We start from the raw sequence: 72089 nt of genomic DNA on the forward strand, positions 1-72089 counted from the left end.
ATCCCAGCCCCACCCAGTTGTAGGGAGGTGCCTCCCACAGAAGGTGGTGGCTCAGTCCACGCTCGGAGCTTGGCGGTTCCCACGGGTAAGGACAGGGCAGGGAGGGGCTGGGGAGGCAGCAGAGGGCTGGGGTGCAGGAAGGTGATGTGAGTCTCAGGCAGGAGGAGACTTGCTGCGTATGGGGGAGACGGTCAGGGAGGAACTGCTGGACGTGGACGGAGCAGGTTTCTGGAGATGCCTCATGGAGAGAAGGTGGTCCACCCTGGCTCCAGATCAAGTTCTTTCTGCTCAGAACAAGTTTTTCCGCGATGCCAGAGTGGGCGACAGACGTTAGGGATGCCGAGAGCCACTTTCCGTCTTCCTTTTCTCTCCCTTCCTCCCGGCCTGTTCTAATCCTGCTGGTCTGTGTCTCACAAGCAAGACTCCCCGTCCTGAACGAAAGCTGACAGTCTCATCCATCTTCCCATGAGCAGCGACGCAGACAGAACACACACGTTCCTGAATAACTTCTAAGGACTCGGGTATCTCTGGACTGATGAGCCCTCCCATCTGTCATCTTTCTCTCAACCACTCTGGGAGGCAGGCAATATTATCCCCCTCTTACAAAGGAGGCTCAGGTGACAGCTTGCCCAAGGTCAGGCAGCTAGATGGCAGGGACATGCCATCCCGAGGCCACGCTTTCCTCTTTGTTCCACACCTTGGGCACTGGTGTTCAGAACCACTGCTGAGCAGGTTTGCAAAAGCAAAAAGCAAAACCCAAGGCTTGGCTGACAGTTACTCTGCTAGCCAGTGTGGCTCCGGCGGGCCCTCTGCAATGTGCAATGGCATCGCCAAGAGCACAAACTTAAATCAGGTTCTTGAGATCCCTTGAATTAACTAATGCTAGACGCTTGCTAGAACACGATCCTCTATAGGACAGCTTTCCCGCTGCTTCACGGGACACGGTCTGTTTTTCTTGTCCTACTCTTGACAGATATTAGCAACTTAAGACACGCAAGGGCCTGTTGTTCAATTACATTCCCGATGCACACCCGAGACCACTGGGAAGTGAACCTAATACACAGAACTAAATTTTGTTGCTGGACAGATGGTTCTTAAGAAAACGATCCGAATCATTTCCCCCCAAATCAGCCTTTAAGAAATCTCGTTTCTCAGGCCTTCCTCCTTCCCTCACTCCCTCCCACAATGTATCTGTGCCAACTTACAGTTTGCCAGTTTCCTCCTCAGTTGAGCTTTTCCATTTGATTAGGTTGCAGGCTTATCCATCCTCCCCTTTTGATAACCGCACTTCCTGACTCATCCATATGGGATTACACGAAGCCCGAGTCGTCAGTTGCTGAGACTTCCCCCACCCAGGGTTTCTGTCCAGAAACATCTGTACCCTGTGAACTCACGTCAGCAACAGTAATGCCTACCACAGGCTTAGGGTGTAACGATTTTTCATCTTCCACCCTGCCTGAAGCACGAAAGCTCTAGATGGTAGAATGTCAAAATACTGGAATAAAATGAGGTCTTATTACAGCAGAACATGTTAGGAGGTGTCTGGAGTAAGACTGAGATTTGCTTAAAATTGCTGGTAATGAAACAGCTCTTGGATATAAATTTTCTGTCGTCTGCTGATGTCATCTATCATTGATTGATGACGTATATATACCATCTATTTATCTCAGAACTGTCAGAAATAAGACTAAGGTCAGCCCAGGTGATACATGTTGTACGTAGTTTCCTAGACCCACTGCCATGGGAATTGGGGCCCATAAAGGAGCCGGATGCGATGACGCTTATAACAACATGTTTCTGAAAAGAGCTAGGTTCTAGTGTACCTAGTCAGAGAAGGATCACTGATCTGTACCCGGAAAAGACAACTGGACATCTGAAATTTCATCTCAAGTTGGCATTATGGACCTAGAGTAGGAGTGGGTAAACTTTTTCCTGTCAAGGGCCAGACAGTAAATATTTTAGGTTTTATAGGACATAGAGTATCTGTTGCAAATACTCAAATCTCTTGAACTGAGAGCAGCTACAGACACTGAACAAATGGTCATGGTTGTTCCAGTAAAACTTTGTTTACAGAACAGGCAGGTCTGCAGGCCGCACTTTCAGCTCTTCATCTTGAGGATGTCCCGGAACATGGGGCCCCTCCCGTGCAGCCCACCCACCTGCCCCCGCTCCCCACCAGCCCGCACTGCTGCCCCACACCAGCCCACCGACTTCAGTTTCAAGAAGACAGTCAACGCGAGAGAAAACGGACCCAAGCAACATTTTTAAGGCGGTGACTGAGGAATGTCTTTTTATCTAACCTTAAAGTCTTAACTAATTTGTTCAATCTTTCTGAAGCTGTACATCACAGGGTTTTTAACAGCCTTCTTGCCTAACTGCACTTGGCTTTGCTAAAAATAAATATGGAAGATGGAAAAGCTAAATATCAAACCCAGATCACCTACGGAACCTAGAATGTCTTTCCTTCTCTTGTACTTAGGACAGTTACTTTCACCTTGACTAAGTCATATTTCTCAATGTCACTGAAAAAAATAAGGAGGGTCGGTGGTGTTTAGTTGGCCTTTTTCGGTTTGAGAGCCAAATGCTGAGGCAAAATGCCTGCAGGGACTCATCTGAGCGCCGCAGTCACTGAAAATCTGAGTGGGAGAGAAGTGGGGCCTTCATGGCATTATTCTGCGTGGGCCCGGCATGGCTGACAGAGCAAACACATGCAAGGAGCCTTTAAGGACAAGAAAGGCAAGTGGGGCAATCTGCCCATCCGAGTGCCCTTTGGGCCTGCCCATCTAATTGGATTCCAGCAGTTCTCAGGAGAACTGCATCCCTAAAGCCCAGCTCCTTCGCTTTTCTTCTTTTAAAACACCAGCACCTTCAAGTATAACCAGTTAAAAATCCCTTTACATTTTAACTGACAGACTTCTTTCATTCACAAGTTGTTTGGAGTCAGTCAAATCAGTTACAAGATGGGAGCAGAAGCTTTTGTTCTTCTAAAACAGATCCCAAAGAAACAGAGCCCTACTGGCTCAGAGAATATTCTCACTTGTCTGTCATTTCTGCCTTGCAGAATTCTTTTATTCTAGCATGACAACAAGTTTGTACCTGAACACTTCACGTCAATCATGAAGTGCTGCTGAGGAGAATGAAATACTACGGGTGATCACGAGCTGAGGATTCACTGAAACCTAATACTGTCTTCATGCAAGATGAAATCTCCAGGCAACAAACAGTCGAGAGAGAGGAACTGTTTTCATATCGAGGCGAGGTCTATTCTGTAGAGAATTTCTAATTAGTTGCATCTGGGAGGGACATGAAGCTTGTATTGATGCTGCTCTGATACCTATTTTAGAAGAACAAAAGGTTCTGCTTCCACCTTCAAAGCAATGGAAATACCTAAAGCAAGAGTGCGGGCAGGCCAAGAGCGTGCCACCACCCGCAGAACAATTACTAACCGAACAGGAAAAAGGTAACAGTGAGCGACAGGAAATGGCTCTGTGAGAGCAGCCAGAGGAGTGGTCTCACACGGGGCCTCCCTTGCGCAGAAGCCCCTGCCCACCAGACCAGGTTTCTCCCCTCCACCCAGGCTTCCTTCATTGCCAAGGGAAGGGCCAAGGGCCTGACAAGCACACCTGTGGGGACCTGCACAGGGAGACACCTGCTGACCTGAAGTCACGGTCACTCTCCTTCCCAATTGCCGCTGCTTGTGTCACCCTGGGAAGCCTCCTTTGCTAATGCACTGATAACACAATGTGCTTAAAGACCTTCCGTGGGAAGGCAAGCTGAGGTTCAGAAAGACTGACTGTGAATGTGATTCACCTGCCCTTGAATTCGAATGCTCACCAGAGGGGCGTCTTGACACGGACTGGCTGCCATCCTCACCAGCCGGGCTGTGACATGTTCCAGGCTCTCGGGCCTCTCTGCTCCGCTGCTGCCGAGCTGCGCCTGGTCCGCTCCTCCACTCCCACAGTCAGGCAACAGCTCACTGCCTATTTGCTGGCCTCCACTCCAAAGCACATTTAACTTTCAAGATGCCCTATGCTGGAATTTCTTCTTTTTTCTCTCTGCTTACTAAGGCCAGCATTCTTTTCTCCTTTAGCTGATTGACAGTTGAATTAATAAAGTCTATCCTGACAAGCATTTAACTAATAAACAATATAAAGAGAGCTGGGTTTGCCCATGGCCTTTAAAAATTCTATGTAACCTACCTAGGCAAAGAAAGGGCAAGAAGGTTAGCCAATCACAGGACCAATGAATGAGTCCTGGGTTTCTTCTAGGACATTTAGCCAAAGCACTGGCCTGGGAACAAGCATTCCCAGGACAGGCTCTTCCTCTCCATGGATCTCAGTTCCTTGTCCGATGGGGCAGACTGATTGATATCTAAGGGTAGAGACTACGATTTTATCTAAAAACACCTCCTGGTGGGTGTTACGATACGTGCCACTGTGGACATCCAGGAGGAGAAGACAGGAAGGCCATTTCCTCACCTCTGAGAGCCACAAGCCGAGCCCTGCCCACCCAGGAACTCAGAGGCAGCTCTATGCTGGGGCCCAAGCCCCCGCAGCCCAGGTTCTCCGGGTTCAGCAAAGTGGCTCGGATGCTGGAGGGCCGGCAGCTCGATGGACTCCTGAGGCACCAGCCCAGCACCCGGCCTGGTGCGCAGCAGCTCAGAGAACACAAAGGCCTGGCTGGAATGAAGTCCCTTTTTATTTATCATTTCTGTAAATTATACACATTTAAATTTTTAGCGATAATTTATAGCAGTCACATCTCATATAGTTCAGTCATTGGAAGAAAACAAAGAATATTAAAGAACAGTGCCTTCAGAGAGGAGGTTACTGTGACACATCACTGGAGTTAAAATCCAAAATATACAAGACTCCACATACTGGACAAAACATAAAGCTTACAATTTCTCTATGAGCCTATGAACCTGAAATTACAAAATTTAGCAGCTGCCTAAATCAGGAAATCAACAGTTCTGTTTTCAAGGTAAGAAAACAAGGAATGCTATGGTAAGTCACGTTTACTGCTTAAATGTTTCTGCTCTGTTTGTACCTGGAATGACTGTATATAAACACAGGCAAAGCACAGATTTCAGAATAGGTCTCACAAACTCCTTTTACTATAGATTTTAATCTAGTCAATGAGAAAAGCAATTCAGTTGCTTGGATCTTAAGTTTTAAAAAAATTAAAAGTGTTTCCAGGGACTCTTAAAACTGTCTCCAAAAGTATAAAATGTTATACTTTCAAAATCTGAAGCGTTCCCATCTTTGTCTGAGATAAATACAGGTCCTAGAACCTGCTCCTGACAGCATAAACGTTCACATACTGCTGTGCACATGTAGTGAAACAGCCCACAAGGACCCCGGCAGGGACGGCATCATCATGAGCCTGGGCTGTGACCGTCCACAGCCAGACCAATGCCCCGGCCGACTGCTCGTGAGGCCGCGTGCCATGGTACATGCTGACCTGTCACTCTTCAGTCAGTTCTTGCTTGGGAAACTCCAGCTCATTCAATAAATCTTTGCCAGCTGCTCCAGCTTTTGAAGCAAAAAAAACCGCTCCCTGTTTAAAACCGAGGTTCTTCAAACTTCGGGCATAATCCGCATATATAGCGGAGATGAGTTTCTGTAAACCACCGTTAAGGAAAAGAAGGGCAAAAAGGGCTCCACCAGCTTCCCACAGGCCAGAAACAATGACCAGCTCTGCTGGAGTGTCCACGGGAGGGCAGCACGGGAGAAGCACAGGTACCTCTTCCCTGGGGGAGGGCAACTCCTGGCGGGGGGAGGCGATGTTTCAGTGTGTAATGTCCCTGCACTTGCACCAGCTGAGCCCAGAGCCTGTCCTTCTACAAGACCCAACTAACATCCTCCCAGATTCTCCAAGGTCTAAATGCACTTAATGACTGGAGAAAGAAAGATGACAGAAGTGAAACTCACATGCATACCCTCATGCCATTTGAAAGTCGGAGAGGCTGGTGGTTTAAGAGGCAGATGAGCTTCACTGAGAGGTTCTATTTACAAAGCCTGCCCCAAGGCAAGAGCTCCAGATAGCTGGGTGTTGGGATTTTAGACAGCCCTGTTCCACTGTGCTCTGATATCCAAAATGGCTCCTACAAACTAGAGCCAACTTCCCCAGTGCCTAGATATATGACACTGAGTTCAGCTTAATTTTCTGTAAAAAATTATACAGAAAATCAAAACCATGACATGTAGAAATGAGGCCACAATGTAACAATTCAAGAAAAAGTGCAATGACATAACAACAAGGCCTCTGCAAAAACAAGGACCTGGGAGTTGGATTCTCAAGCTCATTCTTTTCAAAGAAACACATGTAACTCAAGTGACATGTAGAAGAACTGAAATGCTCCTGGTCATACGTGGACCACAGTGACCTGCCTGCACGACACGTCTCTCTGAAGTGCTGCTGTGTCTTGTTCCATGTTAGACTGTCCCTATGGATAACAGCAAGTCTTTCTTTTTATTCTATTCCAATATGCATTTATTCCAGTAGCAGCCTCCTTTACCTTTCCTAAACTAGTCTGCCTCTATCTTCTTTTTAAGTTCAAACAAAACATTACAAAGTTCGGGCTCCCTCCCCTTTACAGCCCTTCCTGACCCTCCGTCTATCTCACAGCTGATGCCGGTGGTGCAACCACCTTCTTCCTGATTCCGTCCCTCTCGTTTCTCCCTCTTTCCTGGCTCTGGAGGGTCAGAATACAGATCTTTCTCGATAGAATAGCTCTTCCCCGGCAGCACAACCGAGAGAGATTCTAAAACCCACTACGGCATCTGCTTCCTCCTCAGCACAAATGTCCCGGCAAAGGATATCTGTGTCCTCGCTGACTTCAATCGCACCGTACTTGAGACAAGCTTCCACAAACAAGGCCGCTCTGTCGAAGTACCTCATGCTGCTCAACAGAACACGAGTTAGGTGCTGTAGTTTATGGTATCTGAGAGAACCGTCCCAGGGCGTGTTTCTATGTGAAGACTTGTACACACTCTCCCCGGAAGCCCGAGTGCTGCGTAAGTCACACCAGCACCGTTCTCAGCCCCGGCTTAGAGGAAAGGAAGGGAGAATTCTCACGCCCCAACCTCCCGCTCTTTTTTATTAATACTTAAAAAAAAATTGTGAAATCGTTGAATTTCACAGAAATCTACAGAGATAGGACAAAGATCCACGTACCCACTGCCCAGATTTAACAAGTAAGCTTTTGTAGTATTTGCCTCAACCTACCTCCCTTAGATTTTAAATAAATAAAATGTCCTATAACAAGTGATGAGTACTAATTACCCTTCAAGGTTGTCAGAGGGGACACCTCCAACTCGCCACACTTTCTTCACCCTTCCTACTGCCTTCTAGCCTTCATCTCAGTTGCTCTACTCAAAGATGAATTGTCCCCAATTCTCTGAAGACTTTTTTAATATTCTTTTTCAACAGGTACCTGTTAGGTGTGACTAGCATATTGGTAGGAAAATAACACAGTTCCTAGACCAAATGAAGAATTAATAAACACAGACTGTTCCATCCCTTTAGGTTTCTTTTTTAAATAAACCTAAAATGTATGCTTCTCCCTTCACTCCCGACACCGAGGACTACCCTCCACCCGGCAGAGCCTCAGGACAGCGTAAGGTGGTTAATCCCGGGTGGTCCTGACCAGCTGTGGGCACTGGGTGTACCTGTGAAGCGTCTCAGCCACGCTGGAAAAGCAGCCCAGGGAGAGGAGGACCAGGAGGGCCTTTGACTTCTGGTTCACTTGAGGGGAGCAAAGGTGGTCAACCCAGCGCTTTAAAACATCAGCGCACTCTTCTGGATTTAAACGGACCTGGGAAAGACGCCCACGTTAAAAACAGAGACATCCTGCACTACAGAAAGGAAAAGAATTGAATCGAAATGGGATCTGTTCCTATGAAACAAAGCTCGGCTCTGCTTTATTACACACCCCCTGATGCTGCAGCACCACGACCAGCAGTGACGGGGACCCACACCTTCGGGACCGACAGGCCTGGCAACACCTCTGGGCTGAGTCTGGGCTCACACCCCAGTAGGGAGAGGAGGCAGCTGCTTTCACTTAATTGCTACGAATGCAACCTCCAATTTGCAATAAGAAATGTAATTTATACTCAAAGAATAAGAGGATGAAAGTTGCAAGAAAATATTCGCAAAGCTGCTTTGCAGCCACAAAAATGCTTCTAAATCTTGAGTCCAAAGTTCAAGACTGAACTTTCTATCCCAAATGTTCAAGGCACCTACTAGAATCACCTACTTTGGCAAGCCACGCTGCGCGGTTCCACTCGCCGTAGGTCTGCAGGTAGCGGCAGGCATCTGCAGCTTTGTCTATCAGGCAGAGCAACTGAACACCCTCTGGAAGACAGAACAGCAGCCCCACAAGTGACACTGGAGCTGTCTTTCTGACAAGTCACTAAAGGATAAAATCACCATTTGACTTCATCTGGTCTTGGACATTTTATACCTACCTATTGGAGACATTACTGACTTAAATTTTAAAATAAAATATTAAAATAGGGCTTTACAATGTTACCACTCAAATGAACAGGGTTGGAAGTACAAACACAGTCCAGAAAACAAACAAGTAAAGCCTACCTCACTCACTGGTTTTCAGGATTTAGGGTGCCCAGGTTTATCCAATTTATGCCTATTGTCTTGGCAATTATTAATAGTGCCCCATTTACTCTTTAAAAAGCACTCTGGTCTAGATGATTAAATTATATGGTCATCTTATCAACTGCTAGCAATAATCTTTCTACTTTTCTCCAGTGTATATAAAAAAGAAAGAAATATCCCTAATAACCAATTACCTTCCAGGAGTGGGTCTGATTTTCCAGAGTATTAACGAATATATCCCAAAACATGCCTTACCTGCCAATTTCCCATTGGCAATCATATTAGTTGCCACGAGCTTAATGGTGCTCTGGGAGGGACCTGACGAGGTGACAGTTGTGACCAAGCAGGCTTTCAGTGAATCACAGTAATAATGCTGGTTATCTGCGCTTGTTTCCAATAACAACTGCACAGCTCTGTCTGTCTAATAAGAGAAACAGTTCTTCTAATTACGAGGCCATTTTCCTCCAACATAACCTTTTAATATTCATAATTTGGAACACTGAAGTTTTCAGCTTAAAGAGGACTTTTCTCAAAAATGTTCGTGGACACTTTGTTTGCATATATACAAGTTGAACAAAAGTACAACACTGCTTCTTTAGGACAAATGTAAAACCACATTCTGGTTTATACAGGTGCTTATGTAAGCTTTGCACCAGTCAATTCAAAGACACAAAACCAAAACAAAACAAAGCTAGTTAGGCCTCATGTGACATTATGGAAGCCAAAATTACAAGCTGGTTAACCATATATATCTTTGCTTTCTCAGAATGTTTGCTGGTCTTATTTCGAAAGAAAGCATAATTTATACTTATACTTTTATACTTTTAAGGAAACACTATATAGTGTGTGTGTGTGTGTGTGTGTGTGTGTGTGTGTGTGTGGTATAAGTAATGCTGTAAATTACTAATCAACTAGGAACTCCCTGAAACATGAAAAGAGTTATAAAAACTAACATACTTGACCCAAGAGAAGTAGCTGGTCTGTACATTTCCTGGTATGATCATAAGTTGACCGTTTCACCTCCTGGAGATTAACCCTTTCCAGCTGAAATTTCTAGAGTAGAAAAATAAAAGAGAGAGAAAATTGAGGCTGGATTTTAAAACTTTTGACTTATTTAAATTATACTTAAAGTCGTTTTAGTAAACATTACTTTGACTTCTGAGGTTATTAATCAGCTTCATAGTTTAATAAGTTTAATAAGTTTAATAAGAATCTAAGGAGTTTAATAAGTTTAATAAGTTTAATAAGAATCTAAGGAGAAACAGTGTTGGAATGTATTCTAGTCTGTGTGCAAGTCTGCTTACAGAAACTGCCACTTCAGTAGGGCTGGAAGAAGCATCTCTGTGTGTAATTTAGAACTCTACTGGAAGTTAAAAAAATTATGAAACTACCTTTATATATACAGAACAGCAAATTTAAACCAAGTAAACTGTTTGTTATTTATAGAAAATTAATAAAATGAGAAAATTAAAATGAACCAAGTTGAAAAAAAATTTTAAGACCAAAAAAATTAGAAGACTGTTAATAAAATTTTAATGTCTATTAAAAAACTCTGTAAGCATTTATGAGCTTTTCAAGTACTGAGTCAATCCTTTAATGTGAATGTGCCAAGGGACTCATTTCTATCACATGGACCTTTACTTAGTGTGAAAGTTTCCTAAGGTTAAGATACTTACAAAGACAGAGCTTTAAAGGTTTTTAATATATGAAACATAATACCTGAAAATAGGCGTTTTCACAGAGCACATCGTAACATATATCTAGTGGGTTGTTCACTTTGTCCCAAGGAGCAGTTTCTTTAGCAGCTGGTGTGCTTGCTGCCTTCTCCTGGGACAAGCTGTGCAGGTAGTGGGCAGCGACAGTCCAGAAGTGCAGCTCCGATTCATCGCCGTAAAGCCTGGCAAGGGTGAAACCAAAGTTTCCACTGAACTCACACAGCAGCTACTTCCCACAGTAGCTTCAAGTGCTGGGAGCATGGTGCTGGCATGTGAAAGACCACGTGCCGGGCTGGGTGGAAGAGGTGAAGCTGCAAGTCCTCCAGCCCTGTTACTGGGTCTCAAACAGCACAGGGCTCTGACTGCATGAGGCCCCTTCAGACCCAAATCCCCCTTTGTTCTGTGTTAAGAGGAACACCATGGTTCTTAAGCCTGGGCCATTATTTACCTGGTTTGCCATTAGCATACCTTTCAATCTGGACCAACTAAGGAAGAAGTTCCTCTGGAATAACTGACTAGATAAGGTGTGGAAATAATATGCTATTTATTCTCTGGGGAGTGGAGGGAAATGTCTTTTTTTATAAGGGACAACTCTACTGTACAGTAAGAATGTAGAGATTATTACTTCTAAATATAAGTTATTGGTACATTTATTACCAATATTGGTACACCAATATATATAGGTATATTTATGCACTTTGTAGCTGATATTTTAAAAAGCTGTCTGTAGGAGGGAGTCTTTTCAATAGAGAAGGCCTAGATCTCATGCTTAAAATGTGAGGGTTTTTTTTCCTATTTGTAGTACTACTTTCAAAATTAATTGTAAGCCAACTATAAAGGATGAACTGATATATTTTCTAAAATCCGAAAGAGTCTGGTCTTAACTAACAACCTTAATAAAAGAAATGAGTTAACCTGAAATTCCCTGTGTCTTACACAAAACATTTCAAACAGTTACCTTGAAACAAGCAGGCATCTCTGCAAGAGAGTAAATTCCGGATCGAGCAAGAGTTTCTTTATGTCACTGCGGACAGGAATGCAGACAAAGGCAAGACGATATTTTTGAATCCAACAACAAAGGAGATAAATCAGTAACTCTTAAAATGAAACATCCTACCCAAAGGGTATGCTTAGAACTTACAAAAGAACTCACTTTGCTGTGACCCTGAAACTGCAAAAGCTTACAGGGCTTAGAGTGTATCTAGGTTTGGAGAAGCAGTACCCATCAACCACCACAGCTTAAGGCTCTAATTGTGATTCACCTTCTTGCTTCTTGAAGCAGTTCGACTCATGTTTTTAAAAGCATGAACAGCTGTCTAACTATAGGAACAAGAATGTCATTGTTGATAAAACGATTTTGCTGATAATCATCAGGAACAGTACATACTTTAGAGACGATGCATTCAGAATTTATTCTTGAACGTATTCAAAAATTAAAATATTTAAGGAAGAAAGGCTAGTGTTTTTATAAATTGCTATTTCTAAAATAGCCAAATATAGAATATTTATAAATCAGGAAGAAGGGAAGATAGTCTTTAAATCTATTCTTTTCCATTTAAACATAAAGGCTAACCTTGGAAGAGAGAAAACAATAAAGTAATTATTTCGAATTTGACATCAATAAAATATTCTATTATCGTTCATTTATTAAGTATTAAAATACATGTGGCAGAGTCTAGATTGCAAAAACATGTTATGTTTTACCAAGAACTCCTTGTGGACCCATATTTTTCTACTTCCTTTCCAATATTATTCCCAGTACATATTTTTAAATGCTCTTGGCTCTAGGGAGCATGTTAATTTCTTAGCCAGAATAGTGCACACACAGCTCCTGACACAGAGAGCTCACTTTAGGAGAGGGAAGCGGACACACAAGAATCGCCCTGTGTACACCCTCTAACACGAGGCTTCGCAGGGGACCTGCGCTGGAGGCAGGCTGAGCTATAAGACGTCCACTGCACAGCAATCTGAACCTTACTTCCACAAGACAAAGATTCGAAAGTCACCTCTGTGAACAGAATGGTCTCTCCGTGGGCTACTAAATATTTTCTAAAACAAAGCTTATTTTAATTTTAAAAAGCCTAAATCATTATGTTTTTCTTTTTCATAACCTTATCTTCTAATAAAACATAGTTAGAGTGCTTACTTAGACAATGAGTTCAACTGCTCTTGAAGGAGATTCTTTATTTCTTCATTTTCTGGATAATCACTGTACCAAGAAAAGATTTTAAATGAGTTCATTTTCTCTTCACTTACAATTTATTTATTTCACTTACGATTTATTTCTTCACCAGAAAAAAAGCTGTATTAATATAGAAATAACTTCTTTGTAGTCCTTGGTTAAAAACCTGGTTGTAGACCAAAACAGCAACAGTCTACTCAGGAACCTACCAATCATCTTTAATGTCTGCTTTTATGTTATTTAGTCAAAACCAAGAAATGAGTAAAGTCTCCTTGGCCTTCAAGAAACCAGAAAATTGATCAGTGAGCTCTAAAAACTATTAGATTTAGATTCATGTTAATAAGGAACTTAGCAATGACTAAAGGAATCTGCTTGTTCTGCTCTGCAAAATGACCATTCATTTCTTTAAGTAGATACTTCTTGGAGAAAAGATACCTCATCATATTATTATCTTTTTAATTCCCCTAACCCAGGCCTATCTGTGCATTCCACATGGCATAAGTCCTGTAACACCTGTGGTAGTTTAACTAATAACCACTAATAATGTGAATATTTTTTTGCAATGAGGCAGACTATAAAACATAAAATACCTCTGAAGCAGGCCCCTTCATGCTGCTTCTAAAAAGAATTAATCTTGTCCCCAAATTCCTCTTGGTCTCAACTGGCCCTCTTCACACTCAGTATGCCATGCCCCCTGTTCAGACAGTAAGACTACCACAAAGCCACCTGAGAGCAGCACGTGTACTCACAGCTGTCCACAGGCTCACGCTTCCCCAAAGTCCCCAGAGGGGTGAAGACAAGAGGCAAATCAGTGATTCTTTTAGTGTGTCTGCCATTACTGCCTCAGCTCGGTTTTAAGTTTGCAATCCCTATAGGCCCTGGAGACAGGTCACTGCTGATTTTCATGGGTGTCCTTCAATCTTAAATCAACTAGGAAAGGAAAACAAAAATGCAAAAAAACTTACACGTGAGAAATGTCTAAAGAATACCGTCCATTCCAAGGCTGATGTAATAAGAAAGCTTTCAAGGCGAGGGCGGCCCTTGGAACAAGGAGATACGGGCACCACACGGGTTCTAGACAAGAAAACAGTTTTTGCTTTTAATAAGTAAAATTTTATACTACTATAAAGCTTCAGCTATAGACAGTTTACAGAGAAGTCAGCAGAGAATGGTGTGTAAGTCTGGTGGCAACTCAGAGAGTATATTCAATGTAATCACTACTTACGACACAGGGGCTAAGAGTTGGGGAGAAAGCAAGATTGAAGAGTCTCTGACACCATAGTGATACTATTTAAAGTGCTTGGAAACAGCATCATACTAAATGTTATTAAAGTCTCATACTCTTGAATTCCTTTTAGATGCTGCTAAAAAGAATATTGTTTTATGCCATTTTATGCCCCTGATAATAGGCAGTGTGGGCAAGAAGGATTCTCCAACTCAAAAACAGGGATTCCAATTTTCTACATTTGTCTGACCTCCCCCTTTATGGGGGGTTGGGGGAGGTATCAGACAAATGTAAATAAAGGCCAGGTGGAAGAAGAAGACTATCTAAGCTATTCTAAGAAAACGTATTTGAATCGATGTATTATGATTTTTCTACTTGTCATCAAGGAGAGTTGAAGAAAACATATTAAATATTATATCACTGCACATGACCTCAAATGATTTTATTTTTATCCGACATCAGTAAGTCCAAAATACATTTCTAATTCCTCAGAATAGGAATATTATATCAAACAGACTGATATTTTTCCAAGCTCAAATCAGCACATATCTGGCAGCAAACACAGACATCTTTTTCCTAACTCCATATTTACACTCTCACCAGTTTTTATTCTTTAACATTTATTGAGTGTTGTTCTGAGTTTAAAGTTCAATATGTGGAAATATGCACAATTTTATTGTCCTTTCCCCATTATAATTTAAAAATTTTTCCCTTTCTGGCTGAGGTCACACCAACAGAGATTGGATAGGAATAATTTTTTTTTTTTTTTTTAGTATTAGGAAAACTTTAAAAGAAAACTGTGATCTAAAATCTGGCTGCAGGCCAGCCGTTCGGGTATGGTATTAAACATGTGCTAATGACGGGCTCTAATTCTGTAGTCAGTTTAATTTAAAAATAAGTACCCTGGCTATGGAGATTTTTAGATACAAATTTTAAGTTAAAGGTCAAAGAAAAGCTTCTCAAACATTTAGATTATATTTGCACACTTCTTTACCTAGAATTAGTAACTAAAAGAAAAATCATCCTTGAAATTCCCTCCATTTCCTTAATAACTTTATGTTTAAAATAGTATCTATGCTTGTCCTTCCCTAGGAGGAAGTCCTGTTACTTCCGCAGAGCTGGCAGGTGTCTCAAGGACAGATATGGGAATGCAATGCTCAATTTCTGCCTCAGCAGATGGCAGACACGGTTACAGAATAAGAAGTGGTGGTTCCCAAATACAGTGGCAGGGTGGGGCAGTGACAAAAACAAAAGCACTCCTAACGTAAGGTAGCCCAGCCGACACAAACAACAACTTGGTAGTGCCTCAAGCACAAACATAACATGAAGGGGCAGGTTTTCAAAACACTGTTGCCTCTGAATGTGCCGAAGATTGACTCTACAAAGGTACAGACAATTCCCAGAGCTGACAGTTTCTAAGATGAAACTCAATAAATGAGTAAACAATTCTCTAATGAAATTTTTTGCAGGTCAGACAGCTCAGGGTGCACACCAAATATACGCTTGGAGAAAGCTTCACGAAGGGAGTCTGGTTTTCAAGTAGATTGATGGGTGCATTCACAGACTTCTCATCCTTCTTTTACAGTCACAGTTATTTTTGCTAAAATAGTTTTCATTCTGGAAAAAAAAATCTCGAAGCATAAACCATACAAAACCATACAAAAAAGGGTAAGGTAGTGCAATCATCTAATTTTGTTTTGACTGGCCCTTTAACAAGTCATAAGATGGGCATCAAGATTCATGATACTCAGAACACTTTCCAAAGTGATTTCTCCATGATGCATGGTTGAGAAAGATATAAGGCTCACTATTAAAAAGCCAGCAGCACCTTATCACTAGATTTATGTCCTCTAATGAGTTCTCCTAAAGTCTGAAGAAGCCATTTTTATAAATGCAAGCATCTTTGATCTTTTGACAGAGCACTCAGAAAAGGGTCAAGGAAGGGGCGCTTGGTAAACCAGAGTCAGGGAATGATTGACGTCTGCAGTTACAAAGAGTCTAGCATCTCAGCAATAAAAACACTCAAGCTTTAAGTTAATATATAATATTTTCTTAAACTCAGATTCCTAGAAAGCAAGACTGAGATGAAACAGAAGCATCTCTCTCCCCTGAAGAGAGCAGCTGGTGCAAAATAAAGACAGGTTTCCGAGCATCCTTTCCCTAGAACTCCATACCAGTTAACTCCTGTTCATCCATCCTAAAACAGGTGGACTTCATGGACATCTCCAGGACCCTGATACACCCATCATCTGAAGCCAGGATCACTTTATCTGATGTACACCAGTCCACGTCCAGTATCCGAAAGGTTACATTTCTTCCACTTCTTAAACTGCTCACCATCTGAACCTTCAAGAGTGAATTTGATTGTCACTTTCACAAAGAAAAGGAAGATGTTAATCATTCTGGATTAAACAGTCAAGGAAAGACAGCGCCTGTGGCAAAGGTCCAGTTTACGTTCAAAACTGAACAGTCTTTGGCAGTCTACCTTCCACATGCAGACTGCATTTTAAAGGTCCCAAAGATAGTGATAACATTAAAAATCTGTTGAGCTATCACCTTTAAAACAGAAATACTGTGAAAGAAAAATTTTAAAGGAAGAAAACTTTTAATACGCTTGACAAACCCATTACATAGTTTTCATTTCTAAATCAGAAGGAAGAAAAAAATACATAGTTCCTGTGGCCAGCAGCTTCATTTGCAGTGTACCCACGTGGAGCTGGGCCTACCTCTTTAGTATCCCATACTTCAGCTCCATCATTGTACATTGCTATTAATTTTTGGTTTCCTTTACCAGGGGCAAAACGAATCTTCCTCACCCAACTTCGGTGTGTAGGTATTCCTCTGAGGACAAACAAACAAAAACCAAAACACCAATATGAAGTAGAGTAATATCTCATCATCAAGAGATATGTCCAATGTCTCTTTCTATTTCTGTTTTTGACAAGGTCTAGTGATGTGACAGGAGAATCTCTGCTTTCTGGGACAGGGGCCACGTATAAGAGAAAGTGTCTGCTCTTTAACAATGGCTGGAATAGTGTCCCAGGACTTCTGCATGAGCCACCTGCAGATAAGGGTCTTCTATGAATGTTCCAGAGTTTGGCTCAAGGCCCTTCCTCCCAAGTTCAGTGACAAGAGACCCAATGGTCCAAGCTCCACATGACCATATTTGGTGACCCTGCTTATTACCAAGTCACAAGCCTCCAATGGAACCGTACCAAGAGATTTTTTTTTAAACCAAATAACACGATTGCATTTTTGACTCATACCTGGATACTCTGCCTTTCAAATCCCAAAAATTTAAATTTCCATCCACATCTCCAAGAACTAATGTATCACCTTTCCAAGCGATGCAGGTAATACTACCCATACTTCCCTAGAAAACAACAGCAACAAATACACATCAATTTCACCACTTATAAGCAGTCATAACAGAGAAATATTTTTATTTAATAACTGTGATAAAGTAATAAAGATATTTTAATAAAACCTAATTAAAAATGGTTTTGCTTTAGTAAGAATGTCATCAAACACTAACAGAGTTCAGACACTACAAGAGCTACCTAGCATTTCGATTTCAACTAAGAAGAACCAGGAGATTTCAATTAGATAGACATTGTTATCTGAACTAGGTTTATAGAAAAGGGATGTCTTTTGAGGGAGAACTACTTCAGAGAAAAGAAAATTAAAAGAAGAAAAAAAGAGAAGGAAAGGACACCCTTTCAAGAGAGCTCCCGTCTCCAAGTTATCCCTCACTGCAAAAGGATAAATAAATCTATTCTGGGGGAAACTTAAAGCTGTTTCACAGCTAATTGTTCAGCAATTTTTCTATTGAAAGAGAGGATCCATCACTACGTAGTACATCTGAAACTAACATAATATTGTATGCCAACTATATTTCAATTAAAACAAAAGAAAGAAAAAGGGGATCCAGAGCTTCACTGATACCTTCTGGAATAAGGAAGGTGAAGAGATACTGGGTATTAAAGGCATCTGCACAATTTGAATTCACAGAAGGCTCTGCAGAGAAGTTACACAGGGAAACACAAATATAAGAATGAAACACTACTGTAATAAATCCAAGTGGGGAGAAAGGAGCTTCAAGATCTAACACATGCACAGAGGTCATGTGATGGAGAGCCGAGAAGCCTGGGCTCTGGGGTCAGCTGCCTGGGCTTGAATCCAAGCTTTATCATTTAATTTGCTGTGTGATTTGGGGCATGTTTACTAATCTTTCTGTGTCTAGAATTTATCATCAATAAAGTACGGTAAGCTCACAGAACTTGAGGAGTTCCTATTACTGTTAATAAATTTCTACAGGTAAAGGCTTTATGACAATGCCTGCCACAGAGTAAACAGTCAATACATGTTAGCTATTAAATAATATTATTGCTCAATTACTTTTCTACTTATTCTCTACTTATATTAAAAGAAATCTTGTTTCTTAATTTATAGAACAATGTAAAACTTCACGTGTTTAGCTCTCGTGCCATCGATAGTAAGGAGGAAAGCTCCAAGGGTTTACCAAATTGGCTATTAGTAGACTTGCACACACACCAAATACTGCGTAAATCATAGTGTTAGTCAAGAAACAGAAGAAAAAACTGGATTAAGTATTTTAATGAATTCAATTAATAAAAAACTTAGAAAGCTATGTTAAATAGAGTTCTGTATAGTATAAAGATCTTATTTCTATTCTCCTGACCATATTAACAGAATGTTTAAGAATTTGCCTTTAAATTTACTTTTTCAGTCTTAAATTTTTTTTTACATTTTATAATCTTAGTTTCTAACTTCTAAAAATTAGAATATTAAAGTTTAAATTTGCCCAGAAATAAGTGTTACCAGCTTAGAATTACAAGTGATGTATTAATACAACTGCACAATTAAACAGCTCAGACCTTTCTACCTAAGAGCTTGTTGATGGGATATAAACCGTATGGAAAGCCTAAGGTGCTTTCAGAGGATGTGGCACAAACTCGCTTTGTGGCTCCAAATAATCCCAAGAGAGCCAGTGTAAGATTTAAAACTCTATGATAGAGTATTATTAGTTGACATTGATATGTTGCCTACGTGGAAAATATGATGTTCAAAAGATCAGAAGTAAGGCTGGCAGCAAAGCAAAGATATTCATTCTCTCCTGCTAGTCTGGTTTTCTGAATAAAGGCAGTCAGTCAACTATAAACTCTCCATGAGAACATAATTTAAAATGTCAAGCTTTCTGCTTCTTTTCCATTTTTATATACTGTTAGTTCTGGGGCCAAAACTCAGGGGAAGTTTCAACTCAAAACAAATGTTTAACACTTTACATTTGGGAGGAGGGTAAGGTAAATATTGGATTAAAATAAACAAACAGGGCTTCCCTGGTGGCGCAGTGGTTGAGAGTCTGCCTGCCAATGCAGGGGACACGGGTTCGTGCCCCAGTCCGGGAAGATCCCACATGCCACGGAGCGGCTAGGCCCGTGAGCCACGGCCGCTGAGCCTGCGCGTCCAGAGCCTGTGCTCTGCAACGCGAGAGGCCGCAACAGTGAGAGGCCTGCGTACCGCAAAAAAAAAATAAATAAATAAAAAATAAACAAACAAAACCTCTGCCTAAATTCTACATGTTTATTAGTCATTGAAAAATATTTTGATTACTGCAAATAAAAATAATGAACCAAAACCAATTTCTCTTGTTTTATATAGTAGATGCTTAATTCTCTTTCCCTAAAAATAATGTGCTCTAAAATATGCACTAATTTCACTAATAAGGCTGGACCCTTATTAGGATGGTCATTCCTTGAGGCAGCTGCTTCTAGCTGTGGAATAAAATGATCTGGCAGGCAGAATAGAGACTTGCTATATCCTGACTTCAGATCGCCATAAAACAGTGTAGAATCTTAAAAGCTGTGTGGTGCGATAATCCTGAAAGAAGCAGTTACAAAGAGAAAAATTCATTTGTCTAATGTTCAAAAATTTTTAACTTTTTTTAGGGTGGGGGGGAACTAGAATCTCAAAAATTATTGGATTATTTCTATTCTAATCTCAAATGTGACGTGATTAGAAAACAAAGAGACTGAGCTATTTGCAAGTGCCACTATCGGAGTTCAGATGGGTCCTTCTCTGGAGTCTAGAGGAGCTCTGAATATTACTAAGAAAGCAAACTGACTTTCCAGAGGACAGCTCGTTACACTGCAACTCTTATGCCCACACCCTTTAACCGTAGCTCTTCTTGCTACACACTTAAAGTTACTGCTCCTACTTATAACTACCAAATATCAATTTTTCACATTTGCATTATTTTCACACTAGTGAAAACTTTTGGCAATATTAGAGAGTTTAAAATAGACATTACTAAGTCTCAGATATGACTTGTTCTATATAACAGTAAAAACGTAATTACAGTTTGAAAAGCACTTTCGCATGCTAGTTTCAATTTTTATCAATGAAGGTTTTTTGGATGCCCTCAATTCTTCTAAAGCTGTTAATAAGGAAGATGTGGTAGCCAGCCCCTAAGAGGCCAACCCCCCTACCTGATTCTGCCTTTGGTATTCACGTCCTTTGGTAGTCACCTCTCACAATGAACAGTGACCCAACAGCATACTGTGAAAATGTGACTTCTGAAAACGAGGTCCTAAAAGACACTGCAGCTTTCTTTTGCTCTCTCTTTGATCACTCGCTCTGGAGGAAGCTAGCTGCCATGTCTGAGGACACTCAGGCAGCCCTATGGAGAGGTTCATGTGAGGAAGAACCAAGGCCTCTCATCACGGCCAGCATTAACAGCCATGTGAGTGAGCCATGTGGGAAGGGGATCCCCTGCCCCAGCCAACAACCTCATGCAACCTCATGAGGGTTGGCATTCGCCTACAACATTCCATTTTTAGATGGCAATTTTAAATCAATATATATATATTTAAAAAACCATCTCATCCTCCAGTTAACGGTTATAGTATTATTCGTTAACAAAAACATTTTCTTCATCCATCCATTAAAAACAACCTGTGAGATACACATTGACACAATTAACCACAAAACCTTGATTAGAGAACTCCACAAGCCCACAGGAGGATATACATGTTAGTAAATATTAATAAATATTTTTATACCTATAACCTGATTACTATTACCCAAAAGTAATACTAGATTTTAGTCAAATCCTTCAGGGTAATGCTTGAAATGGAAAGAAGAGAAACTAGAGTCAGACAGACAGACCTGGCTTTAAAATGCTGCTCTGCCATCACTAGGCTGCGCAACCTGGGGACAGTGACTCACTCTCCCTCAGTCTTGTCATAGATAAAATGTAAATAATTCCTCATGGATTATTATAGTGATAAAAATGAGTAACACACGGTTAAGTATTTAATCGAAACAGTTATAATGCTATTCTCTAGCAGTATGGAACAAGTTTAATCAGTGCTAATAGCTCCTTAGTAAAGTTTATTTACATTACACTTTTCTGAGATAGTTTTCAAACTCAACTATGGCTTCACTGGATATAAAACCAATAAGGACTTTAATAAGAAATCTTAATGAAGGTTTAGTCACAGGTTGGACTCACGTCTGGTGGAATCCGAGCGCTCTCTTTCACTGAGTTTCCTTCAACAGTGAGATGATAAACTTGGCCATCATTATCGGTAAACACAAAATGCTCCCGGGCAGAGATGTTCTGACTGAGTTCAGATTTACTCTCAGCCTCCTGCAACAAGCTTTGGGATAGAGGAAAATAAGATAAAGATATTTCTTTTCCCTCAAGTGACATAATTAATTAACTCACCCCAAATACAGATGCATTAACAGGGGGTCAAAACCATTTAAAAAAAAAAGAAAGGCTGAAACTAATCTTTGCCTAGTAATAACAGGAAAACACAAATTACTCCGAATGCCACGAGTGAACACTTACCCTGAACAGAAAAATGTGGTGATCTAGACCTCACACAAGAAAAAAATCCTTTTTGCTGTTTCTGCTGCAGAACAGAGGCCTTACCTCGACTCATCATTCTCTCTGAAGTTTTTTATTTGTAAATTTAGTGGGGATGGGGGTGGGGTGGTACCTAAGTTAGAATCCCTAATACGTTTCCTTTGGTGAACATAAATGACAATGGGACCCATCTGGATATTCATGCTACATTCATTTGAATTTCAGAAGCTGAAGTTTATGGAGCAGAAGGGCACTGAGAATGATCACATTCACTAACGGGTGCTGATGTGTAGGCGTTACTGCACAAGTTACTGCTGCAAACTGCACCAAGCAATGCAATACTAAAACTAACCTTATAGTAATATGAGCATGTACTGAAACATCAACGTATGTTCAAAAGCAGACTAGAGGTGCCTTGGGATGACACTTGTCAATTTCGCAACCATGACTTGGCTATTACAAATGACAGGGGTGGAAACAGGGTACCTGATCACAGATGACTCAACAACACTCAGCTCTGTATCTGAGACCACGGTCTGGCGGGCCATGGCCTCTCGGGTAGCCAGCTGTTTCTTTCTTAGGCTCTTCAAGTTGTGAGAAGGTGACCACTCCTGTGAAGCAAAGACAGACATGCCCGCAAGTGATCAGTTTCTCCGTCAAAGAACGCTTCCAGAAGAGCTGGGCATACCCGCCATTGCCCAGCGTCACTTATTATTACTACACATGAATTCACAATTTGTTCTTAGGTTTTACTTTTTTCAGAAAGGTTGAATGAATGCATCTTCATTACTGCTTATAGTAGAATATTTTAATGATCTACCTCTAATCTTCAATTACAGCTTAAAGGAAAAGAGCTTAATGGCCAACTCCAACAGGTTTTAAACTTTTGATGCTTTCATCTTTTACAGAATGAAAATAATACATTTAATTATGGTACCTCCCACTCCTTACCTCCCCACCTCCCCCTTAGGTACACAAGGTGAGATGATCACACTCCTCCAATCACGGCCCATTATCATCTGTAGGTCCACCCCAAACCTCTCCTTTTATTTATTTATTCCTGCTTATTCTAATGCATTTAATCTAATATCCTCTCATATGTATGAATTCTTAACATGTAGTTATTTTACATGCACATATTTGTGATCTGCATTAACAGTAGTGTGTTATATATCTCATCCTGTTTCTAACTCTTTTTACTCAGTGCAATGTATTCAAGTCCCACCTCTGTTGTTTCTGCATGTTATGTAACACTCCATAGGTATATCTGCCAATTTTTAGCCTAGTTTTTAGTTTAGTTTAGTTTCCCAGCAAAAGACACCCAGATTGTCTCTATAGTCTCCTCACGGCAAATTACACTGCAGTCAATATCCTCACAAAAGTTCCTGTATGACCAGAAGCTGATCAGCTGGAACACAGAGGATGTCTGTGTTTGCCTAAGTGCTGCCAGTTTGCTCTGCAGAATGGCTGCACTGGTCTAGATACCTATCAGCAGCGCCAAGGAATTCCTATAGCCCATATTACACCCACATGGGATGCTACCTGGCTTTCCACTTTTTGTTAGTCTAAAAGGTATATCATGGTTATTTTACTTTGCACATCCCAAAACCTATGAGTTTGAACATTTCTTCACATGCTTGTTTGGCCTTTTAGGTTTCCCTGCCATTCATTAACTGTTCACATGCTTGTTCGTCCTTCCACTGGGGCTCCTGTCGCTTCATTGCAGGAGTTCCTACAATACTAATCCCTTAGAGGGATTAGTTAACCCTTTGTCCATCTTAGACACTGGAAAATTTCTTTTTTCAACTTGTCTTCTATATTTAACCTTGACAATGGTCTGATTCATTGAATAGAAAGCACCAATCTTGATATAATCAAATTCATTCAATTTTTTTGCCTTTTGGTTTGAGCTTCAGATATCCTCTTTTGCCCCAGAATAGAAAAATATTCTTCTGTATTTGTATTAATTTTATAGCTTTACTTTTTTTTACATTTAGGTCATTAATCCTGTGAAGCCCACCTCTGAATATGGTATTATGCAGAGATCCAGTATTTTTCTCCATAAAGTGAGACAGTTTCCCCAATACTGCCTACTAAACAGTCTGTCCCTCCTCTTAGGTTTGTGAGCTACTTTACTGTACATTCAGTTCCCAAACATTCATGGGTCTGTTAATGAGGTCTTTATTATACTGATCCATTTCTCTTTCTCGGGCCAATATGACATTGCTTTTATTTCTACGGTTTAATAATATGTACTGTATGGGGTAGGACGCGTCCGACCCCCACCCATACTGCCTACATTACTCCTCTTTTTTCAAGGTTGACTATGACCTTTATTTTTCCATAAATATTTTAGAATATGTTTATCATGTTCTTCAAAATATCTAAATTAAATTTAAATTGGAATTTAATATAATATTAGCTTAACCCATCCAAGAAAATAAGAGTTGTCTCCATTTGTTTAGATCATCTTCTCTGAATACACATTTTTGGCAAGAAAATACACAGGATTAATGATTTCAATTCAAGCTAAAGAAAAATATTCACCACATATATACATACCTAAATAAACTGTTTACTTCTTAAATTGTAACTTACCAAAGCAGTTATTGCAGGGAAGTTTTTGGACATTTCTCTAAGAATGGTACAGGTCCTAACATCCCATAACTCCAGGGGTTTATCTTTGAATACAACTGCCAAATACTGTCTAAAATAAACAAAATTACTAAATAAACCTCTTTTTGCAAAATTTTCACAAGCAGTGCAAATAAAAAGTTCAGTAAATCAGAAAACTCAGATGACACATTCTAAACAAAGAGAATTTAAACTAACCTTTAGCCCTCATGGTTAACAGTCCTAAGAAGGTAAAGCTCTAAAATGACCTGTGAGAGCCACATAGCCATAAGTAGGCAAGAAGCCCAGCTCAGAATGATGAGAAAAGGCATGAGTTCACATCCTGGTGCCACATATTACAATAACCCTCCTGAGGCTCGATTTTCTCATCAACACATGAAAATACCACTACTTACATCAATGGATTGACTGGGATGCAGGTTACGGTAAAAATTAAATGAAAAAGTAAGTAAAGTTTCTATCATGCCGACAGTGAGGAAATGTGACAGAGTAGGAAGATCCCTGTAGCGCAGTGTTATCAAAGGACTCCCACTTGATAATTATGTGACCTCAGACAAACAATGTGACCTTTTGAGTTTTATTCTGCTTATCTTTAAAATGGCAACACCTGTCTTACATACCTCACTAAATACTGTAAGGATAAAAATAAACAAAAACGACCAGCACACGTGAAAGACTTTTATAAACCGTGATGGATTATACAAATGCAAAATGTTACATTTTTTATTATATCTAATATAAAAACAAGGCGTGTATGTAAACAACTAATATAAAAGAGAATCTGGTAAATGCTATAGAGATTCACTATGAAAGTTATTAATTTTGACAATAGGAAAATGGCATTCTAGGCAGAGTTACAAGTGTGATAAATGGCAAAAGACAGGAAAGGACACAGGGTGTTTGGGGGAACATGCTGTTTGAAATGCAAAGTATGTGAGAGCAATCATCATGAGAAAGAAGGCTAAAATGTGAATTTTGGATTCACATTATAAAATCCCTAAGACACCCTAAAATGCAATGCTAGCATGTGCAGAGATTCATCCTGCAGAGAAGAGCAGATCACTGAGTTCTGAAGCAGTGGTGTTAATGTGATCAGTTGTTTAAGATGTATTAATTTGGTAGGCTTGTGTAGAGTCAAGACTGACTGGAAATAGAAGAGACTGGAGTCCAAACAGTTTGAGCAATTCTCAAACTTCTTAGTCCCAGGACTCCCTTACGTTTAAAAGCATTATTGAGGCTCTCCTCCAAAGAACTTTTGTTCTTATGTGGGTTATACTAACTGATATTTTGCATATGAGAAATTAAACCTAATATAATTATAAACTATATTAATTCACTCAAAATGAAAAAAAGAGAAAATAACTACCAAGATGGTAGATGAAAACATATGCCATATTGGTAACTACATTAAATATGAATAATTTACAATGCAATTAGAAGCAAAGATTATCAGATCAAACAGTAAAACAAGTCCCTATTATAAGCTCTCTGTAAGAAATCAACTTTAAAGACAGAGATAAGTTACAAATAGGAGGAAGGAAAAAGATATACCATACAAACACTAATCAAAAGAAAGCTAGAGTGGCTATACTAATCAGACAAATCGGACAAACTTCTGAACAAAGAATATTAACAATGATAAAGAAATCAATGAATCAAAAGGGTATGATACGCATGGAGTCAATGAAACAGAAAACAGAAAACCACAGAGAAAAATCAAAGAAACCATAGCAGTTTCTTTGAAAAAATTAATAAAACTGACATAATTTACTGATTATCAGAAATGAAAGAGACATTACTCAGATCACACAGCCATTAAAAGAATAAGGGAATTATTATGAACAAGCTTATATCAATAAATTCAACAACTTCAATGAAATGAAGGGACAGATTACTTGAAAGACACCAACTACCAAAGCGCACTGAAAGAAATATATATATATATAACCTGAATAGTTTGGCATCTATGAAAGATGAATTTATATTTAAAAACTTTACTGCAAAAAAAATTCTAGGCCCAGATGGGTTCCTCAGTGAATTCGCCCTATTTAAGGAAGAAATAATATCAATTCTACACAAACTCGCCTAGAAAAAAGAAGAGGAGGAAATATTTCACAACGCATTTTACAAGGCCATTACCCTGATTCCAAAACCAGTCAAGGATATTACACAAAAACTAGACCAATATCCTTCATGAACTCAGATGCAAAAATCCCTAATAAAGTATCAGTAAATCAAACCCAACAATGTATCAAAATATTAGCAAATCAAATCCACTAATATACCATGACCAAGTGGAGTTTATCCCAGGAATGTCAAGTTTAACATCTGAGAAATCAAGCAATATAATTCACCATATTAAGCCAACTTAAAGAACAAAACAAAAACACACCAAATGATGATGTCCATAAATGCAGAAAAAGCATATGACAAAATTCAACACCTACTCAATGATACAGAGTTTCAACAAACTAGGAACAAAAAACTTCCTCAACCTGATAAAGGGCATCTACATGTATCTACAACAATATCTTTCTAGATATGTCTCCTCAGGCAAGGGAAAGAAAAGCAAAAATAAACAAATGGGATTACATCAAAATAAAAAGCTTCTGCACAGCAAAGGGAACAATAAATAAAACAAAAAAGACAACCTACCGAATGGGAGAAGATATTTGCAAATGATATATCCAATAAGGGGTTAATATCCAAAAATATACAAAGAACTCATACAACTCCCCAACAAAAAGACAAACAACCTGATTAAAAACTGGGCAGAGGAGGTGAACAGACTTTTTCCCAAAGACAAACAGATGGCACGTGAAAAGATGTTCAACATCACTAATTACTTGGAAATGCAAATCAAAACCATAATGAGATATCACTTCACACCTGTCAGAATGGCTATTATCAAAAAGATAAGAAGTAAGTATTGGTGAGGACGTGAAGAAAAGGGAACCCTCAGTTGGTGGAAATGTAAATTGGTGCAGCCACTATGAAAGACAGTATGAAGATTCCTAAAAAAATTAAGAATAGAACTACCGTATGATCCAGTTATCCCACTTCTGGGTATTTATCCGAAGAATACAAAAAACACTAATCCGAAAAGATACCTGCATCTCCCATGTTCATCATCACATTAATTACAATAGCCAAGATACAGAATCAACTTAAGTGCCCATCAACAGAGGAATGGATAAAGAAGATGTGGTGTATATATATATATATATATATATATATATATATATAAAACAATGGAATATTATTTATCCATAAAAAGAATATCCTGCCATTTGCAACAATGTGAATGGACCATAAGGGTATTATGCTAAGTGAAATAAGTCAGAGGAAGACAAATACCATGTGATTTTACTCATATGTGGAATATAAAAAAATTAAAAAAACAAACCAAACCAAATAAAAATAAACAAGTAGATACAGAGAACAGAGTAGTGGTTACCAGAGGGAAAGAGGTAGGAAAGAGGGCAAAATGGGTAAAGAAGATCAAATGTATGGTGACCGATGGAAAATAAATTTTTGGTGGTGAGCACGCTGTAGGGTACACAGAAGTATAAATACAGTGTCGTACACATGAAACTTACATAATGTTATAAATAAATATTACCTCAGTAAAAAATTAACTATTTCAGTATATAAATAATTGAAAATCGAAATAAAAAAAGAAAATACACCATTTATAGTAGCATCAAAGAAAAAGCAAAAAATAATTCACAAATGATGTGTAAGACCTATAAGCTGGAAACTACACAATATTATTGAAAGAAATTAAAGAACTAAATAAGTGGAGAGATACACCACGTTCATGAATCACAAAACTCGGTAGACGTCAATTCCTCCCCATGTTGATCCATGGATGCAATGCAATGAAAATCAAAATTCTAGGAAGCTTTGTGGTAAAACTGGTAAGTTGAGTCTAAAGTTTATATGGAAATGCAAAGAGCCTCGAAAAGCTAAAGCAATTTTAAAAACAATTTCCGAGTGCTTACTCCTTTCTTTGTTCTTTTGATTAGTTTTCATTCAGTCTCTGTTGTCAATAATCCTGCTTTACATTTATTTTCCCTTGGAACAAAAAACTCAGAAACTTACTGGAATTAGATCTAAATTACAAATAAGGAAAATGAATTCTTTTACTCAGTAAACCCAAACTGAGGTGGAAGTTGAAATAAGAATTTCACCAGATAACAAATAACATTTCTTAGTGAGTGACAGGCATTTATATCAACATAGCTATAGTGGAACACAATGGGGTTACTGGTCTTACCAATCTAATGAAATGTTAAGGTTCAGATAAATTACCTTGTCTTTTTAGAAGTGGAGAATTAAAAGCAATAGCAACTTAATTTTGCGATTAAAATATTTTCTTTGATATGGCTGCACATCACAGTTTGCTATCACTAAGAAATTCTATATGTATGCATGCATACTCTCACTTTCTTAAAGATAAAAAAATCCTTGAGATTACCTTGTGAGAAGACCAGAGAATTTTTTTTTAGGATGACACTTACTTCAAATGAGATACTTTAATCATTTCGATGGGCGATTCATCATTACCTCGTTCACCACGAAAAGCAATGCTCCTACCTTTAATTGCAAATATTAAAAGGTAAAAAAGCACATAAAACATGTAAGAAACTAAAAGCTGTACCAATGTAATTTGATCAGTGCTACCCTCTATTCCTGTTCCCTCTTCCATTTGCTTCTAAGCTGTTTCTAATAATCTAAATTCAAAAGTATTCTCAAGTATTCAAAACTATTACAAGTTAAAGACCAACAGTATATTACTTACATTCAAATATCTACTTTATAAAAAGATATTTTCTTTTTTTATAGAATTTCTTGAAGTCCTTCTGTGGTTTTTTTCAAATAATTTAATCTTAGAAATTTAGAAATACCAATTTCTAAAGTTTTAATGCATCTATGGTAAAGCAACTGCTTACTGTAAAAACTACTGGTACATTCAAGGTAATATAAATATTTTCATGTTTACAAATACTAATTAGTGGAGAAAACACTCTTTGAACAGGTATTTAAGATTTCTTGTCCCATGTGCAAAATACTCAACTACAATATTTTGACATGTTCCTATCAAAAGGTCTCTATAAACTGAAACTGGGGAATATTAAGAATTAGTTAATAGCCAAAGAAACTAAATGGTTTTCTATAACTTAAAAAATGCAAGTTCTACTTTATGTTTGAACAAATATACATATTTTTTGGCTGCATTGGGTCTTTGTTGCTGTGCATGGGCTTTCTCTAGTTGTGACGAGCGGGTGCTGCTCTTCATTGTGGTGTCTGGGCTCTCATTGTGGTGGCTTCTCTTGTTGCAGAGCATGGGCTCTAGGCGCACGGGCTCAGTAGTTGTGGCACACAGGCCCTAGAGCGTGCAGGCTTCAGTAGGTGCGGCACGTGGTCTCAGTAGTTGTGGCGCGCAGGCTCAGTAGTTGTAGCTCAAGGGCTTAGTTGCTCCACGGCATGTGAGATCTTCCCGGCCCAGGGATCGAACCCGTTTCCCCTGCATTAGTAGGTGGATTCTTAACCACTGTGCCACCAGGGAAGTCCCTGAACAAATATATTTTAATATCTTTTCCTAGATTTCTATTACATTAAACAAAAGAGAGAACATACTCAATTCAAAGACAAGTGGATGCCTATATGCCTCCCTGCTCTTCAATGCCATCAAACAGAAGCTCACTATTATTATTCACCAAACACCCTACATCCTTTCCTGGCTCTGCTAGTCGGCTGCCCTCCTTAGAAGACAAGGCTGTAAAAGTCTATAATCTATGAATTTAAATGTCCCACCTAAAAAGTCAGTAACTATTACTTAGAAATTTGTTCCTCAAAAATAAATCTGTGAAAGAGAGATTTTAAGTTATCTAACAGTCCTAGACCTGAGCTGATTGGAAAAAACTGAACAGGCATTTTTTTAGTGAATGATACTACAGAACAGCATTTCATCCCTGGGCTACCATGTACCTACAGTGACCAGTGCCAGTTTATTGGCAGCTCAGGAATGTAGGGATAGGGGTCACCAGGCAGGTCATTTCCAATTAGACTAGAGCAACACTGGACTAAAGTGGGGCTAATTCTTTGAGGTTTAGTAACATACTCTGATAAGTAAGAACAACTATAAATTAGAAATATATATTGAGAATATAAGGAAGCAACCATATATATGATTTATTATACACACAGGTAACTTATTGGTTAAAACTATCTACATATATTCATATTGATAAGCCATTTAAAAAAAAACTCCCCACAATTTTGTAAAAAAAAAAAAAAAAAAAACTATTTGAAATCATTCCATGTGCTATATATAAAATAATATAAAACCATCACCTTACTCTATTTTCAAGTTCGTATTTTGAAACTCATTGGGCTATAGGTTTTTAACAATTGTGAACAGGTTACTTTACTGGAATATTTCCTATTGTAAAGTCTTTAAACTCCGAAATTAAGTTTTCCTATTTAGCCAGCCAGAGATTATCAAAAGTTTTAAATTTAAGCATTTAAAAAGAATCCTTATTTATAAGATTTTTAAGGGTTTCACACAAAGGCCAAAATTTTTAAAAGAGAATCTAATAAAGTGTAACTACAAAGATTGATTTTAAAACTGTACTCCTGGTTATCTACAACAATGTACTTGAAAGTACAACTGATACCATATTTATGAATCTGTCCATTCAGGCTAATGGTACTCCATTTACCATGCACTTGTGTTAACATAATTTGCATACAATGATGAGTCTTTTCTAAGGCAATTATTATAGAACAACCAAAAAATGAATATATAAACATAGAATATATAAAAATTAATATATAAATGAGAAAAAATTCCAAGGTGAAAGAAAGTACTTTGGAACATGTTTTATAAATAGCAACATCTTTGATCAATATGATGGTACCATTTTAAATATCTTAATAGTCTAAATACACAAACCTGTTGGAAGATCAACCAGCTGAAGTTCATTCCTCACTAATCCCATGTTGTTTGGTGTTGAGGTAGAAAAAGAAAGAAAACCAGTTAAACTCGTCCATTCAATACCCCTATAATGAGAAATTAAACAAAGATTAATCTAATATTCTTTTTTTGTCTGAAAAATTTATTTGAAAAATAAGTTTTTTCTATGACCTAAATTTTATTATACAAGATAATTAAGGAATTATATTAATATGACATTTATTTGAGGCTATATTATCATACATTTCCAACATATATAAAATTATTTCTAATAAAACTTTATCTCCAGATCCAATAAGAAGACAGGTTATCAGAATTCATAGCACTAAAATGGCTATTAGAATCTGGCAAAGGAGTCACATCACAGTATTTGCCAAGAATTCCACTGGTTAAAAACAACTGGTACAGAAATATTCTGAGCAGACTGCTTAAAGTTGAGCACACGTAGGAACTTTATCAAATTTTATCAAAATTCTTAGTTGGTTAGGAAGCAGAAATTCCTGAAGCAAACAATACAACCTGAGCTATTAGATTTGGAAGTGGATGAACGTTCCAAACAGTATGTCAATTAGAGAAAAGCATAAAAGAAAAATCAGACGAGTAAGTAACCTATCAACCTAATGTCCTGGGAGTCCCCTTTATTTGGGACTGATAGTAGGTGAGTCTCTGTTTTTTTCCCACTAACGTAACTGGCTTCACCATCAATGGAAAATGGGGGGGACCCAGGACAAGCGAATTCATCAGAGTCACAAAAAGAAGTGAGAAACACTACTATTACCCTGCATTGCTTACAAGGTAATGGAGCTGACTGGGAGGCAAGTCTAAACCTCTGTTCTATATGCAATTGCTCATCAGCATTTACAGGACAACCATTTTTAACAATGACATAATGTCTATGGCTGCTTTCACGATACAATGGCAGGGCTGAGTAATTGTGACAGAAATTTTATGGCCTACAAAGCTTAAAATATTTGCCATCTGTCCTTTACAGAAAATGTTTGCTGACCTCTGATCTAGTTTTTCCACTTCTACTCCAATTTGAATGCTCTTGCTAGATTTAGCATTAATACTGCTCTGAACATGTCTCTCACCTGCCCAAGAAAAGGTATCAATACAATGGCTCCTGCATCAAATCCAAACTCTTCTGTGTGACTTCCAAAGCCATTCGGCATGAAACTTACCTCTCAATCATCTGAACCTTGTGTTAAAAAGGTTCAGATGTTAAAAACCTTGCTATTTTAACTAGAGTAGCTTTTCCTCACTGACCCCTGTGTACCCACCTACTTGTCTTTTCTCAGAGGAGCAAAGATAATCCCAAGAGAACTGAAAATAACATTTGCAACAGCAGGGAATTACTGTAGTTATCAATTTATAACTCTTCAAATGTAAAGTTGTGTTGAAACACTCAGATTAGGCTGCTAAAAACGGAGAACTCTTGAGAACTTCCATGACTGGAACGACCCCTCTCCTTCCCTGTTCAAATACTATCTAGTATCAAGTCCCAGCTCCAGCACTTACTAGCTCTGTGCTCCTCTACCTCTCAGTTTCCTCATCTGCTGTGCAGGAGTAATAACACTGAGTGCATAGAGAAGGCCTGGCACAGAGTAAGCACTGTATGTATTCATAATCACCATCAATAATTACTCTTACTTCAAGATCTAACTCAAGCCCTATTTTCTTCACTAGGCCTCCTCATTTACTATACTCAAACTGCACCTATAGAGACTACAATATAAGTTGGTTAATTATTCACTGGAAAAGTCAATTTGTCTTGTTTCTCTTTCTTTTCCCTAACACATAGTACTCATTAATTTTTCTACTGAGAGTGAACAAAAGGAGACAAGAATCATTTTGAACTTCTGTTCTCTAAATAAGTCTGGTAGCTTCAATCAGATCCGTTTACCCACAGAAACCTTAAGATATACTTTCCAAGTCTTGCTGCTGGCAATCTGAACTACTTATACTCCAGTATAGTAATGCCACTACCTCTGGACAGTAAAAATTTCAGTCCTCCCACTTTTCATTTATTATTTTTAAAAATACATCTGTTAGGTACCCCATATATGCCGGTGCCTGTGCTATTAAGTACCCAGTACATGCTAGCGAGTTTGCTAGGCTAGGGAATACAGCTGTGAATGAGATGGAGGTAACTGTTGTCCTTCAGGAGCCTACAATCTAGCAGAAAAGAGACATTATACAAGTGCATCTGGTATTATCTATCTCAAAAGAGAACAGTGCTGAGTTCAACAGGACCCTGTAAGAGTCACATGGAATCTGGTCTCAGGGGCCAGGCTGGGCTTCCTGGGGAAACGTTAAAGCTGAGACTCAAAGGGCAAATAGGGTTTTGCCTGAAAGCCTCAACAGCTTTCAGTGGAAACGACAGTGCGACTGATGGAGAAGCACTGCAGTAGACTGTAGTCTCTTAGAAGGGAGGTACCATGCCCTGTCTCTCTAAGCACGTGACAGGCACTCAGCAAATTCCGTTAGATTAAAAGAATGATGTCCAAAAAAAGCCTACCGTGCCTCCTTATGTTTCTAAGTGACGTACATACTCAGAGAAGTGCTTTCCCCCCAGTTTACAGGATGTCCCAGTGTTCAGGATATAGCAGAACATGGGTGGTTGCTTATTTATAATCGAGCACCACAAGTGTGCTGCCTTTGAGCAGATTCCAGCAGCAGCCTGTACATCTGACTCCTACTGATCAACTAAAGAAAATAAAAATCGAGTTGGACTTCAAAGTGTATTAGATAAGGAGGGGATTATTTCTCAAAAGAAAAGAATGAAAACTCTTGTCAAACACAGCTGAGCACAACACTGCTCCCAGGATTAGAAAACCATTGTCTAGGTTTAACCACACACTGAGCTCTATAAAAACTCTTAAGAACAGCAGCTCATTTTCTGACTCAGTCTAAGTTTGTTTTGTAGCATTCCTTGCTACTGAACAATTGTAACCTTAGAATCTACCAATAGGGATTCAGTGTTCTGACTCCTATGGATTCCCAAGTTGGGCCTGTTCACCTGCATTGGGGATGCTACCTTAGCTACTTCTCAACACTGGGTGGCTGGGGGGAGCAAACACTTTCTGAAAGGTCTTGAAGTCCTACCGTTATATGAAACTAACTTCGGCAAATGTACAGACAGACAAAATAGAGATCATTTTACTTTCCACAAATCACTCAATGTGCTCAAAGCAATACTGAGTCAATCAGTGTTTTGATACCCATATAAACTACTGTTTTAACAATTTTTGACACTGAAAATAGTATTGGGCTATATTATTGTAATTTTAGCCTACTGGACAAAGACACCAACTAATAATATAAGAACTCTAATAATCTAAGAAAACCTATATGTACCACTCTACATTATTTAGTTCTAGGTATCTTCCACTGGATTATAAGCTTCCCAGGTTTTGTCTGTTTACAGGCATACAGAAGAGGCTCAATATATATTTCATATTTGTAAAGCATAACTGGTTAAAACATCATAGCTTTCAAAAAACGCATAGATGCAACTATCTGTAGTTAGGCAGTACCAGGCCATATGTATGCTAAAGACTGAAGTACTTAAGATGAAGTGGTTTTTAAAAACACTTTTAGTACTAAGTAGAAAAACAACTTTCTAAAGTTGGCCTTTAATTTGCATATGAGTATCTAGAACATATTGGGTTTACTGCTAATAAGTTCAGCAATTTTTATAGCACATCTGTGAAATTCTCATAATGGCTTTTAATTGTAATACTACAATTGCATTAATTGAAACACAAAGACAGCAGTATTTTAGCATCCTCTTGGGCACCATCTCTGGATGTAAAATGTGAATTATCTTCAAAATGGCAATTAAGAGGGAGAATTTATATTTAAAAAAAATGGAGCATACTTGCGTGATTGTTCACAACACTAGCCTGACTGAGTAGCATACCCCTTAGAGCTATTCGGTACCCCAAGTAACACGTTATAAATAATTTTGGTGTCAATAACAAATATTATCATAACACGTGTAAGTCATGTATTTAGTGACATCTATGACCTGAACAATCCAGGATAACAATCTTACTTACAGCAAATAGCTCCCTGATTAACTAGCTATCTTGTCTTTATTAAAGATTACATACTGTGGTGATCATTTCACAATATACACAAGTATTGAATTATTACACTGTACATCTGAAACTAATATGTTATATCTCAACTATACCTCAATATAAATAAATAAACAAACAAATAAATAAATAAGATTTCAGTGTTCCGAAAAAAATGACAATGTGCTTGACTTTCCAGAAGCATGTACCAAATTCCTGGCATTAATCCCGGCTTAGTCAACATTTTTATCTTATTGCCAAAATGTTCCCAACTGATCTATGTGAATTTTTTAGCTGGAGATTTAGCACATGTATCCTAAGAGCTCAGTTCTGAAGCCTGAAACGCCTGGATTGAATTCCATGTACCTTTTCATGACTCCACAATACTCAGTTCTTCTTCTGTAAATTGGGAATAATAATAGTGCCTACTGCATAGAGTTGTAGTGAGGATTCAAGGAAACAATGCCTGAAAAGTATTAACACTTAACATAATCCTTAGAACAAATACTGATTAAATGGTGAGTTTTGATTGATTGGTGTTTGCCATAAAAGGGAACACTGCAAACAAAAGCCAGGGGTGAAAGGAAACGTCAAGAGAAGCAACGCAGACAGGAAAGAAAGGAAGAGAGAAGGTATCAGTGGCAGCAGGGACTACTGGAAGGAGAGAGAAAAGATGAACAACAGCCTGGAAGGATCCAAGCAGTTACCTGTGTCTCTGCACCCCAAAAGCCTAACACTTTTGACGACATTAATCCTCCATGTAGATGTATTTAGGGAGATATTGTAGGGGCACAGCATAAGGTGGCGATAAACAGTCACTCAGGCTGTACCAAAAAATCATGCACTTGAAAGAATAAGGCAACATAAACTCTTCAGAAACTTCCATCACAATCAGAAGTTGTGATACTTCAAGGGTTGACCATTCCCCATTTAGAAAACGCATTTATTCCGAATAATGTGCACACTAAGGGTTCACTAAGAATTTTAACGTACACATGAGAACTATAACTATAATATAATGTACAGAAGTGAGAAATGGCCTTTCGGATACATCTGTTCCAACATCATCAAAAACTACTTGAAGATTAATAAATTTATATTATATATGTGTAACTTTACAATCCATCATTGCCAGGGCAAAGAAAGGAATATAGTCATGTGATCAGCAAGATAATGCTATGGAGCAGGTATGTATGTACTTTATTTTTATTTATTTTAACAAAATTTTTATTGGAGTGGCATGTATGTACTTTAAAACAGAAAGCAAGAGTCATCCTTCTGTTCTGTTAGCCTTCCCTCAGATACCTCTGCATACAGAGAACTCATAAAACAGATCACATCTCAAAATGAAAGAATAAATGAGATTAATTAACAATTTAAATGACCTTATTCAAAATTTTCACAAGCAGTCCTACTGAGGGATCTTTACAGAAAAGGAAAACAAACTATATAAACCGGAACAAGGGAACAGAGTGATATCCAGTGAGAAAATAGCCTTGGCCTTAGGAGAAATAAATAAGATGCAGAAATAAAGTGAGAAAAAAATTCTCCACTGCATAATGTTCTCTACAAAGTAAACAATTAGTACTCATCCTTAATGAACATAGCCATTAGTTGGACATGAATATGCATTACTCAAAGTTTTCAGTCAAATAATCACCACTGCAGAGTATTCAGTGTAGAAAAGTCCACAAGAACTTTTTTCTGGTATTACATATGTTTATAATTTCAATATCCCAATGACAGACTCACTTGACTTCACACGAGTGGATGCTTAACTCCTTGTGCAGCAGCCCACTGGTGAGATGGTACACCAGGACAGAACCATTACTTGTACCTATTAAAATGACATAGTAGAGGAGAATTAATCTAGTGGAAGTTCCAAATCTAACAAAAGTCTTTTCTCAAGATTTCAATTATTTTACAACATCTATATTTTATAAAAGGAACCCAAGCTAGGTGTGAAGAAAGAGTAAACTTCTCTGTCTTCCCTCTCATCAAAAATGGGCTTAGGGCTTCCCTGGTGGTGCAGTGGTTGAGAGTCCACCTGCCGATGCAGGGGACACGGGTTTGTGCCCCGGTCCGGGAAGATGCCGCGGAGCGGCTGGGCCCGTGAGCCATGGCCGCTGAGCCTGCGCGTCTGGAGCCTGTGCTCTGCAACGGGAGAGGCCAGAACAGTGAGAGGCCCACGTACCGCAAAAAAAAAAAAAGGGCTTAATCTCACGTGCTCTGTAATCTTACCTAAATCCAGGGACAGATTTTCAAAGACTTCACAACCTAATTCAATACACACAAAATCTGAAGATGCACCTTCTTAAGCTTTTTGAATGTTTATTATAACTGATCCTCAAAAAGGCAACCTAGCAGAACTCATTAACCAGATTTCTCTAGTTTTCTTTACAAAGATTTTGGTTTTGTTCTGTCTTTAACATTAAATACATCATAAAGTAAAGCGAAGTACAGTGGTTCACTGTGGATTTTACCGTTAAAGAAGCCTGAGTTTAAGCCCTGGCTCTGCCCTATACTTTTGCAAATTACTTGCCCACACTAAATTTGTGTTAGTATCCCTTTAACATGGGAATAATGGAAAATCTATTTGTTGGAGATTAAATGAGAAACGTACGTAAAACACTTAGTACAACACTCTGCACAAAGTAAGTACATGATTATTACTATTTCTGTTATCACTGTAATTATGATTTGTAGCTATTATTATGCCTAAAGCTTTTCGTGGTCTCAGGTAATATGTCATATTTTAATTAGAAGGGACATGGCCACTTGAGAAAGTAACACTTTCTTGAGAAAGTAACGTTTTCAGCCCTTAACATGTTTTTATAAGTCAAGCAAGAAAAGTGAACAATGTAAGTGACCGCACAATCACTTTCTCACTGCACATGACTTAAAAGAATTAATGGATTCATACAAAGTAATAGACTGTAGAAATAATAATAATATAATAACAATAAATGTAAAAATGCTAGGCAATTTCCAATTTTAGTTAACTTGCTGAATTAAAGCTTCAGAAATTTCTTGCAAAACTATTCTAGAGAAATACAGTATTACACTTACTTATTACTTTTATCACCTATTCTACAGTATCTTCTAGTACTGAGAAAATATCTAAAGAATTACTAAAACTTTTCAATTATCAGATGTTCATAATAATCATATGATTTCTACATTCTGCACATTTTGATGATGTTGAAACTATGATTTAATACTTAAGGGGCCCAAGAAGAAGTAATTCTGGTTGAACTCTGCTTCTCTTTTCTAATGACTCTGCAAGACTTTAGGCACTTATATTTTTTGCTTTTACTTTGTTATTATACTAAATTCAATAAATGACTTGCTATTCACTATATACCAGCACAATACAGCTTATTCTACAATGGAAATCTCAGAGCCTGACTCAGCTCTTGTTATCTAGCTATCCCAAGAAGTAATTTTCTCCAAGAAATTAATAAATTCCTAAATTGAAAGAGAAGGTATACTGACCTTGTACAGAGATGTACATACTATGTACACTGACCAATCCCAATTGAAACCTCAATGAGAATTTTAATATCAATAGTTTCTAAAATAAAAATTAAACATCTATCTGCATTTATATAAATCTGGACACCTGTAAACGCAGACCACTGAACCTTAAAATTCAAATCACTTTCAAAAGATAATAATGGGAAAATAAGAGTAGTGCCAAACAGTAATACTCAAATGAGCCATGAGGGCTCACAAATCAGCCATTAAGTTGAGACACACTGGCCATAAGGTCGGGTTTTCATTTTAGGAAAAAAAAGAATCGCAAATCACATGTTTATAGACCTTCTGGGAAAAAGCCAGAAGTCAAACCAATAGCATCTTAAGAAAAATGTTGACAATTTCAAACAAATATATTATTGTTCAAAATTTTAGAGAAATGAATTTTAACCTTATGTATTTAGTAGCAAATAGAAATTTGGTCCTCTCTGTAAAAGAAATCAGGTTAATCCCATTACCATGAAATTACTGTGACAGCAAGTTGAAACCCAGACCAATTTTTTTTATCTACAACATAAAAATATGCAATTTCAACCCAAAAGGCAAATCTTTAGTTTATAAAGACAATAGCCACGTTAAACACAATAAAACCAGGTTTAACATACAATTCTTAGCACATGAAGAAACTTATTATTAAACTATTAAGTGTGACTATATTATTAGTTAACAAAAACTAATAACAAAATGACATGCACAGGAAGAGCTTGAGATGGTCCAAGAAAAGACAAGGAGTCTGGTTTCAGCATTACACAGGGACTTTCCTCCTGACATTTTAGAGATGTACTCATGGTGTCAGGGTCTCTGTCATCTGGTGTCAGGTGAATGAGTTATCATTATGATTAAAAAAGATTAATAGAACAGAAAAAAAAGTATTTCAAGATGAGTATTTATACAATTTCATTTAGCCTCTTCCTCCTCTTAAAGCATTTTAAAGGAGAATAAAGGATTTTCTAGTAACCAGGAAACTTAAATATCTTAAAAATGTAAAATAGACATTAAGAATTAAAAAAAGAAGAGGTCCAATACTCACCAACAGCAAGCAATGGCTGATACATCTTGATATTTTTTGTGGTCAATGGTGGGCACATACGGATAGCAAACTGGGGTGAGGGCAGTCCTGAAAGCAGACCTGTTAGCAGGAATTTGAGTTGCACTTCCTGCAGCATGGAGCCTTTGGGATGTTCTTCCCCAGCAATTGCACTTTGCCCTGATTTGTAATAAAAAATACAAATATGTTAACTGTAACATACGCTGTTCTTAAAAATCTAAAGGAACTTTACAGTGGAAGTATACTCTTCAGGTCTAGAAGGTGTAATGTAGCACTCTAGTGCCTGTAGCTATACACCGAGTCTTACTTGGCTATGGGACTTAAACTGCATCATCTAATATCTCAAAGGATAGGTTACTCCAGAGTACTGCTATCCAGAATTCAGGGACCTGTGTCTTCTAAGAAACACCATTTTAGCCAAAGTTCCTGGTATTAGGGCACCCAAGGCAAATCAAGAGGACTAGGGTTAGAGAACAGTTTCTGTAGCATGAGATATTACAGAGCATTCCTGTCTTACTGCCTTTCTAAAGGGTTACTTTTCAATCTGATGCTCTTTAAAGTGCACATAAAATTGGTAATCACAAATAGCAGGTTCAAAGAACTCATTTAGATTTCAAATAAGAAATCTTAATGTGTCAATGTAATTACAACATTTAAGCTTTATAATTACATATTTTTATACAAATAAGTAAAATAAAATTTAAATACATACTTATAATTACTAATATATAAACCGTCACTAGTGATAGTTGTCTTAAATGGCATTATTTTTAGATACAGCATTCGTACTTAGGTATCAAATTTCAAACTAAAAAGATGATTCAAATAAAAACCATTCACAAAATGTGAATACAAAGTGTGCAACAAAATCAAAACCATTCACTAATAACGGTATAAAAATTTTCTTCCTTTAAAGCACTACTGAATACTGGGATAAAGTTGTCAAAAGTACATATCAGGAATATGTGTGAGTATATATATATGTACACACACACACACACACACACACACACACACACAGAGAAAGGGAAGAATGAAATAATTACTAGAAGTGGGTGACGGGATTCTAACTAAACCTTTTAAAGCTGTAAAGTTGTTTTAGTAATGATGTTATTGTAAAATCGGTAAGATATACAGAAAAAAAGGCCATCAGTTGAATCCAAATAAATGATCCCTTAGGATAAGCCATACAACTGGTATCAATCTTAGTAACAAAGATGGGGTCTAAAGGAATGGCAAGTTCTACAGGTAGGTACCATGTTTACCAACCCTTGCAGCTTGGAGTTCACTTCAGGAAACTGCCATATTTCTCTTCAAGCATCTTCCATGTGAGGTGATTCACAAAGTAGGGCAGATGATTCACAAAGTAGGGCAGATTAGGCCTTACTAAGCAGCAGCCTTTACCCAATGAATATAAATCAGGCCTCTGTATTTAACTGAATTGCTTTCAATTACCACTAAGTACATAGTGAATTTCAAATTAAAAGTTTAATTAAAAGTTTTAATTAAAATGTTTTCAAGTAACAAAGATTTATTTAATACTTTTAAATCAACAACACTGTCAAGAACTGCTATACAATCTGTATCATTTTGTCTCCTAAAAAATGTAAGTTATATCACTTAGATACCTAAACAGCATAAAATTACAAACTCCTACAGGCTTTGTATTACTGATTAGTTCTGTGCATGTGTGTTTGTAATTCTTTTCACTTTAATATTTTATATTAAGTGCAGACAAGGTCAATTAACTTGGAAAATTGTGTAACTAATAAAATAAATTTTGCAAAACAATTATGTGTCTAAACTTCCTCCTATGGATTTATGTCTAGAAGGTGAAAAGAATTTTAAGTATAAAAGTTAGTGTCCCTGAGCACAAGGATTCCACGGCTGGCAGGAATTGTGAGAATACCAGGGTCTGGAGAGGTCTTGCTTAGATTACGGTGAAGCAGCCGGGACTAGACGCCATGGCCAGGGAGACTGGGATGACTAGGTTCACACTTCCACTTATCGGCTGTGTAGTCCGGGGCAAGTTTTTTAATCCCCCTGGGTCTCAGTTCCCACATACATAAAATGGAAGTAATAATAATAATAGTACCTACTTTGCAGGGTTGTTGAGCTAATACTTAAAGAGAATTTGGCACAGTATTTAACATAGTATTAAGCACTCAATAAATGTCACCTCTGATTAAGAAGATTAATAAGTTAATGCTCTTTCTAGTATATCATGGATCTTTACAGCATTTAAACAAAAGAACCTAGTAAATAATATCCATTTTCAATTACACTGTGGGAGAACAAATAGTGATAAAGAAAATCCTTTATAAACCACTAGCCACAATTTTAAAAGAATTAGACGTCGGTACTGCTTGGCATATTTACAATTTCTAGTTGTATATATTTGAAACCACCAATCCTCATTCTTCCTTGAATATACAGTGGTCCTATAATAATTAACTTTGAAGCAATATATTATCTGCAAATAAATATTTGTTGAAGTAAGAATTCCCAACGTGAAAATAAGAAAATGTAAGTCAAAAAGTTAAGACGATTTTTTCTAATACTGCTCAGTTACTTTATTCCTTCAATAAATACTTATCACACATCTAGAATGCGCAAGGCCCTGGGCTGAGCGCTGGGGATGCAAAGCTGAATCAAGCACTGTCCCACCCTTGTGAAGCTTATAATTTACTGTAGGGAAAAAGACAAGTCAAATCACAACTACAATCAGCTGATGACTATTAGGGACCACATTAATCAGGCTTGGGAGGTTAAAGAAAGCAACACCTGAGCTGAATTTTGAATAAGTAGCAGAAAGGGAGAGGGAGGAAGAGTGTGTTCAATTCTGAGCTGAGGGAGCAGCGAGCATGGAGGAGGAGGTATGGTATTGCCCAGCAAGGGCTATATATGCAGCATCCAGATGCCTCATGCCATCTCTTTCCTTTAGATCAGAGTCCCTCACGAATGAACATTTTCTAATTCCAGCACTACAATAATAGTCTATACTACTTCAGGCACTCTTATGCTTAAGTATTTTATACCCCTCTGATTTATTTAGGAAAGAATAAGTCTACATTTTAGTTTTCTGAAGTATTAACTTTGACTTTACAATAACTGCAACCACTGACTATTAATTTTGCCCTTCAAAAAGTATACCTAACATAAAAGTGAGAGAAAAAAAAAGCAGTTTACCAATCATGTTATCTAAGGAGAGGTCTGGGAGTTTATTCTGTAGCACTCCTACAGGAATTCCACAGAAAGACACGGGTGAATATAAAGGTGACACGCCAGAACTACTGCAAAGACATAATAATTAGATGGTTCTTACATATTTAAAACATATTTAAAACCTGGTTCTTACATATTTAAAACCTGCATCACATGTTAGTAACTCAAAATACTAATTTTAGATCATAGTATTCTATCAATTTTTACAGTATTCATTAATCTAACCCATAGGTGAAATATCTCTAGCAGGTTTACATAATCTCCTAATAATCTAAAGTCTTAATTATCGATTTAAAAATATTTTTTTCAGAAAAAAGGTCCTGCTATTTTTATATGATTCTGGTAATCTAAAGAAAGGGGGAAACAAAGCAAAACAAAAAAGAGATCCTATTGGTTCATTTACCTGTTCCGTGAATTTCGATTACAAACAGCAGACTTCAGTTCCCATATCATAACCCTGCCATCACTCACTATGAGGGCAGCTGCATTCTCATTGACAGGACAACACACCATACTGAAGGGACGGACAGTTTTTGTCACCCTGATTGCATCACACTGGCTTCGTAAATCATAGGTAAGCTCCTGGACAGGATCTGGATCTTAACAGAGTATAGTTTTCTTTTAAATATTAGAGAGCAAACGTATCAATGTCACTGCTACTTGTTTTAATTTAAATAATACCTCAACCAAAAAGAATATCATCCCTTCACTAATGCAAAGTTTGTCAAAAATGGCTTCCCTGTTTACAATTACTAATTTCTTCAGGATATAAAGAAAATTTACTTAATGACCGTCTATACCAAGTTTAATTTCCAAAATAACAATTATTATCAAAATAGTCTATTTAATATTTTTAAAATAAAGGAAATTTTTTGAAAAAGGATCAACAGTAATATATGATTAAATAATTAACAGTGCACTTGTAGCCCAACATAATTTACTGTGGTCTACAATAAGCCTGAAAATAATTATACTTTATAAAAGATGTGAAAGTCACTTTCACCTTTACATAGTACATCATTCCATAAAAACATCAGTTTTGTTCTCCAGGATAAGATTGAAACTGACAACTGAATGCCCTGGAGACTTATTAACCTGTTACTTTACCATGGAAATCCTAAAGCAGAGAAGTCAAAGGGGTGTAATAATAAAGGTATATACAAGGTTGGACTTGTGCTAAAGAAATAATCACAAAAGATAACATCCACTTAGCTCATGGATATAATCAAGAAGGGATTACAAAATATTACTATCTTTGCAGCATACAAGAGGTGCACTGTTATAATACTCAGAGATTATCTTGGGCCTGGGTTTTTTTATGCCTCATGTTATAACCATATTCTACTTTCTTAAGGCAAGGATTATTATTAACTCCATGCTTTGGTAAGTATTTGCCACATGAAGCTTTATAAAATCATTCTGAAGAAAAATATAATTAACATTATTGTGAAATATAAACTCACCTGGTTCTTCATTTGAAGTGGTGAAAATACTATTGTAAGATCTTCGAACACGTAAGGTTATACAACCATTTTCATGTAGGCAAAATAAACCATCACGCTGAAAGCAGGGTATTACCTTTAAATAGATGATGTATTTGTTTTTAAAAACAATAGATTTTAAAAGTATATACGGTGAGATTCATAAACTCATATTTAGAGAATATGGGCGGAAAAAACCCCCAAACACAAAAATACACATATAATCCCCTAGTTTTAAAACTAAATGAACATTTAAAATATCCATCAATAATCCTAAAACAATCTGTCTTTATCCATGTAACTTAAATAGTTCAGTACATATCTTCAGATCAGTCAGAAGAATTTCTAGGGTTAAATCAAACCAATCTAAAGTGCAGAAAAATAAGGAATATAAAGTAACATTGTTAATCTTTAAATAAATAGAAAAAGAGAAAGTGAGACTAAGGACTTTTGCAAAATTATGGTTTTTCTCTATATAATTCATAATCAACTTGTGGTAATATAATTTATAAGTTGTAGATACCTGCAGAAATGGAACTCCTGTTCGTTCTATTGCAATCACACCCACTGTCTGATTCACCTCAAGGTCAAGGATTAAAATCTCTCGAGGATAGAGCAGCAACATGTGATTCCTTTTGGAAGGCAGGTATGCCAACTGAAGGCAATCATTGAGAGTCATGAATTCAGCACTGAAAAAAGTAAACATTTACTTCAGGCACCAAGAAATGAGTCAGACTCGCAAATGAATTTATTCATGAAACAGAAACAGACTGAGAGAAGCAGAAAACAAAATTATGGTTACCAAAGGGGGAAGGAGGTAGGGGAGGGGTAAATTAAGTGTTTGGGATTAGCAGACACAAACTACTATATATAAAACAGATAAACAACAAGGTCCTACTGTGTAGCACAGGGAACTAGATTCAATATCCTGTAATAAACTATAATGGAAAAGAATCTGAAAAAGAACATGTAATATAATACGTATAACTGAATCACTTTGCTGTACACCAGAAACTAACACAGCATTGTAAATTAACCATAATTCAATTTAAAAAAATGAGTCAGACTTTATTCATATCAGAAAAAGCTAAAAAAGAATTGAATTTTGTACTTTCCATATAATAACTGTCAATGAGAATGTACAACTGTTTCCTGAAATGACCAACACAGGCTAGCATCTAAAAATTAGATCTCTTCTTTGTGCCAAAATCCAAATTACGACAATGATACTGTATAGGTCGGATAGAGACATGTTTCTGAATATGTGAAAATGTAAAGTAAAGTAGTAAGTCTGTGGTATGAGATGGTCAGTGACAATACTATACGGCATTCTTAAGACAGTAGTTTTATTGTTATTTTGTAATTAGAAGTACTAGATAGACTGCTGAAATGAAGCCTCAGGACTAAAACATAAAGCACGTAGGGCAGTTAGGGCTAGGCAACTGGATCAGGAGTCACTGCACTCTCTGCATGGCTTGGGCAAGGAAGGCACTTCCTCTACTCCGCCTTCATTCACTTTTCAGCTGTCTTAAAGCTTTCTTGAAACAAAGCTTTGTACTTTATTCACTTACCACAGCATTTTCTTCTGTGTAAATAAAAGAGATGAAATGATATGAGGATTATAAAGACTGTTAGACTCAAAACTCATTTTAGTAAGTTGTGATTGTGGTATATATTTAATCACAACTTTATTTTATAATAAATTTATATTTAATATATTTCAGTAGGAATGGGCATACAATTATGTACCTTTTTTCTTACACAACAATTTTATTAAAAGGTTTTGAAACTTAAAATAGATTAGAGGACTAGAGACAGGGATGTGGACTGCATTAAAATCCTGGCTCTGCACTTCCTAGCTGGGTGAGCTTAAGTAGCATATTTAAAACAATGTGAAACTCAGCTTCCTCATTTATAATGTGGGCACAGTACTACTGCCCAGGATTGTAGCAAGATTATATGTAATAATGTATGTGAAAGTTCCCAGAGTAGTTCTATTTGAAGGGATAAATAATGCATTTCCCCAGTACTCAAGATGAACATATGATTCACATGACAGAAAATATAATGTATATAAATCATAACTTATAAAACTATGCAGGCAAAAAATAATTATGATACAGAATCAATGCAAAGTAAATAAAAAGTTCTCAAGATATTTAAGGAGTAATCTTAAATTATTTCAGCACAGGGTGAGGGATAAATTAGTGAATTTAATCAGCCTATGGTTTACTATATAAAAATTATATTTACATATAAATTCAGAATGTATTTGTAGAGCAATTTGTATTTTACATTCTTTAGGTAATTACCCACAAAGACTAGATAGAATAATCTTAGCATATTAAAAATAAAAGCTTTTAAAAAATGAATGCCAGGGCTTCCCTGGTGGCGCAGTGGTTGAGAGTCCGCCTGCTGATGCAGGGTACAGAGGTTCGTGCCCTGGTCCGGGAAGATCCCACATGCCGCGGAGCAGCTGGGCCCGTGAGCCATGGCTGCTGAGCCTGTGCGTCCGGAGCCTGTGCTCCGCAACGGAAGAGGCCACAACAGTGAGAGGCCCGTGTACCACGAGGAAAAAAAAAAAAAAGAATGCCAAAAAAACTACCAAAGCAATAAAAATATAAGAACTACCATATCACTAGGAAAATGACAGAAATCTATTTTTAATGCATAAAATTAGTTCTTTAAAATAAAATTGTACTCAGTTGAAATTTCTGAAATAAATAATAATAGCTAGCCTTTACCAAAAGAATGCTTATTGAGTATCAGACACTATGTTCAGTACTTAAGCTATTGCACCTATTAATCCTTACAACCCTAAGAAATCCTTTCAAACACTATCTTAGAGATTGGGAGAGTGAAATTTGAGCACGATTAAATTATACTTTGAGTCACAGAGCTACAGCTTCCCTTAGAATCTTGGCCCTTAACCAGTACAGGAAACATCTTTACATGCATGAGAAAAACACCTATATTTTATTGGCTAATGAGATTACACAGCATTTAAGTCAGGAAAATGTATTTAAAATGAAAATCCAGCTTTTGTCCCCCAATTTTTAATGTGTTCAATGGCCATAATTTTAGAATCTTTATCTCTTATTTTCAGAAGTCAAAACTTTTCATGTGTCAAAATCAATGGGGGACGTTTACCACATTACTGGAAACAAAGGAGCCACGTTAATGCTCAATCTCTTCGGGGAAGAAACAAAAAACATTTTTCCTCTTATAAATTCAAAACTACAAACAAGAAAGGGTAACATGAAGAAGAAAATTAATCTTAGTACATCTCCAAAAATGAGGTTTTCATGAATAGATTATAACTAGATAAATGTTGAATAAATAAATGAATGTTGCTGTTAGTTTTACACTTGTAACTTACCTAGGTTTCTCTTGCGTGATTAAGATTTTCACTTTATTAAGAGCCTTCTTGGCCCCTGTGGCTGCAGCCAGCTTGTTGTGAGCTGGGCTGGAGTGTGGGCTGGATATGTACACTTTTTTCCCAGGGCCTGAGGGTGGCTTGGATGGAGAGAAGTCTGAGATGAATACAATGCCCTCACTGGTGAGTACTGTATTGAGAGAAACAAAACTCTAATTAAAGTTTAATCAAGTATAGCATAGAGTTTTATTCCAATACAATTTTGAGAGCAAGGTAATGATAATTTTAATAATATAGAACTGGCAGTGTTATGCAGTCATAACATAACGGGAATGTTCTCCAAATTAAAGTGAAACTGGTGGTCCATTACAATTCATCAGAGGCCTCCAAGCTCAGCATTCCAAATTAATGTTTTAATTAAAAAGATACCAGAAGGTTACTGGCAGAAAGAACAAATGTTTGTTCTTCCAAATATATTCAGTGTATGGACTTTCATTAAAAACCTTTCCTCATTATATCCCATAACTTCAAAATCCAAAGACTTTCAGAATATAAAATTCACAGAAGAAATAAAAAATCCCATATGTAAGAGGCTCTGCATATCACACTTGGTAAGTTCAAATATTTGACTTGATGATACTAATTTTTCATCATTATCATGAGCTACTCAGTCTAAATATATTTTCCTTTTTCTTCTTGCGTATCAAATTGAACCTCGGGATGTGTAAAGAGTGTTCTTTTTCTCTTTACATCTAGAGTAAAATTAAAGTGCCAACAGCAGTTTACTAAGTGTACAGAAAATGGAAATATTCAAGGAGGCAGCACCACATTTAACAATATAAATTATGCCTTTTTATGAATGAAAAAATAATCCCCCTCAAAACGGGCTAATACTAATACATATCTGATTATAAAAGTCTTATCTATCCTGGCAATCAGCAAGGCTGCTTTAAACACAGGGAACAAAGCAGCATTCAAGAATCATGACAACCCCAGCACATTCAATGAGCAAATTAAAGATGTTAGGTCAACTGATGCTTTGAAATATATAGTACTTTCATCAACCGAATTACAGAGATGCAGTATATTAGCCGGAAGCCTTGTCTCCTTTCAGATTACAGAAGTCACCCTTCAAGGAGGTCCCAGTCATTCCCCTTCTTTTGTGATGCCCTCACTCCCTGGCGCTGCCAGCTAGGCCAGCCCTCCTCTGTGCTCCCACAGCACTGCATTTCACAGCAAACTAGTGAGTGAATGAGTGAGTGAGTGTACACATACGTTCATATACACACATTTATATATACGAAGGCTAAACACGTTGTATTGCAATTATTTATACAGCTGTGTTTCCCATTTTAATTTCTACTTGTCTGTCCTACTCTCCCTCCATCAACTCACACATACACCTACTCTCCCTCCATCAACTCACACATACACCTACTCTCCCTCCATCAACTCACACATACACACACCCCTCAATAAATGTTGGTGGATACATGTTAGAATTTTGAGTCATTCAAATCCAGGGAAAACATTCTTTACCATAGTTAATCCCCTTACCTCTTTCAAGTCGTTGATCAAATATCAAAATAAAACCTACTTTGACCACTTTATCTAATACAACAACTTGCCCACTCCCATTCCCCCACTCCCTTTACCTCCTGGCGTATAATAATAGCTCAAGAAATATCTGTTGGATAACTGAATAAAAAATATTTTCTACATAATTTAGTCACAAAAAAAATCTGTCTAGAATCTGATTTTTAGATCAGTAGCTCAGTAAAATATCAAAAGCACATTGGGAAAAACTGCCTCCACGAGAAAAAAATCCCTTGGGCTTGGTCATTTCCTGACATGCGTCTGTTTATGGCACTCAAAATACATGGCATGAATTAAAACAGTTTTTTAAAAAGGAAGAAATGAATTTGGCCACAGACTAAATGAAACCCTTGACTCAGGTTCTTTCGATGTTCCTAGAAAAAAATTTAATTAAGTCTGAATTAGAGTAACACAGCTACTCTCTCTTTCTCTGACTAATCTAATTTTGTTCACAAATTCCACACAGTGAAGGTCTGGCTTGCTGATTTAAATTTCTAACCATCATAGTATCTTTAATAAGAGCTGAAAATATATGAACTAGATGTGTTTCTCATTTTAACATTATAGGTGTATGAAGGGTGTGTGTGTGTGTGTGTGTAGCATTAACCATATATGTTACAAACACCTCAACTCATTTTCCACAAGAAACTAGTACTCACAAGTTAAATGTGAGGGATCAAAAGGATCAAAAGAAAAAGAAAGAATGTTATCTGCATAGCTCTTCTTCCAGAGTTTGGTGCCAGTATCTGCATTCCAGAGCACAATATAATTTGGCGGATGGATAGCAAGCAATAAATCTCGGGAAGCATCTTGATTCCATAACCACTGAACATCTGTAAAGACCAGAAAAATAAAGGCAAAATTCAGAAATCACCCACTTCAAATTACTTGTCTAATGTGTCCATGATATCTAGTTGTGTGTGTGTGTATGTGTGTGTGTGTTTACATAGTCCTTAAAATCTTAACTACCCCCCTTCAATGTTGCATATATGTGCCAGGATTGATAGGAAAAGCTAATATTATATAAAAACGAGCTGTCTGGACATTAGAATCTAGAGGTCAAAATTTCCAAGTAATCTGAAATATTACTTCAAAGAAAATACAAAGCAATTTACACTATTCATTATTTAAAACTTTATGTCAAAGACTGTCCTAGCCATGATCAATGTCAGGCTCTCCTAATGTTTTTGTGGAATTACTTAATGGGACTTTACAGAATTTCATGTTTTTCCATAACAATAAAGAGGATAAGGATCTAGTTCAATAGTACAGTAAGTACTTGATAAGTATTTTTTAAATAGTCATTTAAAAGATTCACTCAGTCAAGAGAGCCACTCAGTCAAAGCCTGAAGAGCCCAGGAATACTGTATTGATTATAGGTCAGTAACATAAGCAAGCAAACAAATGATCTATATGAAAATGAGGAAAAAACTGTATCTCTATTAAGAGAAAGTAAGCACTGAGGGCTAATTCAAAAGAGCGGTTCGGGCCAGCTTACTTATATTCTAGCTTACATTTACAAGACTGTTTACAGCAGCTTAATTTTTCTCATCATGCTCAACTGAGGGCAAGACTGAAATTAATGCATTTTACCAAAGCACAAATCAACTGAGCTTTGAGGAAATAAGCCCAGAAGCGTATTGATAAGGAAAAGAAAGCTAGATTCGGATCAGCAGAACAGGCTAAACACAATCAAGAGTTAACTGAGAAGTGATGAAATTAAACGAAAGGGAAAAACCAACCACTCTAAGAGTAAGTGTATTAATACAGACGCTTGGTAGAGTACAGACTTTCCTCACCCTGAATAGGCTTGGCATGCTCTTGGATCTCACACTGAGCTACTCCTGCTGCTACATCCCAAACGATGATCTTTCCATTGACATCAGCAGAAGCTAAGCGCAAGGAATATGGCGAGCCAATGTTATGGTGATAATTTTCCCTGGCCCATTTAACCTAGTATCAAGAAGAAATCAAATCAAGTAAATACTTGCACTGGATGAAACTATACACAATTTTCATAAAACGCCAACTGGAACCCAAACTCCATTCTACGCTTATATTATAAAAATAGGAAACTAGGGAACCCTCCTACACTATTGGTGGGAATATAAATTGGTACAGCCACTATGGAGAACAGTATGGAGGTTTCTTAAAAAACTAAAAATAGAACTACCATATGACCCAGCAATCCCACTCCTGGGCACATACCCGGAGAAAACCATAATTCAAAAAGATACATGCACCCCAATGTTCATTGAAGCACTATTTACAATAGGCAGGACATGAAAGCAAACTAAATGTCCCTCAATGGAGGAATGGATAAAAATGTGGTACATACCTACAATGGAATATTACTCATCCATAAAAAAGAACAAAATAATGCCATTTATAGCAACATGAATGGACCCAGACATTATCATACTGAGTAAAGTAAGTCAGGTACAGAAAGACAAATATCATATGATATTGCTTATATGCAGAATCTTTAAAAAAGGGTACAAATGAACGTATTTACAGAACAGAAGTAGAGTCGCGAATATAGTAAACAAATTTATGATTACCAAGGGATAAGGGCAGGGGAAGGGATAAATTGGGAGATTGGGATTGACATTTACACACTATTATATATAAAATAGATACCTAATAAGAACCTGCTGTACAGCACAGGGAACTCTACTTAATACTCTGTAATGGGCTATATGGGAAAAGAATCTAAAAAAAAAAAGTGGATATGTGTATATGTATAACTGATTCATTTTGCTGTACAGCAGAAACTAACACAACATTGTAAATCAACTATACTCCAATAAAAATTTTTAAAAAAGGAAACTAGCTTCCATCTTGAAAGTCAGAAATTTTTATTATTTATATTTTTTAAAAGTTGCAATTAAAATATTTTTGAAAATATCACAATGTTCCTGCCTTTAAAATATGAAAAACGATGCACAACCTTAGTAATATGGGGAATTCAGGTAAAAAACTCCAGAATACCATATCTTAAAATGGTATGATCATTGGTATATCATTTGATCACAGTAATAACCATAAAACCTAATTCTGACATAACATGTAAAATCCTAAACTGCTAAGCAGAATCTTTTCCTGCATTCTATTCTCCTAATTAAAAGGAGACAACTTACAGCTACAAAAACCTTGCAAAGGAAAAAACAAAAGCAAACAAAAACTCTGGCTATCCCTCTCATAAAATTGGAAAATAACGTTAACAGTTTTTTCCCTAAAAAACAAATTTGTGCATCACAGTTTTAGTAATATCATTAAGAATAGTTTTTTTAAAAAATAAACACAAGAATCCCAGCACAAAATCAAGAGATTAACTGAGCATCGAATACTGGCAGAGTAAGGAATAAAACACAGAGTCCTTACCCTGAGCCAAGGCCTTCCCTGGACACAACCTCCCCTCCCCTCTAGCTCAGCATCCTACTTGCTTACTTCAGAACATTTCCCACACAACACTTTTTAATTATTCTGTTTACTTTCTTTTGACCTATCACCAACCCTATCACCAATCTCATTCCATAGGGCAGGATCACCAAGGCCTCGCTCACATTTCTATCCCCCAGCCTTAACACAGTGCCTGCAGCTGACGTTCGAGTATGTGTTCAGTAAACTAACTTAACACCACAGACTCTTCAAATATATACCTATGTAGACACGTGTACACAGACACACAGATGTGTGTATTTGTAAGTAAGCACTCATAGAAAATGCTAGGTTAGGGAAGCATGCTAACCAATTCCAACAGCCTTCATGAAAAAGATGGAAACAAAAAGTTTTCTGATCTCCAGTGTTAAATAACCCTTAGGTTTCTACTCCAACACATCTTTTCCTCAGGCAAGAATTTTTTTAATAAAATGTGTGCGTAGCCATATATATATGCATATATGTTTGAATGTGTATATACGTATATTCACATGTATGAATGTATGTATACTCTCCCTCCTCATTATTTGCAGATTCTGTATTTGTGAATTTGCTTACTCGCTAAAATGTATTTGTGATTTTATTTGCGAAATCAGTATTCGCAGTGCTTTTGCAGTCATTCATGGACATGTGCAGGGTAGTGAAAAATCTGAGTCACTCAACATGCAACCGCATCCCAGCTGTGGTTGAATGAGGCACTCTTGTTCCAGTTCTCATAATGTAAACAAATGTCTTTTCTGAGGTCTATTAAGTACCACGTTTTTTGCATTTTTGTGCTTCTATGTTGACGATTTCACTGTTTACAATGGTCCTCAAGCGCAGCAGTGAAGTGCTCTCTAGTGCTCCTAACCACAAGAAGTGTGACGTGCCTTACAGAAAAAAGACACGTGAAATAACCTTTGTCCAGGCATGAATTATAGTGCTATCGGTCATGAGCTCAATGATAATAAATCAACAATATATAATGTCTTTTAACAGAAACACATAAAAAACAAGGTTATGTATCAATCAGTTGATGAAAATATTGTGACTAAAGGCTCACTCGGAACCACACCGTGTATTTCCCTGAGGAGCCATCAATGTTTCAGTATATGTTAACTCAGTGTTTGCAACAATTTTACAGAATAAAACTACCACGGATAAGAATTATTGTTGTGTGTGTCTGTGTGTGAGTGTGTAGTACTTGAATTCCATTTTTGTAAATGTCAAGCAGTGTACATATTTAAAAAAAAAATCAGACCTACTAGAGAATGGATTTGAGGACACGGGGAGGGAGAAGGGTAAGCTGGGACAAAGTGAGAGACTGGTAGTGTATATATGTCCATATATAATGTAAAATAGATAGCTAGTGGGAAGCAGCCACATAGCACAGGAGGATCAGCTCGGTGCTTTGTGACCACCTAGAGGGGTGGGATAGGGAGGGTGGGAGGGAGGGAGATGCAACAGGGAAGAGATATGGGGATATATGTATATGTATAACTGATTCACTTCGTTATAAAGCAGAAACTAACACACCATTGTAAAGCAATTATACTCCAATAAAAATGTTAAAAAAAAATCACCTAAACACAGCATATTCAAACTGCTGAAAATCAAGATAAGGAGATGAGATGAGAAAAGATACAACGCATACAGGGAAACAAAGACAAAAATTTCTCATTAAAAATTACCCAAGCTGGGAGATAGTGGAGTGATATCTCTAAAGCACTAAAAGAAAAAAAAGAAAAAGAAAAAAAAAAACTGGTGAAATAGTTTCTCAGCCAAATAAAAGCTGAAAGGATCAACCAATAGCAGATACGTGCCTCAAGGACTTAAAGGAAATTCTTCAGGCAAAAGGAATATGACGCCAGACTGAAACACAGATCTACACTAAGAAATGAAAACTCCAGAAATGCCAAAAAGACAGAAATGGTGTGGGGGGGGAGAATATATTTTTTCTCAAAAAAAAAAAAAAACCCAAAAAACAAAACAAAAAACCCCCCTATACCTAACATCAGAATTGAATGAATGCTTTCCTCCTAGGCTCAGGAATAAGACAAAAGTATCCTCCCTCCACTTCTATTCACTGTAGTAGAGGTCCTAGTCAACACAATAGCACAAAGGAAAAGAAATAAAAGACACCAGATTATCAGTGAAAAACCCAAACTGTCGTTATCTGAAGATAACATGATTGTCTATGTAAAAAAAAAAAAAAAAAATCACCCAAATTACCAGATCTAACAAGTTTAGCAAGATCACAAGATACATGTTAGTATTAAAAAAAACAAAATCACCTGGGGCTTCCCTGGGCGCAGTGGTTGAGAGTCCGCCTGCCGATGCAGGGGACACGGGCTCGTGCCCCGGTCCGGGAAGATCCCACATGCCACGGAGCGGCTGGGCCCGTAAGCCATGGCCGCGTCCGGAGCCTGTGCTCCGCAACGGGAGAGGCCACAACAGTGAGAGGCCCGCGTACCGCAAAAAAAATCACCCGTATTTTTCTCTACTTCACATTAAACAGAAAAATTAAGTCAAAATGGATCTGAAACTTAAATATAAGAGCTAAAACCATACATTCTTAGATGAAAACAAAGGTGTAAATCTTATTGACATTGGGAAGAGCAATGGTTCTTGGATACAGCAACAAAAGAAAAACATTATCCCTACATCAAAATTTAAAACTTTTGTGCTTCATAGGGCACTATCAAAAAAGTGAAAGAGAACTCACAGAATGAGGGAAAATATTTGCCAACCATATATCTGATAAGGGACTTGTACCTAGAATACATAGAGAACTCTTACAACTCCAAAATTTTTAAAAATACAATTTTAAAATGGGCAAAGGAATGAACAGACACTTCTCAAAGAAGATATACAAATGGCCAAAAAACACATGGAAAGATGCTAAACATCATTAGCCATCAGGGAAATGCAAACCAAAACCACAATGAGAACAACTTCATATCTGCTAGGATGGCTATAATCAAAAGGACATATAATAACAAGTGTTGTTCAGGATGAGGAGAAACTGGAGCCCTCCTACGCTGCTATAGGAATGTAAAATAGCGCAGCCTCTTTGGAAAATGGTCTGGCAGTTCCTCAAAAAGTTAAACATAGAGTTGCCATGAGTCAGCAATTCTAATCCTAGGCATATACCCAAGAGAAATGAAAACATAGGTTCACACAAACAGACTGTGTACAAATGTTCACAGCAGTATTATTCATAATACCTAAAAAGTGGGAAATACCCAAATGTCCATCAATAAATAAATGTTGTATATCATACAGTGGAATATTATTCAGCAATAAAAAGGAACAGAGTACTGACATATGCTACGGCATGGATGAGCCTTGAAAACATTATTCTAGGTGAGAGAAGCTAGGCACATATTGTATCGTCTCATTTATTTGAAATGTCTAGAACAGACAAATCTACAGGACAGAAAGTAGATTAGTGGCTGCCTAGGGATGAAAGGGACGGGGAAAAGGCATGGGTAGCAACTGCTAATGGGTACAGGGTTTCTTTTGGGGGTTATGAAACTGACTGTGGTGACAGCTACACAACTCTGTGGATATACTGAAAGCCAGGGAATTGTATGCTTTAAGTGGGTGAATTTAAATGGTATGACTATCTCAGTAAACCTGTTAACAATGAAAAAGACCCCAAATCTCTATCTCCAATTGTAACAACTCCCCTAAAATTTCAGATCAGTATAATTCAATTGCCCCAGGTGTCTCAGACTTTGCACGTTAAACACTTAAACTCACCGACTTCTCACACACTCACCTCATCAAAGCAACACTGCCATTCAACTACTCAAACAGAAACCCTGGAGTCATTCTATTCTGACTCTCCCTTAAGACTGTTTACTATAAAGGCTATCAAGTTTACCTCTTAGCTCCTAAATGGAACTCCTTCACGCCTCTGCTTTATTTTAGGCCCTAAGAATTTCCTGCCCAAATTACTGCAATTCTCCTAAATGATCCCACTGCCGTGTCTTCCCTTTTTCCAACAGATCCTCCACTGCTGCCAGAATGAGTTTTTCGAAAATGCAAATACGATCATATCAATCTCCTACTTAAAAATCCAGATTCCTTCATAATCTTACAAACCTTTTGGGGCAGGTGAATTTCTCCAGCTGCCTTCTTTCATCACTCCTACATGTGTATCCCATCTTTTAGCCATCCTTACACATATTACTTCCCTTTGTGTATATCCTCCCTTTTTCCTGCAGTGCACCTCTCCCAATTTTCACTTGGCCAACTACTGTTTACAGTCCCTAAAATGAAAAGACTTCTGAGACCCTCCTCTGGTCCCTAAAACGAGATGTCCTGTAGCTCCTTTGTCTTTCCACAGCATATTAGGCAGGTCTCACTTACCACACTGTATTTGTATGTTTTCTTTTCATTCTTCCTCGCTAGACAATGAATTGCTTGAGGGCTTTCATCTCTATATCCTTGGCACATGTTAGGTGCTCAAAATTGATGAGTGAATGAGTGGTCCAGTACATGATAGAATTAGTGTTTTCCACCAGCTTTGAAATGACCTAAGAACCAGCATTTTAGCTCATTCTAGCTCATCTGAGCCATACTAGCTCATCCTGATGTGACATTATATATGGAAATACTAGGCTGCCCCAAATAGAGTATCATACTTAAAACCTATTCAACATGTGTACATATGACTTACTGAGATTCTAACGATATTTAAAACTTTGGAATAGACAACATGTTATAGGGTCAAAGCGGGATCTGACTTACCTTGACAACATCAGCTTTATGTTTTTCTAAAACTTGAAGCGTCTGAGCAGTATTGGAATCAATCACTACCACCAGCGAATGACATCCATAAGCAATTAAACCTTGCCAGCCCCTAACAAAAAGTGTTAAAGTTTAAGTAAAAAGCAAAGCAAAGCAACTTCACTCTTGCCAAGAGGCAGCCTAAATAAGTGAGAAATCTAACTAACATGCACCACCATTAATAAAATTATTTAAGCCCAAAGGCTAGTATTTGACATTATACCATTTAAATAAAATGTCTAGTTTAGCTTTAAAAACGCTTGTTTAGTTTTTCTTTCAGATAAAAAAAGAAGGTTCTGAGAGACATGCACGTAGAGCCGTGAAGACGTATAAAGCAACTCCTGTCGTCTATTTGTCTTTGAGGGCATATACCTTGTCTTATTCAACTTTTAATACTGAGCATCCGCAAAGTGCGTGGGATCATGCCCCCCGGTATCTGTGATTAGCCCCGGTCCTTCCCACCAGATAAAAAAAGACAGTGAACAGGAGGTTTCGGTACTCTTGCCAACATTCCCAGTAGCCACAGCTACCGCAGTTTGCGTTATATCTGTCTAGTTGTTAATTTGCAGTGTCATTTTACAGTAAACCGATAAAGGTGAAATAAAGCGCCGGCGAGAGCACCGGAGCCTGGCACAGGATCCGGCACACTGTTGAATGAATAAAGGTAAGAAACAGGGATGAAAGAGAAAGAAGACAGAATGGGGACGAGAACGTGGTCAGGGGAATTGACATTGGGGAGAGAAGGCTGGAGACTGGAGACAGGTTCAGAGACGGGACTGGGAGGGTGAGGAAGGTGTGGGGAAAAGAGCAAAGAGAAACAGAGATGGTAGAACGAGGGCAAATATATCCACACAGGGAAAGTTCCCACGCAGGGCATTTACAGCTTTTATCGTAACAACAAAAATCCCGCATTTAAAGGAAAAACTCCAAGTGTGAGGGCGGCACCCAGTCTTTGCGAGGCCGAACTAAGCGGGGGGTGGGGGGAAGTGAAACCTCTTGTTTTGTCCCCTTCCCCTCACAAACTCCTGTCCGAGCCTGGCGGCCTCGGAGCCCCGCGCCCTCACCAGTCCACCGCCGCCTTGTTGTGGGCACTGAGGGCCCCGGTGAGGGTGCGCGCCGACACCTTAAAATTCACCGTGTAGGGTAACATCACTGCAGCTAAGGCCGGCCCTCGGCGCCGACCCGCAACCAGGAAGCGGCGGCCACTACGCTTCCGTTCCAAACAGAGTCCGGGTGGCTTCGTGGGCGCCGCAGTTTGGTTCCACAGCCCCCAGATACGGCTTCCTTCAGGTTCCGCCACGACTATGTTCCGGCTGCTTCAGGATGCCGCCGCTGTAGCGGTTCCGCAGCTCTGCGTAGGAGCCGGTGGTTCCCGGAAGAAAGAGGTGCTGACTCCGGTTACGTCCGGTCAGACTGGGACTGCGTAGACCTATGTGCCCTGGTGGAAATGGTGAAAAGCAGGAGCTAAAAGCCCCAATTAGCCTTGCTGCCTTGGATTAGTTCACTTAGGGCAACTACCAATGACAGGCACTGTTGTAGGCACGGAAGATGTGGTGATGAAGAAGACAAAGTCTCCGCCCTCATGGAGTTGATAGAATAAATGCATGTGTGAAGTTAATTGGATGAATGGAGAGAGTGAATGAGAAGAATGGCCGGAACAGAAAAAATTTGCAAATATGGAGAATACTCCATATCTGGCCTTGGAAATACTTAAAAAGCAACAACAAAATAGCGTTTCTCCTGAGGCCAATGCCCTTTGCCTGTGTCTGTTTGTTGGGGTAGCTTTTCGTTTGCCAGTTTCTCCTCTGCTGCTCTCCTTCAAGTCAGACTCAATGACTCCCTCCTCTGTACTCCACACTTTTTTTTAATCCTTTAACACTCGACACAATGATTTCTTTATAATTTTTGCAGCCTTCTGTCTCTCCCCAAATACATTGCTAGTTCCTTAATCAACAAAAGGAACAAAGATAATGGTAATTTTGTCATCATGGGTTGTTGTGTCCACCTTATCACTCTTATAAAACAGATTTCTCAAAGATTACCCACAACGTCCTCTTAGTTGTTAAAGTTAATGAATACATTTTGGCTTTTAGTTATTCTCTGGCTGCTTCCCTTCCCTTGCTGTCCTGCCTTCCCTGCCCCACATCCTTCCCTACTGATGATACTTTGGGGCTAGCAGAGATACCCATAACCGCAGATCTAAATATACCACTGCCTTATTAAAAATCATTGGTGCCTCCCGTGACAGAGATTGCTAATTGTCTCCCAGAATTTATTCCCCTCTTCTTCCTTAGGAACGTAACCACAAATTGTTTCCAGGCACATTATCACTCCATTAAATTAATACATACCCCAGCTTCCCTTACAACTAGATCAAGTCATAAGGCTAAATTCTAGCCAATGAGATGTAAATAGAAATGTGTAGTGACCTCTGAGAAACCACTCTTCTGTGCTGTTCTTCTGTGCTATTTCAATATTTATACCCTACATTATGGTTATCTGTAGATATGTTTGTCTAGCAAGGGAGACTAACACATTTTTAGGCAACTGTGTTATAGCAGAATAAATACACTCTAGTAGACTTAGAGCTCCTCTCAGAAAGGAGCCAAATCTCAATATTCCTTTCTCCCCAATGCCCAACACTCTTCCTGGTCCTCAATAAATGACTGATGGTGCAAGAGTTTTAAATGGTCTTAAGCATAAGGTCAACCAGGCATGAGGTGGCAGTAAGGAGTCAGTGCAGAAGCTCACAGATGGAGAAGGGGGCAGGGAACCCTCTTATAGTAAGAGGAATTAATTAGTTTGAATCTGTAAGCTGCCTTGAGGACATGAATGTTGAATATTCAGGGCAAGGATGGATGAACAGCTGGGGTTGGAACAGTAATATGTCTCTCATGGTACAAGAGTGTGAATTAAGTATGTTTCCTGGGTTTTTATGGCTTTCTCTGAAGCGTCTGTCTTGGCCAGTGTGGAAGACAGAATAAACACATTGGACAATTGCTCTTTCCATGGGAAGGAACCTAAGCTCCTCTTCTATGCCTGAAAAACTACCATTTCACTCCACGTCCAATGACGTCAACTCCAAAGCCAGGTAAAGTGGGCTCAGAGCATCCTTCCACAGCTGTCTCATTTGCTTCCCTAAACTAGGACAACTATTTTTCCTCTTTTAAAGTTGGTGGAGATAAGAATATAATGGTGATATTTCCGATTACTACTCTGCTTGGGTGGGACAAAGCAGAGGAAAGGGATGAAGACAGAAATAATATACTACTGAATAAGTCACTTACTTTGTAAGTGAAATTTCCAAAGTCACATCAGAGAGAGCGCTGGTCAATTGGTTTGACCGTGGATGGAGATGTTGAGGATGAAGGAGATGAAGTCAACTGCTTACTATGGAGGACTCATAAAATGCCAGGTACTATGCCAATCCCTTCACCCCATCTGAATCATCCCACGGGATCTACTCAGTCATAAGGCTGTATTATGACAAGTATCCTATGGATGACAAAATTAAGGCTCACAGAGTTGCCTGAAGTTATGCAGTCAATAAAAGGCAGAGCAGTGTTGGAACCCAGGTGAATCTGATTTCAGAACTGATACTTTTAACCACTGACAACACCACATTGCCCTCCACGGCACAATCCACACCACAGTCCAGTTGCAATGAATGCCAGCTGCCTGGGAAGCATAGGATTTTTTAAAAATCATACTTTTATTGAGATATAATTCATATAATTCACCAACTTAATCGCACAATTTGGTTGGTTTTAGTATATTCACGGAACTTTGCAACCATCACCACAATCAATTTGAGGCTATTTCGTCACTTCGAAAAGAAATCCTATACCCGTTAACAGTCAGTCATCATTTCCCCCTGGCCTCATGACCCCGTCCTCATCCCTAGGCAACCACCAAGCTACTATCTCCATAGATTTGCCTATTCTGGACATTTCATAGAAATGGAATCATACAACATTTGGTTCTTTGTACCTGTCTTCTTCCTTTAGTGTAATGTTTTCTAATTTTTCCATTTTGCAGTATATAGCAGTACTTTGTTATTTTTATTCCTGAATAATATTTCATTGTATGGATATAGCACCTTTTACTTATCCATTCATCTGTTAATGCACATTTGTGTTGTTTTTATCTTCCAGCTATTACAAATAATGCTACTATGAACATTCCTGTGCAGGTTTTTATGTGAACGTATGTTTTCATTTCTCTTGGGTATATACCTAGGACTGGAACTGCTGGCTCATACGGTAATTCTAATGTTTAACTTTTTAAGGAACTACAAGATTGTTTTCCAGAGAGGCTGCTGCACCGTTTTACAGTTCCATCAGCAGTGTATGAGGATGGCATTTCTCCACATTCTCCCCAACACTTTGTATTCTCTATCTTTTTGTAGCCATCCTAGTGAGTGTGAAGTGGTTCTCATTGTGGTTTTGGTTTGCATTTCCCTGATGGCTAATGATGTTGAGCATCTTTCCATGTGTTTATTGGCCACTTGTATATCTTCTTTGGATTAATGTTATTCCGATTTTTGGCTCATTTTTCAATTGGGTTATTTGTCTCTTCACTATTGAGTTATAGAATTTCCTTACCTACTTTAGACACAAATCCCTTATCAGATTTACCTAAAAATTCTCCCATTCTATAGGTAGCAACATGAATGTTGAGCCGCTTGGCTGGGCACATATACCCCATAAGGTCAAGCACGGAAGTCATGGTCTTATTTCCAAAACTAAGAAGGATAGTGCTGGCCTGGTTGTGGCCTGATTGTGGAAAGGGACAGGAACAGAATTCTGATGCTGAAACATGGTGTATACGGACAGGGTACACACCTAGGAATAATGAAGTTAGTCAAAGAGAAAATTTAGGAATTAAAAAATGTTCTGTTTTATTTGCATATTTTACTATTTACGTAGCTTTTAATTGTGTTTTTGTCTTATCTCACTTAAGATGGCACATAATGAACAACTTCAGTCACACTGTTGGTAGTCCTGCACAGTTCCTGACCTTCACGCTTGTCCAAATGTCTTCTAACACCACGTGCTTCTATGTGCACAAGTCCATGGTATCCACATACTGTATGTGATCCTTTAAAGGTTCTTTTAATTCAGTTCTATTACTAATACCAGGTATCATTTGCTGGGAATTAACCATGTGTCAGGCAGTGAGCTAAGGACTTTCCACGTGAGCTAAGCCTTTTCTTTGCTCCTCATACTGGATTTCCTTCTTCTGGTCCTAGGGAGTCATGGGTGGTTAGCACCAGTAATAGGAGGGCATTTACTGTTACTTTGGGCAAATTACTTGAGTTGATTTAGCCTCCTTTTCTTCTGTTTTTTAGAGGGGGTTGGTAATTATCCTTGGATGATTAAAAGCATTACATTAGATAATACATTAAAAGAGCCTAACACAGCACTTGGGTTCCTAAGTACCTTATAATTTACTGACAGAGCTGGGATATAAATCTAGGCCTTTTTTTTTTTGATAGCACTGGCCCCTCTAAGCTTTATCACCTTGAATTTGAAGAAAGATCTTCCCTCCCTAAGGTTCATCCTGCAAAGAGAAGAAGTAATGAGGATTTGGGTAAAAGTGGAGTTGAATTTGCTGTGTCAGTCACCAGGATACCAAAACCACATTGACCAGCTTTAAGACCAGGGTTTTAAGGGAACACATCAGACAGGGTTTGGGGAATCAACGTTCTGAATGGACCATGATGACGTTGGCCTGAATGGGCTAACTCAGCTCTTTCTGAAAGACCAGGCTGTCCTCACACATAGCCAGAGACACAGGCTGTTTGAGCTGCCGGGCCAGCCCCAACCAGTGCTCTGCAGACCGCCCTGCAATCACAGCGTGCTTACAATGCTGTCTGAAGCTCAGGGCCGGTGGCCTCAGGGGTTAGCTTTTAAAGGAGAGGGGCTGCAGCTTGTGTATCTTTCAGGATGACAATGCCTCATTCTCTTCCAGGCTTGGGTCCCCTGAGCCTCCCTTCTCAGGCTGTGTCTTTACTGAGACCCTTCTCTTGACCCTTGGTCACTCAGCCTCCCGCTAACTCTAGCATCACTTTGTGCCAAGACATTTACTGCATCTGTTAGAGTATTTTCCTTATAACATTGGTATTTTAAATTGGTCAATCCTGTCTTATTTAAATGAAAGCATTTGAATTCCAAACCAACCTTGTTTCGTCAGTGGTAGCTATCGCCAACCCCATGTTCTAGATAAAGAAACTCAACATCAGAAAGGGGAAGGGACTTACCCAAGATCATATTTCTGGCCAGTGACAGAGGCGAACCTCTACCTGGTTAGGACTCAGTCCAGGATACAGAGCTGCTTTCATGTGAGGTTTAGGAGTGGTTGTGACATTGTCAAAGGGGATGAAAGGGAACCAGGAGTGCATGTGCAGTCAGTACATTTTAAAGGAAAGGCACCCAGTAACGTGGGAGGCACAGTCGGCAGCTGCGCGGGGGATTGGCTGAAGGGGAGGGGTACTAGACTGACAGCCTAGACCTGGCATCTGCCTATCTTTCCTTGAGTTTTTCCTTAAACACCTTCCGCCCACTCCTTACTTCCTCACGGATAATCATCAGTCTGATTTATTATCTGGTTACTCTCGTTATTAGTCTCTTTTTATGTCCCTACATATTATGGATAATTATTACATATAATGGATCAGTCACTGCACCTTATGACATGGTAATTGAGGTTTATTAGACTAAAGGATGTTTCTGAGAAAAGCAGTCATGATGAAATGGATTTCTCCCGAGGAAGCTGTGTGAGGGATGTGTTTCTCTTTCATCCTGCACACAAGGAGAAGCAGTTAGGAGTTGCTGGAGACAGTGAGGGCTTTGCAGTTAGACAGACAGCCAGACACACAGACAGGAGTCCTGCTCTGGTTCCGCCGCCTCCTAGCCCTGTGACTTTGGACACATTTAGAGGTTAAAAATATTGCGTGTAAGATTCTCCAGTGTGATAGTTGTCCTGAGTATTAAGGACGAGAAGCCAGGTCAGCAGCCGTTCTCACCCTTTCCCTCCTTCCAGGGAGGGTCCACGTAATGGACCTGCCAGCAAATCTCATTCCTGAGGCCACTTAAGTTCTGTCAGTGTGTGTTTATCCAGTTATTGGCTGTTTCTAAGGGAAGAATAAACTAGAGGACTTCCTTATTTGGTTTATTCAACAGAATTTTACTAGTCCAAATAAACAATGTCTTAATACTGTGCTCATGGAATAGCATTTCATAAATTAGATTAAGCCCACGAGGTTGTATGTGGTAGGCAACCATGATTTCTTGGGAAGAAATGATTCTATGGATTTTCACATTCTTAACAAGCTTGGACCTTGGTGGAAATAGATTGTGAGACACTCTAACAGGCTTTCACATTGTCTGGTCTTTCACAGAATCCTCCTATTGTTGCAATTAAAAACAAATGCCAACTTGCCACTGATACGTCTAATCTCTAAGCGTCATACTTGTATTTCTACTCAGGGTAGAAGACTGACTTGTAATTCAAAGTCTTCCCTGTAATAAGCCTTGAGTGTGGACAGACTAAATCAAGAGGCCTAGAAGCCATAAGACAAAGCAGGGCACTCGTAGCCCTCTGACATATACTGAAAGTGTTTATCTAAGAGCATCTAGTTTTACTCCTTTGAAATATAAAGAACAATATTACAATTTTTTTAAAAAGAGAAAAATGTATCCACAATCTTTATCCACAATCACTTGCTAATGTAATTTTTTATGTTCACATATTTTTCTCCCAATCCTGTCCAAATGAAGACATATTTTACACAATTTCATGATACACACACATTTTATTAATCTTTTTCTTTTCTTTTTTTAAAAATTTATTTATTTATTTTTGGCTGCATTGGGTCCTCGTTGCTGCTTGCGGGCTTTCTGTAGTTGCGGCGAGTAGGGGCTACTCTTTATTGTGGTGCGCGGCTTCTCATTGTGGTGGCTTCTCTTTGTTGCGGAGCACAGGCTCTAGGTGCGTGGGCTTCAGTAGTTGTGGCACGTGGGCTCTAGAGCACAGGCTCAGTAGTTGTGGCGCACGGGCTTAGTTGCTCTGCGGCATGTGGGATCTTCCTGGACCAGGGCTCAAACCTGTGCCCCCTGCATTGGTAGGCAGACTCCTAACCACTGCGCCACAAAGGAAGCCCTTAATCTTTTTCTTTGAAACTTCTATCATAATTGTAATACTTATATAGTCATCATAATTATCATTTGAATGATTTCACAATATTTCACAGAATATATATACAATAACTTATTTAGCTGCTCCACTAGTGCCTGATATTTAAGTTATTTCCATTTTTAATAACAAAGATAAAGCTACAGTAAATATCTTCATGCTTATAGTTGGTTTTAATTTTATGTTATTTCCCTAAAATAATTCACAGGAGTGAGTATAACTGTCTCTTTTTTATTATTAAATTTTTTCTAAATTACAAAATAAATAAGTACTTATTGTAGAAAGTATGGAAGCTTCAGAAAAGCATAAATACAAAAAATATATGATCCCTGGTAATATTGGCTTCTTTTAAGTGACTAAATATTTCTTCCTTTAAAAAATGCATATGTTTTATTTTTTATAAAATTGAGGTCATACTATAAGAACTATTTTTACTCTCCTCTTTTCCACTCAATAATCAGATGTAATCATTTGCAAATATTTCCCTAATGTAATCTGCCCTTTATTTTGTGAATTTTTTGGAAATACAGAAATTTAACATTTTCTAATGGAATAAAATGCACTGCCCATCGTATGCCGTTTTCATACAATGAAAGCATGTCTTTCATTGCTTGACCGACAGATTACCATTTGACAATACAATGTTCTGTATTTGTCATAACACACCTGACTCTAGGCGTGATGTCAGAAACCAAAGAAAAGGAGCCCTGTCTGAAGTCCCCAGGTGATTCCAAATCTGGAGCTGAGCCAGGTGCCAGGACTGGGCGGTGTCATCCCTCCTTCCTGCTTATCCTGCTCCTCTCACTGGCCTGACGTTGTTTCCAAGGGGACATTGGGTACAGCAGGAGCTGTCTCCCAGAATCTGTACTCACTGTCTACATGGCCTCTGTGGGGAGCCTGGGATTCCCAGTCTCACCTTGCCTTTCCTGGTCCTTTGTGTGTCATTGAGCTCAACACCTGGGAGGCTGGTCCAGACGCACTCATCTGCCTCAAGACAGACCTAGTAGGTGGTCGCCAAACAAGTCGATTACTGAGAATTCAGCTCCTACCTCTGAAGGATGCTGTTTTGAGGGTAAAGTTAATGCCTAGGGGTTTCCAGCCAAATTCATTAGGAAAGTCATATCTGACTTTGCTATGTGCCAAGTCTCTCATATCTGTCTCATTTGCATGAAGGGTTTCAATAGAAAGTAGACAAGGAAAAGTCATTAATCTTCCTTGTGGCAGAATGTAGCGGTTGTAAAAGTTAATTCCCTGTAGGATACAGGATTAAATTTCACTTAATATATTTTAAAGGGAAAACCACAGGATTCCTGCATAATTGTATAAAGGGGCATTTTATAAATCCTGATGAACTGAATAACAGTGTTACTTACTGAGGAGCAGTACACTAAAAGAAAATTTGTATTTCTGATTATGTATATGTGCATAATTACAAATACAAATACTATATATAGAGAGACACACACACACACACACACACACACACATATATGGGAAATGTTTTCTTTCCTACCGTAACTTGCCATCTGGTAAAGCGGCAGTGATATTAAAATGCTGTCCTTCTGAGTCTTGCCTTTCCTAGCTGAGTGCTCTCTGGGGGCTCAGGAGGTAGAGGACGTGAGTTACTGCTGAGGCCGGAACAGAAAGGGCCAATAGAGCAGCCATTATCGAAGACATTTATGGTGTCTATGATTGAGGAATCCATTGGCTGTCGGCTTTATTCAGCCCATAAGAACAGTCTTTACATGGTAATATAGTCATGTCAGGGCTACATTGGTATTGCAGGCTTTGCATTAGGGCTAATTAATCTACAGCAGGAGGTAGGAGGTTCCTTAATATGAACTTTAGTGATTCAAGAAAGTGATAATAACACATCAATTTTTAAATTGTGGAGAAATTGTCCATCCCTGAACAGCAGCTATTCCTAAAATGGAGTGTGCCAAGTGCAGTAAAAATTTCCTTTCTGCTCTAAAAACTGCACAGGGTTCTCAATAGCCCCCGGGATCAAATCTATCCTCCTGGGAAACCGTGTTCTCCCCTGACTGCTGCCCTACCCCTCCTGCTGCTACAAACCCACCCTCATTCCACGTCACACATGTTCACGGATCGCCTGTTAGAGCTAGGGCTGCAGACCCAGCTGGAGTCTATCTGTCCATCCTCGATCACTGGGGACACAGCAGTGAAACAGGCAGACCCCAAGGCAGGCTTTGGGGACCTCACCATCACCTGGGGTAACGCCTCTTTTCTCCTGCCTCTGGGCCTTTGTTTATGCCGATTCCTCTTCATGAAATAAACCTTTGTCTTTTTGATTGTTTCTTCCTCCTCTTTTAAAACTCAGCTCAGGTGTCCTCTTCTCTGCCAGGTCTTTCTAGAATCTCCAGATTCAAGGCTAAATATCATTGCTTTTATGCCAAAATAGCTTTTCTTTAAAAAAAATATATTTCCTGTATTCTTGTGATTATATAAGTAGCATATGTTCATGAATGAAATATTGCTAAAGTAAAGAAATGATCACTGAAATATTGGTAAATACAAAAATGTACAAAAGAGGGGACTTCCCTGGCAGTCCAGTGGTTAAGACTCCACTCTTCCAATGCAGGGGCGCACATTTGCTCCCTGGTCAGGGAACTAAGATCCCACAAGCCATGCAGTGCGGCCAAAAATAAATACATAAATAAGATAAGGCAAAATAAAAGAAATTACAAGAAATGAGATTTTTAAAAAATGTACAAAAAAGTCAGTATTAATCCCATCTGAAGATAACCGTGACATTTATATATTTTAAAAGGTATCTTTTAATATGCTTGTTCCCTTCTCCAGGCCTCTTGGGGACATATATTCATGTCTCAGTCATCCCGTGCCTTCCTCTACCTAGTTCCATGCCTGTCACAGAGTAGACCTTCAATACATATTTGTTGAACTCAACCAGATTAATTCACTTAAATGCTTTTATTGATACCAAAAAAAATGACCAAATTAAGCATTTTATTTAGGGTGTTAGAAAAGAGACCTAAATTCCTCCTTTCAAATAGAGGTATAGAATGAAGGCAAAAGAGAAATAGAGTAGGAAAAGAGAGCGGGATTAATAAATCAAAGTAGTCTTCTTTTGAAAACAAGAACAATAAACGGATAACCCTCTTTCACTCCTTAAAAAAAAAAAAAGCAAGAAAAAAACCCAGAAATAATATTAGAACCATGAAGGAGTTATAGGAATGGAAACATTAAAATTTTTTTATAGTATCATACTTGATTTTTCTGAAAAATAGAAATTGATACCACAATCCGCTCTACACTTTGCTATAAGCAGGATTAAGGTGGAGTGATTGAGAATGTGGATTTTGGAGCCAAGTAGACCTATGTTTGATGTTCTGCTCGACCACTAATTATGTGGCCTTGAGGAAATCACATCATCTTTTCGAACCTGAATTTATTAATCTGTTATGGTGAGAAAAATACCTACTAACGGTGTTGTCGTAGGGATTGGATGTTTTTCTGACAGTGTTTGGCACATAATGACCCTTGAGAAAGTGAAAATAGCCCTTCTGGTCATCAGATAGTCATGTTTCTAACAGAACATAAACACTGTTTCCAACGGAACAGGGACAAGGCCACGCAAACAATGCTTCTATATGAGGCCGAACCTGGGCAGCCGAAATGACTAAGGATCCCTTCCAGGGGATGGCTGCTTTCTCATCAGTGCTGTCCCCCCTACCTTCATTCCTCCTGCCTCCAGAACAAAGCTTGCTGACATACTGGATGGGTGAACTGACCCGGCTTCTTGGCAACATCCAATCCAGAACTAGCCTCTGCTTCCTTGCGCTCTCTTCAGAACCATCTAGCACAAGCCCCAATCCTATAAGAAGCCTCCTTGTGACTCTCTCCTATTGCAATGCCCCATGGTTCAAGGCTCAGAGATCTGCATTTTAAAGCAGGTCATTCCCCCACCTCGATTCTTTTGCACACTGCAGTGTGAGCAGCATTGCTCTGGTCAGTATATTGTGCTGGGATGTTGCCAATGCCTTTGTCCAGTTGGGACTTTGCCGTCCCACACCAGGGGTCCACAAGGCAAACCCAGCAAGAGCTCTCAGGACACTATGAGCAATTTGCCCATCCTGCCTCTCCTGATGAGAGTTCCTACTGCTTATTGTGGAGTGAAGGATGTTATCTTAGTCAGTGTGCATTGCTATGCCAAAAATATCATAAATCAGGTGGCTTAAACAGCAAACATTTTTTTCTCACTGTTCTGAGGCTGGGAAGTACAAGATCAAGGTACTGATAGATCCAGTGTTTGGTGACGTCTGCTTTCTGGCTTGTAGAACAGCCACCTTCTCACCATATGCTCACAAAGATGAGAGCAAAGGGAGAGACTGCAAACTCTCCTGTGTCTCTTCTTTTAAGGACACTAATCCCATTCATGAGGGTGCCACCCTTATGACCTAATTACCTCCCAAAGGCCCCATCACATTGAGAATTAGGATTCCCACATATGAATTTTGAGTGGACACAAACATTCCATCCATAACAAATATAGAGGTAGAAGTTTAAGAATTAAACTAAAAAGAGTATTTGTGTTGACAGTGCAATCTGAAAGGAAAGTGAGCTGTACAAACTTTTAGCTAGTTAACATTGGCTAAATATCATGTATTTCCCTTGTGTCTTATCTAATAGAACTCAGACTTGATTCAGCTATGTACCCCTTCCCAAATAATCCATAAACCTCAGGAGAAGCTGACTTCACTACCCTTGGCTCTAGGCTTGGGCCTGATTGGTTCAGGTGAGTTCCCATCCTCTTTATCAGGGCTTCGTTCAGGAATTGGCATGAAATATTCTGGCTAATGCAATATGAGAAGTGTTTTGTTGCAAATTTCTGTGAACCTTCTTCCTTGCTCCTCTGAAAGGCTTTCAGAAACGATTCTCCTTTTCTCCTGTTGGATATGAACAAGGGAGAATGTAGTCCTGGTTGCTGCTAAAGCCACCCTATGACCAGGAGGAAAACCAGATTTAGGATGCCGTTGACTCTGGACATCAGAGCAGAGTCATGGACAGAGCCTGGGTCTCAATTATATCATGAGCCTGATATCAGCTACCCCAAAGCCCACCCTATCTTTGGACTTCCTCTTATGTAGGTGGATTTTCAGTTTAATCCAGTTTGAGTTGGTTTTCTGTTACTGCAGCCTAAGGTGCCCAGATTGACATCTTTTGACACAGAAAATAATACACACTCCAAAAGTTAAATCATGGCATGAAATATTGGTGCAAGCAGTGTCTGAAGACATTCTTTGATAAGAACCAATGAGCAGTCCACACTTCCCATCAAGGATGTCATTAAATGCAGAAGGTACATACTGCCTCCTATCAGGAAGCATCAGGCTCTTATGAAGGCAATTCCTGCTCCTGTAGCATTTGACTTTGGCAGACCCTGTTCTGACCAGCATTTCAGCCACTCAGCTATAGTCTGGACACTTAGCCTTGACTTGTGCCATTGATTTTCTTAAGACCTTTTTCAACTCTTGATTTCTCCACTGCTATCCTAACTGGCCAAGGAGGGCAGCTGTCACTTACCTTGAGAAGCACTTTCATTTATATTCATGATTAATTTGTGGGGAGTCAGCTGAGAGGCAGCAATAGAAAAGCTCTTGCCTGGGAAACAAAGATTCTTCCTGGAACTTTTTGAGAAACGTTGGGTCTTTGATGCTTCACAAAACACTCCATCTAAGAACTGAACCACCAAGGTAACCCTGCCCAACTGTTCTAGAATGCAGAACTCCAGAGCCTGAAGTCATGGTTGACTTTTTTACTCTGCCTGAGGGTGTCCAAACTGCTAGAGGAACACTTTGTATTTCTTACTCAGAAAGTTAAATCTACTCTGTAATCAACTCCACACTTATAGGCATAACTGAAGATAACAAATTCTGAGGGACTCCAGACTGTTCTGTCTTCTACCTGCTGGGCTGGTGGTAGCATGTTCTTCTTTATCAGACCCTCATGGAAAAGATATCTTTTGGGCCTGGAGATGGAGGATTGTACACCACTGAGGAACTCCCAGTTTTCCCTTGAAGTAATAGCATGTTGCAACAGAA

At 38.5% G+C, this 72089-nt stretch overlaps 1 protein-coding gene across 1 annotated transcript; it reads right to left on the bottom strand.

Annotated features, from left to right (window-relative positions):
* Positions 1-4690: 4690 nt before the first annotated feature.
* Positions 4691-59028, bottom strand: WDR11 (WD repeat domain 11). Its single transcript, XM_060033947.1, has 29 exons — positions 58878-59028; positions 57775-57886; positions 51396-51549; positions 50256-50429; positions 48004-48190; positions 45148-45313; positions 44607-44721; positions 43547-43742; positions 43108-43211; positions 39901-40077; positions 37086-37170; positions 31231-31337; positions 28793-28868; positions 24234-24342; positions 22122-22246; positions 21276-21423; positions 17008-17114; positions 16468-16582; positions 15916-16087; positions 13482-13590; positions 12481-12543; positions 11293-11358; positions 10339-10516; positions 9577-9672; positions 8875-9040; positions 8261-8358; positions 7674-7819; positions 6824-6904; positions 4691-5623 (listed from the first exon to the last, which is right to left on the bottom strand). Exons 1-29 carry the CDS (start codon positions 58961-58963, stop codon positions 5467-5469), a joined length of 3675 nt encoding a protein of 1224 aa, XP_059889930.1. The 5' UTR covers positions 58964-59028; the 3' UTR covers positions 4691-5466.
* Between the last annotated feature and the right edge of the window lie 13061 nt (positions 59029-72089).

Source organism: Delphinus delphis, chromosome 16 (assembly GCF_949987515.2).
Source record: "Delphinus delphis chromosome 16, mDelDel1.2, whole genome shotgun sequence".
NCBI lineage: Eukaryota > Metazoa > Chordata > Mammalia > Artiodactyla > Delphinidae > Delphinus > Delphinus delphis.

Excerpts from the sequence above, each read along its gene's own strand:
- WDR11 (XM_060033947.1), bottom strand. The coding sequence starts at position 58,963 with ATGTTACCCTACACGGTGAATTTTAAGGTGTCGGCGCGCACCCTCACC. Across the intron at positions 17,115-21,275 it reads GCGCTCGGATTCCACCAGAC|GGAAGTATGGGTAGTATTAC; the intron begins GTGAGTCCAACC and ends GTTGTTTTCTAG. Across the intron at positions 9,673-10,338 it reads GTGAAAACGCCTATTTTCAG|AAATTTCAGCTGGAAAGGGT; the intron begins GTATTATGTTTC and ends TTTCTACTCTAG.